Consider the following 68,370-nt stretch of genomic DNA (forward strand, 5'->3'; position numbering starts at 1 on the left):
TCTCCCATTGACATCTTTATCTCCTTTAGAAAGCTCCTGCTCTGCATCTTGCCAAACAACTTTTTTCTTTTTTCACAGAAAAGCTGTAATTTTGCTTTTATGTATGTGACTAATCCAACTGAGTCCATGATTTCTTTTCTGCAATGTGTAATACGAAGGCTTCTTTTTCAAAACAAAACAAAATTTCGTTCAAGATTTTGCGCCATCCGCACTTTTAAGATGAGGCTTTAAGCTCACTTGAGATGTTTTTATAATCAGCTTGCCTAATAATTCTTACAGCCTTAAGCATTAAAAACCTTTGAAAACTGAAACTTTGTATAGGAATTGTAATAGCCAGGAACAAGTGTCAATTTTTATTCATTGCAAAGGAGTTAAGAGGTGCTGACAGCATTTCCGAGAGCTCCATCATGAGGTTATAGTGTTTTGTTCAGTATTACGTGGCCAGTTAGTGTGACAAGGGAGACCTACTTTGGTACCCAAGGAATGGCTGGTTGTGATAATGGGCAAAAGTCAAGGTGCCGACAGGGCTGCTTCAGCATTTACAGGTTAAATGAAGGTGGGGAAGGCAATAGCACCACTGCCAACTTAAGGAACTCCACCAATCTCACTCCAAAGCAGTACAAAATATAAAAAGTTTAAAATCTTAACATACTCCCATTGTCCAGGGAAATCCTGTGTCATCTGGTAAGAGGGAGGAATCTCAGTCCCATTCCCTCAGGGCCTTGTCACGTTAGCTTCTTGATAGCTTCAATCCACTCTGAACGCTCAGCCTTGCTGCTGGCCTGGATATAATAGTGGATGTCATCCTTAGTAATCACTTTGAAGAGATTTCCCTGGACATTCCCTTTAACCCCTAGGCAGGAAGAAAAAAAAGAAAAAATCAGTGAGTGAATATCCATGTCTGCTTTCAGCTGGGAACAGCTGAAAGTCACTGAGACAAAAACACATAATGAAGTATTTCTTAGTACAAGTGTACATATATGGTTAGGAAATCCCACCAGAGGCATGCTTTCCTGTTTGCCTCCCATCCATCCCCCCTCCCTCATCTGTGCCTTAAGGCCTGCTAGTTTTATGTCTGAACGTTCTTGGAAGACCTCTTGGCCTGCCCTCTATGCTAAACATAGGTCTGCAGTCTCTCTCACATCAAAAGTCCAGTAGGTTTATGTTAAAAGCATAGACAGATGTGGGATTTGACTGGAATTGTTTAATTTCTTTGAATCTCAATCTTCCCATCCATAAGTTGAGACCAATACTACCTTCCTTAGCTGTCTGGTGTGAAATTAGCATGAAAACAGATATTAAACTGTGTTGTCAATCTTTAAACACTATTGTAAGCTATTGTTCTTAGGTGGAAGCTTACGGGCCAGTAAGCACAGAAAAGGAAGGGAAAGAATATTAAAGATGAGAATTATTTAATTGTGTTGTTAAAACACTAAGAATACCCCACGTGCCCTTTCTCTGATTTTGAAATTGGCTTCAGAATTCACACCATTCATTGTCTCACTGAGAAAGCCCCACTCAGGCCCCACAGCTTCGTCCATCATCAGCAGAGCATTACTGAGAGAGCAGGAGGTAGGACCCTGAGATGAAGATGGGGCCCAAGTTGCCCCTTACCAGTGGGAACGCCATTATCCTCCAGAGCTGACACCAGGGAGCCACGAAGAGAAAACCCACCCACTGGCCGGTTCTCTTCCTGCAAAGGAAAGGAGAGCTAATTAGGGACTGTGTGAAGGCACAGAACTCTTATTAAAGAGACAGAAATAACTGGGCCACATTACCTGTCTCCTGAGAAACCTGAATGCAAGTCCAGAGGCAACAGTTAGAACCTCACATGGAACAACTGGTGCAAACTTGGGAAAAGGAGGACGTCAAGGATGGATATTGTCACTCTGTTTATTTAACTTAAATGCAGAAATGCCAGATTGGATGAATCACAAGCTGGAATCAAGATTGCCAGGAGAAATATCAACAACTTCAGATATGCAGATGATACTACTCTAATGGCAAAAAGCCATTTAGAGGAACTAAAGAACCTCTTAATGAGGCTGAAAGAGGAGAGTGGCTTAAAACTGAACATTCAAAAAACTAAGATCATGGCATCTGGTCCCATCACTTCATGGCAAATAGATGGGGGAAAAGTAGAACCTGGGACAGATTTTCTTTTCTTGGGCTCCAAAATCACTGCAGACAGTGACTGCAGCCATGAAATTAAAAGATGCTTGCTCCTTGGAAGGAAAGCTATGACAAATCTAGACAGCATATTAAAAAACAGAGACATCACTTTGCAAGTCTGTATAGTCAAAGCTGTGGGCTTCCCTAGTGGCTCAGATGGTAAAGCATCTGTCTGCAATGCAGGAGACCCGGGTTCGATCCCTGGGTGGGGATGATCCCCGGAGAAGGAAATAGCAGCCCACTCCAGTATTCTTGCCTGGAAAATCCCAAGGACTGTGGAGCCTGGTAGGCTACCATCCATGGGGTCACAAAGAGTCGGACACAACTGAGCGACTTCACTTTCACTTTCATAGTCAATGCTATGGTTTTTCCAGTAGTCATGAACGGATGTGAGAGTTGGACCATAAAGAAGGCTGAGCACTGAAGAACTGAATCTTTTGAATTGTGGTGCTGGAGAAGACTCTTAAGAGTACCTTGGACTGCAAGGAGATCAAACCAGTCAATCCTAAAGGAAATCAATCCTGAATAATTCACTGGAAGGACTAGGCTGAAGCTGGAGCTCCAGTAATTTGGCCACCTGCTGTGAAGAACTGACTTATTGGAAAAGACCCTGATGCTGGGAAAGATTGAGGGCAGGAGACGAATCAGGAGACAGAGGATGAGATAGTTTGATAGCATCACCAACTCAACGGATATGAGTTTGAGCAAACTTTGGGAGATGATGAAGGAAAGGGAAGGCTTGTGTGCTGCAGTCCACGGGGTCACAAAGAGTTGGACAGGACTGAGCGACTGAGCAATAACAACAGAAGAATCATGCTCTCATCATACCACCCTCAGCCTACTAAAGAATTAGTCCGTGAGAGTCGTTTGTAACAAAAGATGAGGCTGCACTTGGACATCCCATGGCAAGTTATCTGCATGAGTGAGGAAGTTTGAGCTTCGTTTCACAGCCAGTCACATCAGCACCACGCCCCTCCCTGCCCCTTAGCCCTCCCTGTGGTCTAGCAGGGTCCCTGGGGGCTCCTTCAAGCTCCCTCATGTTCTTGGCTTAGGGTTGGGTTCCTGACTGAATGCACACTCTTCATTATTTCAAAAAACAAATGAAAATCTAACAAGACAAGGCTGAACAGGCTGACTAAAAGGCCATGTTTCTGTTCTTTTGATTGGAATTAGATCAACTGAGCATGCAGTAATACTTATTATCTGAAACTCAGAATTATGGCTTAAATATTAAATGGTAAAAGAAACTTTTCAAAACATTGGTGGGGACAAGAGGATGAGGGGGCAGAATTCACGGCCTCTTTGGGTGGAAAGGGGTGAAAGAGGCTGGAAAGCACCAGTCAGGAGTCTCTTCATCAGCTCAGCTCCCCCTTCGTAGGCACACAGCCAGCTTTGGAGGAACTGAAAGATGTGTTTCCTCCCAAAACAATGAAGATCCACTGAGCAGAATCAACTGAGCAGGCAACGATGTGATGAAAGAAAAGAGAGGTCAGACTGGGAGGAGCAGTTTGCAACTTGTGGAAGGAAAGGCATCGTGGGTGGAAATTATGGTAGGGAGGCTGGGAGGAAGGCTGGAGGTGGAACTGCCCCAGCTCTGCTGGGGAGAGACATGTCTGGAAGCTTGACAAGGTACTCACTTTGGAAGGGTCGTAGTAATGCAGAAAAGCCGGGTCCTTCCTCAGAACAAAGCGCCGCACCTTCCAGTTTTTCCTCTTGTGCCCCTGAGGCAAAGAAAGGATGTGTGGCTCGCAGGTGACAGCTTGTAGTCACATCCTCCCGCCTTCACGCCTCTAACGCCTTAGGCCTGCTTGTCTGGGACTCCTATGGGCACGGACATGTGCCGGCCCCTTGCCTTGGCTCCCTTGTGGCCACCACTGGACCCTGACTTAGCAGATGCTGCTGACAACTAGTGCCCTCTGGAGTCTCAGCCCTTCCCACCCTTTGTGGGGGTTCCTGCCTCCCCCGAGGTTCAGGACTGTCCACCTCCTCCCAGCTCCAAGGTGGGCCGTACCACACCTGCTTGGCCAAATAGCCTTGCTTCACCACAGTGCCACTTAACTCCATGGTGCTAAGACTGATTTCTTCCTTGGGACTTATCTTCTTCTTGCAGCTCTCAGCCTGGTAGGAAGGAGAGACAAGGACTCTTGTTACCAACACATCCCAGCTCCAGGCTGGGGAAGTTCCCACAGGGGAAAGGAAACTCCCACTCCACCTGGGGGTGAAGCTGTACCCCCTCCCCGAGCCCTAGACCTCTCCCCGCTGACCGTGGACCCTTGGCCCACACTTTGTGGCCTCTTCCTCTCTGCTCCCATGCCAAGAGGAACCCAGGCCCTCACTTACGAATGTGTACAGGGCCGTGGAGTCATCCAGGAACTGCTCAGACAGATCCCCCGAGCGAATGGCTCCCATGCTTCGGGTGCCTACTGGCCGAAGGAAGTTCTCCTCCATGAGCACCGAGGCCAGCGTCACAGCCTCCAGACGGCTGGCTGCAAAGCCGTTGGAGAGGAGCCAGTCCACCAGGGAGGAGCCTGCAGCGGGGCAAGGGCAGCACCCGTCAAGACGACAGGCTCCAGACCAGCTTGCTCAGGGGTGCCTGGCTGTGACCTCATTGACCTTGACCCCTGGGGCAGCCTTGGAACAGCCTTGGGGCTTGGCCCTGGAGCAGACCAAACACCAACCCCACTGCCCAGAGCTGTGGCCACACCCACCTCTCAGGCTGGCCCGTTGGCTGCCAGGCAGCTCAGGGCTCACCACTGAGTCCCAGGTCACCAAGCCCCAGGTCTCCAGTCCCTGGTCCAGCCCCGGGGGTGGGGTAGGGCTCACCTATGAAGGTCTTTTTGTAGGTGCTTCCCTGCTCCATGTTGGGGCTTGGCCGGATTCCGCAGCTACTGTCGCGCATCTTGTCCACGATGCGACTACACGCAAAGAAGACAAAAGAAAGGAGACCCTCGTCACATTGACAGGAATGAGGGTGGGTCCATGAGCCACTGCTGAGGGTATAAAGCACGTGGCAAGTGGCATAATACACATCACAGAGAAAGAGGGGTATTCTGTTATGCATAAGAATCTGAGAGGTGGGATTGGGGAACATTTCTTCTTGTTCATCTAAATGTTCTAATACTTCTATGCTAGACAGGTATTCTGTCTAGCATAGAAGTATTAAATAAGTCACAGCTTAATTTAAAAACAAAAGAATTATCTATGATCTGCTGTATAAAGTCCAAACTCCTCCAGCTACTTCTCAAAAGTCACCCATCTCTTGAACCCACTCTCATCTGCGGTTGGTCCTCCCTGCACTCACCATGGGTTAGCCACGCCCTGGGCACATATGATGCTTTCGAACTGTGGGGCTGGAGAAGACTCTTGAGAGTCCCTCGGACAGCAAGGAGACCAAACCAGGCAATCCTAAAGGAAATCAACCCTGAATATTCATTGGAAGGACTGATGCTGAAGCTCTAGTACTTTGGCCACCTGATACAAAGAGCCGACTCACTGGAAAAGACCTTGATGCTGGGAAAGACTGAGGGGAGGGAGAAGAGGGCAACAGAGGATGAGATGGTTGGATGGCATCACTGATACAATGTACATGAACTAGGGCAAACTCCAGGAGATGGCGAGGAACAGGGTGGCCTGGCGTGCTGCAGTCCATGGGGTCGCAAAGAGTCAGACGCGACTTAGCGACTGAACAACAAAGATGAATAATCAAGATTCCAGAGCCTGGTATGGAGTTTTTTGGCAAGCCTGGGAAGTTCTGCTTCCTGCAAGGTTAGTGGGCATTTCCTGCAGATGCGTGGATATAACAATTTCCATGATGGGAATTCCTTTCATCCTTCCCTGCTTTATAGTATCACTGCCACCACTGACCTGCTTTCCTTCTGTTCTGTGGGACAATCCCTGCCGCCAATGGCAGACCTTTTCTCATTGTCTATGTAGGTACTTGGGCTGGAAAGCCCCTGAGATGAGACTTTGTTTATGCCCATCTGCATGAGCACCTAGAACGATGTAGGGCATGCAGCAGGCACTCAGTAACTATTTCTTAAAAGAGTGAATGGATGGGTGGATGAAGAATCCCACAGAATAAGAATGCAGCTCTTAACAGAACACATGTTCCTGCCACCAGGCTGCAAACAAGACTAATGACTTGGTGAGTGGAGATCCCTGGGGAGCTGTTTTTATAGCCCTGAGCATCCCCGTTGACACAGAAGGGAGGGGGTCAAGACACTGAGGGGGGCAGGAGCAGCAGGGACCCCAAGCAGTTGCCAGAGCAGGCTGGCAGGGCCACTCCCACATAGGGAAAACAATGTAAGCAGGCCCTGGAGCACAGTTGCAGCACCAGCCAGGCCTGTGTAGCAGCCACAGAGGTCCCCTCCCTGAGCCGTGCAGACAGCAGAGGCTGCAGCAAAGCCAGGGAGGGTGAGGGCAGGGCCGGGCACTCACTGCAAGCTGATGTGAGGGGGCAGCTTGAAGGAGTTCTTCAGCAGGTGAAGCTGTTGGACCTTCCCCGGCTGCCCCGCATGGATGGCTCCTGTTATCTCGAAGGCCCAGGCGTCCCTCTCCTCTCGAGAACAGGCCTCCAGGAAGTACTCCGTGGATGTTTGAGTTTTCAGCTTAATGAGGAGCTGTGGGAAGAGACAGCCAGTCAGACCAGGCTGAGAGGGAGAGAGAAAGCCGGCTGGGCAGCAAAAATGACAGAACCGAAGCAGATCTGGGAGACCACGTGATCCAGTGACTGCCGAATGCCTCACCCCTCGACCACGTCCCAGCTGCTGGGCCTTTAAAGATTCCCTTGTACACCGCCAGTGACAGAGAGTTCACCACCTTGGCCCCTTTGGATAGACTAATTAGAGCAGAGTCTGCTTCCTGAGGTCTTGGTCTCTCTGCTCCCAATTCTGCCTTCTTGATTAAGCTCACTTCTTATGAGAGTCCCTGTGCTAAAGAGGGAAACACACAGGCTTCCAGGTGAGACTGAGCTAGAGCCATAGCTACGGTGGCATGGGCACATTAAAGGACCCACTGAGCCTCTCAATGCCTCCCTCTGTCCTCTGAGGCTATTAACGCTTACCCTGAAGGAACTCAGTTCTGCTCCTTTTGATCATCTTCTTTTTTATTTATTTTTTAAAACGTATTTATTTTTAATTGAAGGATAATGGCTTTACAGTAGCTCAGTTGGTAAAGAATCTGCCTGCAATGCAGGAGACCCAGGTTCAATCCCTGGGTCACAAAGATCCCATGGAGGAGGAGATGGCAACCCATTCCAGTATTCTTGCCTGGAGAATCCCATGGACAGAGGAGCCTGGCAGGCTACATACAGTCTATGGGATCGCAAGAGTCGGACATGACTTAGCGACTAAACTATTGTGTTGGTTTCTGCCAACATCAACATCAATCAGCCATAGTATACCTGTGTCTCCTCCCTCTTGAACCTCCCTCCTGTCTCCCTCCCCATCCCACCCCTCTAGGTTGTTACAGAGCCCCAGTCTGAGCTCCCTGAGTTATACAGCAAATTCCCCTTGGCTATTTTACATATGGTAATGTAAGTTTCCATATCACTCTCTCCATACACCCCACCCTCTCCTTCCTCAACCCCCCGTCCCGCCCCCGTGTCTGTAAGTCTGTTCTCTATGTCTACGTCTGATCTTCTTCTTGATTGAGTCTAATCATCCCAAGTCTTTCACACATTCTTCATATAATATGGTTTAAACTTTCTCAACCAGTTCATGCCCGAATCTCCATCCATTCCAAAGTTGTGCCTGAGCCAGGTGGCTCGTAAGGACATCTTCCTCCTTTTCAGCAAGACAATGTTCTCTGTGGCCAATAATATCTGTACCAACATTTGGAACTGTTTTTCAATGAACCACTTGCTTTCATAACAAGATCATTAACTGAAAGAACCAATCTTACAATTTCCTTCCTTGACTTCTCCAAGCCTAGCCAATTTCTTGGCACTTACTGAGCCCTCGGTAAATGATTAATTCCGATTCTTCTCTGATGGTAGATGGTAAATGATTAACTCAGGTTCTTTTTAGGGTTGCGCTGCTCCTGACTTTTGGAACACATACCCCCTGGGGGATGAAAGCCATCCTATTGAACCTGAAGTAGCAGTAACTACTCACATCTGTGTGGTACCTCCTAGGCTACAAGTGTTTTGACCCACCATTACCTTCATGATCTTCATCATAGCTGTGAGCAACAGTCAGGTGTCATTACATTATCCCAGTTTATAGATGAGGAACTCAGGCTCAGAGAGGTTCAATTATCTGCCCAAGGTCACGTGCCTGGTATGTGGCGCAGCCAGGATTTGAGTCTAGGTTTTTCAGTAACTCAGCTCTTACCATGACTCATACCGCCTTTGGCTAAGAGGCCAGGGAGCAGGGTGGTCCAGGGAGTGGGAGGGAGGTGCTGGGAAGAAGGGACTTCACTTACCGGTCGGTTTTCATACTCCAGGCAGGGGCAGGTGATGGTGCAGCCATCCAGAAGGATGCGGCCCTTGGGAGGGGTCACTTTCCGACCCCCCTCGAACTTGTAGTATAGCAGAGTGTTCTGCCGAAGAATGAACCACCGTGCTTTCCAGTTGTGGACAATGTGACCCTGAGGACAGACAGGAGAGCCCTGAGGTGAGGTGGCCGAGGGGACGACCTGGTCATAGGGAGAGGAGTCTCGTTGCACAGGTGGCCAGACTGTGCCATTGGATCAACTCTCCAATAAGGAGACAGCGCTCTCTCTCTTCCTTAGCTTAATTTTATTTTTTAATTTTGAAATAATTTTAATTCAGAGAAAAGCTGAAGACAAGCATAAAACTTTTTTACAAAAAAAAACTTTTACAAAACCATTTAAGAGTTAGTTTTTAACATGATGCTCCATATGTTAATATTGATGCTTCTCAATATTTTATTGTCTCCTACCAAAAAATAAAAAGTATTTCCAACATAACCACAATACAATCATCAACATTAGGAAATTTACATAAATATGTTATTTTCCTCTGTTCCATAAACTCCACTCAAGTTTCACCAATTATCCCAATAATGTCCTTAAGAGCCAAAAGATCCTGTTCCAAATTATATGTTTATTTTCATTTTCATGAAGAAATTGTGAGCTTTGGATATCTTTGTCATCTCTTTTGAGTATGTAACAATTGGCATTGACTTGCTAGTTCCCATTTGTTCTTTTTTTCTATGGTTATAAGCCTTAAAAGAAACTGCAAAATACACAGAAGAAAAGATCCTAGGGACTTCCCTGATGGTCCAGTGGCTAAGACTCCGAGCTCTCAGTGTAGGAGGCATGGGTTCCATCCCTGGACTGGGAACTAGATCCCACACGCAGCAGCTAAGAGTTCACCTGCTGCAACTAAAGATCCTACATGCCTCAATGAGGACCCAGCACAGCCAAACATATAAACAAGAGACAGATCCTGTTAATACCTTGCATTTCCTTTGTCTTTTTCCCTTTTCGTTTTTTTAATCAAGAGCATATTATGTATAGTTTTATTTTCCAGTCTTCTTTTGTTGACTTTGCCAAGCATCTTCTCACACCATTCAGTTCAGTTCAGTTCAGTCGCTCAGTCGTGTCCAACTCTTTGCGACCCCATGAATCGCAGCATGCCAGGCCTCCCTGTCCGTCACCAACTCCCGGAGTTCACTCAGACTCAACATGTCTTTTAATGACCAACAAGTGGATGTATCATTTCCTTGCCCATCTCCTGTTGTTTGCAACTGAGGTTTCCTTTTTTTTCTTTTAACTATTATAAACAACTCCATAATGAATATCCTTGCACATAAGTTTTGATCTGCATCTCTAATTTTTTCCCCTTAGGATATATCCCCCCTCCAAAATGTTCCTAGCTGAGGGATGTGGGGAATTTGTAAAGTGAAGCCACAAATTAAGAACTCTAACCATCTTACCTAACCTGGTGTGACAGACCTAAAATGCAGGGGAGCCTGGGGGGCTCTCAGATGGGTCATGGAGCCAGTGGACAAAACAGGCAGGTGAAGACAGAGAGTCTGTTTCTAGAACAGACCAGTGGATGGGGGGATGTCTGCTGAAGAATAAGAATGGAATAGCTTTGTACACACTCATGAAAGTGACTTTCTTGGCATATTTCCCAGAGCAGAGCCCAATTAGGGCTGGATTCTAACCAAGAGAGATGCACTTTATTTGAATCAGAGACTGTCCGCAATTTACTGGTTTCCTGACCCAGCACTGATTCATTTCCAAGGCCCCTTCAGTTGTCACATCTGTGATGCTGCAATTCTGTTTCATGCTCAGCAGGTATGCACTGAGTGTTAGCGAACTGGAAATTGTTGAAGGGGTTGACTGTGTGAGCACTGGTCTAAGCCAAACAGAATTTACTGTGGCAACTAAGGATGGCATATATATAGGCTTTCCTGGTGGCTCAAACGGTAAAGAATCTGCCTGCAATGCAGGAGACCTGGGTTCAGTCCCTGGGTAGGGAAAATCCCCTGGAGAAGAGAATACTCACTCCAGTATTCTTGCCTGGAGAATTCCATGGACAGAGGAGCCTGGCAGGCTAGACTCCATGGGGTCACAAAGAGTCAGATACAACTGAGTGACTAACTCTTTCACTTTTCCATATACATACATATTTAATTGGAATATTAAATATATATTTATACAAATGTTTACACATCTATATATATTAAATATTTATATCTATATCTATTTGTCACCCTGCTTATTTAACTTATATGCAGAGTACATCATGAAAAATGCCGGGCTGGATGAAGCACAAGCTGGAATCAAGATTGCCAGGAGAAATATCAATAACCTCAGATATGCAGATGACACCACCCTTATGGCAGAAAATGAAGAACTAAAGAGCCTCTTGATGAAAGTGAAAAAGTTGGCTTAAAACTCAACATTCAAAAAACTAAGATCATGGCATCTGGTCCCATCACTTCATGGCAAATAGATGGAGAAATAATGGAAACAGTGAGAGACTTTATTTTGGGGGGCTCCAAAACCACTGTAGATGGTGACTGCAGCCAAGAAATTAAAAGACACTTGCTCCTTGGAAGAAAAGCTATGACAAACCTAGACAACATATTAAAAGGCAGAGGCATCACTTTGCCAACAAAGTCCATCTAGTCAAAATGGTTTTTCCAGTAGTCATGTATGGATGTGAGAGTTGGACTATAAAGAAAGCTGAGTGCCGAAGAATTGATGCTTTTAAACTGTGGTGTTGGAGAAGACTCTTGAGAGTCCCTTGGACTGGAGGAGATCAAACCAGTCAATCCTGAAGGAAATCAGTCCTGAATATTCATTGGAAGGACTGATGCTGAAGCTGAAGCTCCAAAACTTTGGCCACCTGATGCAAAGAGCTGACTCATTGGAAAAGACCCTGATGCTGGGAAAGACTGAAGGAAGGAGGAGAAGGGGACGAGAGAGGATGAGATGGTTGGATGGTATCATCTACTCGATGGACATGAGTTTGAGTAAGCTTTGGGAGTTGGTGGTGGACAGGGAAGCCTGGTGTGCTGCAAAGAGTCAGACACTACTGAGTGACTGAATTGGAATATAATTGCTTTACAAAGTTGTGCTAGTTTCTGTTGTACAATGAAGTGAATCAACCACATGCATACATATATCCCCTTCCTCTTGAGCCTCCCTCCTACCCTAAATATGACTTTTAACAGTTATTCTGACAAGAGTTTACTAATATGTCTAAGTGTCATTACATTACATGGTGTGTGAGCTGGACCCATGAGAGGACAGATATGTCAAGCTGAATTTTACAGTTTTGCTCTCTTCATTCTATCCTGTACCAAGAATCCACGTCACATGATGGCTGATGGCTGTTCTTGACACAAGCTGACATGTTTAAAGAAATGAAAAAGATTTGGCTCTAACTCCTCAGCAATGAGGGTCCTGTACTGCTCTCCACATGGCCCAGACTCAGGTCTCCTTGCTCGATGAGCCCCTGCTGAGGGGGTTCAAGTGCAGCATTAGCAGTAAAGGCAGCGAACTGCCAGCACACAGGTGTAGCTGGTGCAGAGAGAGGAGATTGCCATCTAAGCTGACGGCATGGGGGCCAGTGTAAGGTGAAGGAGAGGAGGCGAAATAATCTTAAAACATAGGCATTCTGGGCTACATTATGCCCTTCTCCCAAATTCAGAGTTGACACCCCAACCACTCCCCCACCTCTACCTTGTGCTGTGCTTAGTCACTGAGTCATGCCTGACTCTTTGCAACCCCATGGACCGTAGCCTGCCAGACTCCTCTGTCCATGGGGATTCTCCAGGCAAGAACACTGGAGTGCATTGCCAGGCCCTCCTCCAGGGGATCTTCCCAACCCAGGGATTGAACGCAGGTCTCCCACATTGCAGGCGGATTCTTTACCACCTAAGCCACCAAGGAAGCCCAACAATACTGGAGTAGGTAGCCTATCCCTTCTCCAGGGGATCTTCTTGACCCAAGAATCACCACTACCTTAGAATGTGACTGTATTTGAAGAGAAGGTCTTTAAGGTGATTAGGTTAAATGGGGCCATTGTGTGCATGCTAAGTCACTTCAGTTCTTTCCAACTCTTTGCCATCCTATGGACTGTAGCCCACCAGGCTCCCCTGGGATTCTCCAGGCAAGAATACTGGAGTGGATTGCCATGCCCTCCTCCAGGGGGATCTTCCCCATCCAGGGATTGAACCTGCGTCTCCTACGTCTCCTGCATTGGCAGATGGGTTCTTTACCACTAGCACCACCTGGGAAGCCCAGATGAGGCCATTAATTGGGTCTTAATCCAATCTGACTGGAGGCCTCATGAGACTAGGAAAATTTGGACATGTCAGGGAGGCCTGCACACAGAGCAAAGACCATGTGAGCACACAGCCAGAGGTGCCACGCATGGGCGAGCTGAGGAGATGGCCTAAGAGGAAACCAAACCTTCGACACTTTAAACCTTAGACTCCAGCCTCCAGAACTGTGAGAAAATAAATCTCTGTTGCTTAGGCAATCCCATCCGTGTCTTTTGTTACAGGAGCCCTCATAAACTAAAACAACAGAGAAAGAAGAAAGGGGCCTGGAGACGTTAGGGAGAAAGGTGAAACCAACAGATGTTGAGCAGAACAAACTAATACACAGATAAGGCTACATTTCCTGGACGAAACGCTACATTTCCCAGAATTTCTGGCATGAGGGGAACAGGGAGGTGGCTAGTGGCTGCCAGGCCTGTGCATGGGGCACTGATGCGTGTTTGGCAGCCACCAAGGTGGCAGGCTAGTGGTGGAAGGACGGGGTCTTCTGACACCCAGTCCCCAGAGTTATCAGGAACATGTGACAAACAGCATCGGCAGGATATTTCCACTAGAGACGCCTCCTGGTGCTGTGGGGTATTTCTGTCTGGCTGCATTGTCCCTGGCTGTATGGCACTTGGTCCTCCCAAATATATCCAACTTACCCTTCTGTTTAAACTTGCTAGAGAGCACTGCGTTATGAGCAACTAAGAATCCAGTCTGACAGCAAAGGAGAGCAGTCTGAGAAAGGCTGAGATGGGCTCACTTTGGAGGTAGAGCACTTGAAGCAGCTGGTGACCTCACTGTGGCCGGAGGGGAGTCCCTAAAGACTTTTAAGCAGAATGATGACAAGCTTAGGTGCTCATGTTAAAAAAAAAAATCACCTGACTGCTCTGCGGCAGAACAGCTAAATTAAGTTTGGCCAGATGGGAGTGGGCAGCTCAGCTAGAGGTTCCTGTTGCTGCTAAGTCACTTCAGTCATGTCTGACTCCGTGTGACCCCATAGACGGCAGCCCACCAGGCCCCGCCATCCCTGGGATTCTCCAGGCAAGAACACTGGAGTGGGTTGCCATTTCCTTCTCCAATGCATGAAAGTGAAAAGTGAAAGTGAAGTCTCTCAGTCGTATCCGACTCTTAGCAACCCCATGGACTGCAGCCTACCAGCCTCCTCATCCATGGGATTTTCCAGGCAAGAGTACTGGAGTGGGTTGCCACTGCCTTCTCCAGAGGTTCCTGTAATAACCCACACAACAGGAAAGATCCCAGCTCTACAGATAAGCTAAGTGTCATACTGAGAGGGTATAAGAGACTGACCCAAAGTCAGCAGGTAAAGGGTGTTAAAAACCAAAAATACACTGGTTATAGTGGGAAAAGAACCCAGGCCTCCCTTCACCTGGGCATCTTCTACCTTCTCCAGGCTCCTTGTCTGTAAGCAGCTGGCGGGGATCAGAGGTCATTTGGACCATGAATGGCTTAGCACACTGTTAGGGGGAAGGAAAGTCCATAAGATGGGATGTAACCCTAGGACTGGGCTTAGAAAGCACAGAATTTTACAGCTGGAGGACCCTTTGAAAAAGTCTATATAATACTATGGGCTTCCCTGGTGGCTCAGATGGTAAAGATTCTAAACTCCCTAAGTTTCTTAATGAGGAAACTGAGGCCCAGAAAGGTCTTGCCCAAGACCCTACAATCCTGAAGAAGCAGAGATGGTACTTACTATGGGTTGAATTATGTCCCTGCAAAAGACATGTTGAAGTCCTAACCTGGGGGATCTGTGAGTGAGGTCTTATTTGGAAATTGGGTCTTTGCAGATGTAATCAGGTTAAGATGAAGTCATTCCGTTCAGTTCACTTCAGTTGCTCAGTCATGTCCCACTCTGTGACCCTATGGACTGCAGCACCCCAGGCTTCCCTGTCCATCACCAACTCCCAGAGCTTGCTCAAACTCATGTCCATCGAGTCGGTGATGCCATCCAACCATCACATCCTCTGTCATCCCCTTCTCCTCCTGCCTTTGATCTTTCCCAGCATCAGGGCCTTTTCCAATGAGTCAGTTCTTCGTATCAGGTGGCCAAAGTATTGGAGCTTCAGCATCAGTCCTTCCAATGAATATTCAGGACTGATTTCCTTTAGGATTGACTGGTTTGATCTCCTTGAAGTCCAAGGGACTCTCAAGAGTCTTCTCCAACACCACAGTTCAAAAGTATCAATTCTTCAGTGCTCACCTTTCTTTATGGTCCGACTCTTACATCCATAAATGACTACTGGAAAAACCATAGCTTTGACTAGGCAGACCTTTGTCGGCAAAGTAATATCTCTGTTTTTCAATATGCTGTCTAGGTTTGTCATAGCTTTTCTTCCAAGGAGCAAGTGTCTTTTAATTTCATGGCTGCAGTCACCATCTGTGGTGATTTTGGAGCCCAAGAAAATAAAATCTGTCACTGTTTCCATTATTTCCCCATTTGCCATGAAGTGATGGGATCGGATGCCATGATCTTCATTTTTTGAATGTTGAGTTTTAAGCCAGTTTTTTCACTCTTCTTTTTCACTTTCATCAAGAGGCTTTTCAGTTCTTCAGTTTCTGCCATAAGGGTGGTGTCATCTGCATATCTGAGGTTATTGATATTTCTCCTGGCAATCTCAATTCCAGCTTGTGCTTTATCCAGCCTGGCATTTCGCATGATGTACTCTATATATAAGTTAAATAAGCAGGGTGTCAATATACAGTCTTGATGTACTCCTTTCCCAGTTTGGAACTAGTCCGTTGTTCCATGTCCGGTTCTGTTGCTTCTTGACCTGCAATCAGATTTCTTAGGAGGCAGGTAAAGTGGTCTGGTATTCCCATCTCTTGAAGACTTTTCCACAGTTTGTTGTGATCCACACAGTCAAAGGCTTTGGCATAGTCAATAAAGTAGATGTTTTTCTGGAACTCTCTTGCTTTTTCTATGATCCAATGGATTTTGGCAATTTGAATACCAGCTGAGCCACCAGGGAAGCCCCATACTAGATTAGGATGGCCCTAAAAACACTTATATAATTGGTGTCCTTATATGAAGAGGAAATTTTGGACACTGAAAGACACATGGGGAGAAGATGGTCATGTGATGATGGAGGCAGAGATTAGAGTGAAGCACCCACAAGCCAAGGAACACAAAAGAGAGCCTGTGTGAGATAATGCATGCATGCGTGTGCGCTCAGTTGTGTCCAACTCTCTGCAACCCCGTGGACAGTAGCCCGCCAGGCTCCTCTGTCCAAGGGATTCTCCAGGCAAGAATACTGGAGTGGATTGCCATTTCCTATGTGAGATGACAGAAAATACATATATTTTTCTTTGCCCCCAGTTCTTGGTAGAGAGCTCTTGAACCCCTTGAAGTTTCTTGGGTGACAGGAGCATCTTTTGTGCTAATGAGGAAACTCTGGGTGGGCTTCTTGGTGAGGGCTGGCCACTGGAAAGACTGAGCCATGATTAGCAGCTTGGAATTTTCAGCCCCACCCTCCCCCATTCTCTTGAGAAAGAAAAGAGCTGAAAGTGGCATTGACAATTTGTCATGCTTACATGTGCCTCTATAAAATCCCAGAAATATGGGATTTGAAGAGTTTCTAGAAATTCACCCCAAGCAGAAGGTCACTGGAACCTCTGATCTGTGGTTGGCTACACAGTCAGAGCACAGGTGACAACTTGGGCTTCGGACTGGCATCTGAAGTGTGTGTGTGGCGGGTGGGGGAAGGCTGGGGAAGCAGCCTTGTGAGACTGCGCTCTTAACCCATGGGACCGGAGACTGCCTCTGGGTAGATGCGTCAGAACTGAGTTAAACTGTAGGACACACACCGGTGGTCACAGAGAATTGCTTGGTGTGGGGGAAACCTCCACACATTTGGTGACTAGAAGAGTCAGAAGTGAAGTAGTCTGTATGAAAATAAATGAGAGTCACAGGTGGAGAAAAACACAGCAGGTAAGAACTAAATTTTTCCTTACCTAGGAAGGAAAAATTGGTTTTTCCTTTACAGACTGCAAATACCAGAATTCAAAGAGGCAAGGAAGGGCTCTCCCCTGCAGGCTTTGGAGGGAGCAGGGCCCTGCTGACACTTCAAACAGACTTCTAGGCTTCGGAACTCCTTCTAGTCTTTTTTCATCCACGTAATTTTTCTTTTTCCTTTCTCATACCATTTATATTTTTACTCTTTGGACTATAATATGAAAAACATTTTTAACATCTGCATGACCACGTGCTATGCTAAAGTAGCTTTGGTCATGTCTGACTCTTTTTGACCCCATGCACTGTAGCACACCAGGCGCCTCTGTCCATGGGATTCTCCAGGCAAGAATACTGGAGTGGGTTGCCACGGCCTCCTCCAGAGGATCTTCCTGACCCAGGGATCGAACCCATGTCTCTTACATCTCCTGCATTGGCAGGTGGGTTCTTTACCACTAGCACCACCTGGGAAGCCCTATGCTGCTGCCAAGTCACTTCAGTCGTGTCCAACTCTGTGCGACCCCATAGATGGTAGCCCACCAGTCTCTGCCGTCCCTGGGATTCTCCAGGCAAGAACACTGAGGTGGGTTGCCATTGCCTTCTCCAATGCATGAAAGTGAAAAGTGAAAGTGAAGTCGCTCAGTAGTGTCCAACTCTTCGCGACCCCATGGACTGCAACCTACCAGACTCCTCCATCCATGGGATTTTCCAGGCAAGAGTACTGGAGTGGGTTGCCATTGCCTTCTCAGGGAAGCCCTATGCATAACCATAATTCACTTGTAATCATTTGTTTATTTGAGGGGACATGTAGGTAGCCTCCAGTTTTTATTCTCTATCTAAATAACACTTTGTTCCTAAAGCCTTTTTTTAAAAATCTTATTATTTATTTATTTTTGGCTGTGGCAGGTCTTTGTTGTTCCATGACATGTGGGAACTTAGTTCCCCAATCAGGGATCAAACCCACATTCCCTGCATTGGAGGGCAGATTTTTCACCACTGGACCACCAGAGAAGTCCCATTCCTAAAGCTTTTATGGCCTTTCCTGGAGATTGAGTCCTACAGATGAAAGATCTAGGTTATAGCATGTTGACATGGCCATGTCATTTTCTGAGAGTTGTAGGAGGTAGGAGCCAGGCAGCCATGCTGATGTGTTCTAGCCGCTTTTTTAAGGACAAGTGGCCCTACCCATGCAGACCTGCCCTCCTTCCTGGGCACCCTCCTTTAACTCCAGGCCAAGTGAGCACCCTGCATTTTTGCCTGGAGCTTCGCCGTCTTTCTTGTCTGGGCTGGATTAAGAATCAAATCCATCTTGCCCCTGCCTGTCTCCTGCTTCGCCCTCACCGGTGATGACTGTTCTGTACTCTGGGTTGCCAGCTTGGGCCCCACCCCACTTCTGGACCGTAAACCCTCTTGAACCTGTGGAATCCCACAGTCAGTCCTGCAACTTCCCCGGTGGACACAGGGGCTGCTGCCACCATCCAGGAGGAGACGGGAAATAATGGGGGATGCGGGAAAGTCTGAGTGATCAGGAGGGAGGGACTGTCGGCAGGGGCAAGGGGCCCCATTCCTCACTTTGCAGGAAAGGGTGTGGCTTCCGCTTGCCTCGGGGTCAGGCTTCCAGCTCCAAACGTTTGTCTTTGGATTTGGCTGGACAGTGCTAGGGATTTCAGTCTAGCCTGTCTGTGGGCTTTTGGGGTCAGACAAGATGACTGTCCTCCCTTCTCTGTACCCTGGACTCCCTAAGGGGCCACGCTATACTGGCCTGTCTGGAAGAAAACTCACCTCCTCCCCTCCCTTCAACCCTCCCCTGACGCTGCATGGTGGTGGTGGTGGTGGGAAATCAAGTAAGGCAAGCCCCAGGAATGGGGATGCCCACAGGGGCCCATCTGAGAGTTTGTCTTCAACAGGTGCCTAGCAGGCTCAGTTATTCTACCAACCAACACCTTCAAGGAACTTTTCCTGCAGCTTCTCAGGTGAGGGAGAGAGGGACAGGGGCCTTGGTGGGCAAGCCCCTGACAATCAATAATGCCCACCAAACCCCCCACCCATCTCCCTCACCTTAGATGCCACAGGAAAAGTTCTCCAAAGGTGCTCTCTCTGGGGTGTGGCTGCCTCCACAAACCCTGAAGGACTAATCTATCATTTTAATCCCAGTGACACGAAACGGGCGTGGAATTCTGTACCTGCTTGTATCCAGTCTGACCCTTGATCCAGCACAGCCTCCTACACCTCCTCTGGCTCATAGTTTTGAGCAAACAACACACCTACCCTCCTATATCAAATAATGTGTAAAATAACAACTATATTCCCTACTGACCTGAAAGAGACTTGGGACCTCAGGGTTGATCTGCTGGCCAGGGAAGGTCATGGGAGGGAGAGTCCCTTCACCCCTCTTCACCCATCCCCCTGCCAAAGCTGGAAACTCAGTAGAAGAGCCGGAAGGCTCATCCCCAGGTTTTATGCTCTGCTGTTAGGTTAGCATAAATGTTCAGTGTGAACATCAATGTTAAAAGAACTTTTCAAAATCTAATTTCCCTCCTGCAGCTGCTTTTTCCTTCATTTTCAACCTTGGTCCCATATGCCTGGTTTTCATCTGGACTCTTGCTTGCTGTGGTAAAAGCCGCATGTGGTGACGTGGAAGGAGTGAGGATGGAAACTGCTCAGAGACTGCTTGAATTTATGCTAGTGGGTATCTTCACCCCTCTCCTTTCCGGAATGGCTAAAACTTTTTATGCTTACCAAAGTGAAGGAAAAAACAAATTCTATTTATTTGCTATAAACTATGATAGACTCAGGGTTTCCCTGGTGGTTCCGTGGTAAAGAATCCACCTGCCAATGCAGGAGATTCAGGTTTGATCCCTGGGTCAGGAAGATCCCTTGGAAATGGCAACCCATTCTAATATTCTTGCCTGGTAAATCCCATGGACAGAGGTTCCCAGTGGGCTGCAGTCCAGGGGGTTGCAAAAGAGTCGAACACGACTTAGGACTAAACAGCAACAGCAATAACATGATAGATTCAACCACAACTGAAACAGAATGATCTAAAGTACTTCAGCGTCAACTGTTCCATTTATATAATATTAATACTCATAAGGTAACCAGTTGTCCCCCAATATTTTCAACATGATCAGTAAAAACTATAGAATTTTGAAAGGCTGAACACCACATAGAAATGACATGTGACTGGATGGAAGGCTTGGAAAATAAAACTCCAGATTTGTGAAAAGAAACAACACAGCTGACCCCTAAACAACAGGGGATTCAGGGCAAAGACCCCTGAGCTGTTGAAAATTCACATGTAACTTTACAGCTGGCCCTCCAGGTTCTCTAAACAAGGGCTCAACCAACCACACGGGGCTCTGGGCAAGCGACCTCATCTTTCTTCCCCTCGGTTTCCTCATCTATGATAGAGGGATAATAATACCCACCCTGCAGTGGGCAGCCTGAGTGGCTTTGATCCTGCTCCATCACCCACTGGTCCAGATCCTGAGCAAGCTACTTAGCCTCTTTGAACTTCTTTTTCACCTTTCAGAAAGGGCGGTAAGATGGGACCACCGACCTGTCGGACTGTTGGGAGGATTAAAAGAGACAGCGTCCAAGACTGGTGCACAGCAGAGGCTTAACAAACAAAGGCTTTCTCCTTGCTCACGGGTTATTGTGAAGAATACAGGAGATGATGCATTAATGGGACGAGCTTGGGGGACTACAGAACACCCTTCTGTTGTTTTAAGACATCATAGTTAAATCCTAGACACTTCGTATTTTATTAAGTTGTTTAAAAGAAGCTGTCCTCTAAAGGGTAGCCGCCCGCCCGCACCGGACACGCGCTAGCTGAGCGGGATTCTCCTCCTTGCCCGTACCCCCAGCCCCTCTTTTCTAGCTAAAGCTCACCCCCAGCCACCGCCCACCCGGCTCTGTCCACGACACGCGCGGCTCCGCCCAGAGGGTCCCCAGCCCGCCCGATCGCGGCTCAGGTAAGCCGGCGGCCGCCGCGCACCCGCCCAGGGCCGTGTCTGGAGAGGCTCCGGCGCGCTCACCCTCTTGACGAGGAAGCCCTCCTTGAGCACGCCGTCCTCCATGGCGCCGTCCCGCGCCGCCCGCTCCTCCGTTCCCGCGCCGCCCGCTCCTCCGTTCCCGCGGCGCCCAGGAAGCGCCTCCGACCCGGCGCGGCGCCGCCCCCTGGCCCGCGCCCAGAGCCCGAGGCCGCGGGGCCTCCCGGGCAGGAAGTCAGTCCAGGTCGGGATTTCTAATTTGCTGCCCCCACCGAAGGTGACCTGAGGTCCGTGGTTAGTCCTCCAGTTGCTGAACCTGCCAGCCGTTCGCGTCCCGCCCCGGCTGCCTCCATCCAGGTGCCCCCTGCGCGCTGGGTGCTTCTTACCCTTCCATCTCTGCCCATCTGCCGCCACTCCCAGCCTTAACCAGGTGCCTGCCTGGCACCCAGTACATTGCTCTTGACTAATACTTAGGGAAACAAGCCGATCGGAAAGGATTTCAAGAATCTGGGGTCATCCCTGAGCTCTATAGAAATAGGGGATGGGAGAGATTGGGAACGTGATCCTGGCCTCTGGTAGGCGCAGAGAAATGTTCCCATTAGCGAGGTCACGGGTTTAAGGAAGCAGGCACCATCTTCAGGGGCCCTCTGGCTCCATAATACCCCTCTCTGCCAAAAAGGCTGGAACTGAACTTTCCATGATTAGGGGCAAAATTTAAGGGAGAGCCAGGGAACCCAGTAATCTAGATAAATAAAATTTTAATGCAACATTCTAAAATATGTGAAGTGTTTTTGAAATTTTTAAAATAAAAATTAAGGCCAAAAAAATCCATGTTTAACAAAACGTCAAAAACAGGAAAGCATCCATAATACTGAACCCGTCCTTACGACGCTGTGCCTTTATCCATTGTTTGCCCCAGCATGAAGGGCCCTATTAGGAATGTTCATCAGGACAGGAAAAGGCCCCAAATGCCTAAAAGGGAAGAAAAGCTCTAGATTGGGAGAAGGTGGCCCTGGGTGCCTTTCAAAACCAACTGGGAGCACAGTGGGCGCCCCTGCCCTAGAAATGGCCCCCTTCAGCCTTCTGTACAGACTGACTTTGGGATCTCAGAGGAGTACAAAATGAAAGGGGCTTTCATTCCATTTCAGAATGAACATCAACTCCGCACTTTCTGAAGCCAGACCTGTATTAGGTTCAGTTCAGTCTCTCAGTCATGTCCGACTCTTCGCAACCCCACGGACTGCGGCACACTAGGCTTCCCTGTCCATCACCGACTCCCAGAGTTTACTCAAACTCATGTCCACTGAGTCGGTGATGCCATCCAACAATCTCATCCTCTGTTGTCCCCTTCTCCTCCTGCCTTCAATCTTTCCCAGCATCAGGGTCTTTTCCAATGAGTCAATTCTTGGCATCAGGTGGCCAAAGTATTGGAGTTTCAGCTTCAGCATCAGTCCTTCCAAAGAAGATTCAGAACTGATTTCCTTTAGGATGGACTGGTTGGATCTTCTTGCTGTCCAAGGGACTCTCAAGAGTCTTCAACACCACTGGGTTCTAATTAATGTACAACACACCATAAGGTGAGTTTATTATCCCATTCTTTCCAGCCAAGGAAACTGAAACTTGAAGCAGTTAAATAACTTACCCAAGGTCACACAAGCTTGGATTTTAACCCCAGGACAGTGTGAATGCACTTGTTTCTCACGTCAAGAGCTGGGAAGAGGAGGAAAGAATAATCTGAGCTGTGAAAACTTGCTGGACTCAAATCCAGGACATGAGAGATTGGAATGGGAAATTCTTATTCTTTTTGGCTCTGAAAGTGAAAGTGAATGTCACTCAGTCATGTCTGACTCTTTACGATCCCCTGGAGTATACCGTCTATGGAATTCTCCAGGACAGAATACTGGAGTGGGTAGCCTTTCCCTTCTCCATGGGATCTTCCCAACCCAGGAATCAAACCAGGGTCTTCTGCATTGCAGGAGGATTCTTTAAATGAATTATGAGGGAAGCCCTTTTGGCTCTAACTTTGGTCTATTACTCTCCTTCTTCCTCTCAGATGCTGGGGGGCAGCGAGTTGGCACAGAGGTTGTTTTGGCTTTACCCAGACACAACTTTCTGAGTCTTAGAAGAGTGGCATTTTCTTTGGCAAGAGGATTTCCTGAATGAGTCCACAAAAATGGGAAAGGGGGAAGGATTGGTTCTTTCTCCTGACAGTGTCTGTGCTAGGAGGGAGTTAAGGCCTCTGGATACTTAGAACCTGCTTCTTGTCCTAGAAAAGCCCCTGGTCCAGCCCACCCCGAGTCTGACTCACTGGACCCGGAGCCTGAGTCACACCCCTTCCTCCCCTGGCTGTGGTGGCTAAGCCACCAGTCTACCAAGGAACCACAGTGACATAAACCAGACTCAACCACAGGCAAGAGGAGGGAGACAGAAGAAGCAGACACACAGTGGCAAACAGCTGAGACTAGGGGAAGGAAGCAGGAAAGGGAAGGAAACTCAGGACAAAGGAATTTGTCTTATTGTTCCAAGGACTTTTCATTTCCCTCTCAGGTCCAGAGGCTGATGTGGAAGGGACCCTGACTCTCTTAAAAGGGCCAGCTAATGTTTGGAATGTGTAAGCTGTAGACAGCTCTAAGGTCAGTATTTGGGTGGAGGTAATTCACAGTTTGGTGCAAAATTCCACCATTAGAGACTCACTCCTTTGGCTATAGCTAAGAATTCCACTGAAGGTCTTTCCTGGTGGCTAGGTGGTAAAGAATCCACCTGCCAATGCAGGAGACCTAGTTTTGATCCCTGGTCCCAGAAGATCCCACATGCCATGGAGCAAGTAAGCCCATGCACCACAACTACTGAGCCTGTGCTCTAGAGCCCAGAAACCACAACTGCTGAGCCCACGTGCTGCAACTACTGAAGCCCCCACACTTAGAGCCCATGCTCTGCAACTGGAAAAGCCACCAAATTGAGAAGTTGCACACTGCAACAAAGAATAGGCCCCACTCACTGCAGCCAGAGAGAAGCCTGCACAGCAGTGAAGACCCAGCACAGCTGATAAATATCTTTTTTTAAAAGAATTCCATTTAAGATATTTACAGTAGAAAAAGATAAATCATGGTGCTTATTCATGATGAATACCTTGACCCACTGAGTTTATTAAAATCACAGAATCAGAATCTAAGCCTTAAATCATCTAATCCAGTACTTTATTTTATAAATTACTTGTCCACGGTCCCACAGCCAGTTAGTGGCAAAGCCAGGACCAGAAAACAAGCTAACAAGACTTCCTCCCGACGCAAATGCAGGGGCACTTTCTCCAGCAGCGTCCTACATCAAAGCAGACTGCAGTGAGGGATTAACTGTCTGCAAAACCAGAAAAGACTTTAAACAATGTTTCCTAAGTTTATTTCTGATCATAAAAGTAATCTGTGCTCATTATAGAAAATGTAGAAAATACCAAAAAGAATAAAACCACTTAAATCCCATCACCTAGACAGGTGATGAGTATTTTTACATGCACGTATATATTTTATATAATTTATATAATTATGGGCTTCCCTCATAGCTCAGTCGGTAAAGAATCCACCTTCAATGAAGGAGACCCCAATTCGATACCTGGGTTGGAAAGATCCACTGGAAAAGGGATAGGCTACCCACTCCAGTATTCTTGGGCTTCTACATACATTAATTTTATTTAAAAATTTAAACCCTTCCTTTTTTCATTTTTGTTTTTTTTTCCTTTTTTCATGTTTGATAGCTAATTAGCATCTTCTCAAATCATTAAAAACAATTCAAAAACATAACTTTAATGGCTGCATGATATTTCATCATGCCTGAGTTAGAATGGATTTAATCATTTCCATGTAGTTTGAATTACCTGTTTCACTGTGTAAATGATGCTATGTTAAATATCTCTGTACAAAAGATTTTGCTACATCCCTGATTCTTCCAGATAAATGTCTAGAGCTTAATTTTAAGTTAAAGGTATACATTCCTTTAATTCTTGATACATATCTCCAAGCTGCTTTCTAGCAACATACCACATTTCTAGATGCCCTCACCAGCAGCACATACTAATGCTGGCCTCTGGCGTCTATACCAGCACCAAGTGCAATGTTTTTAGAAAGCTGCTGACTCTTTCAGACTCAATACAGACCATCCCCACTTGCCTATGCTCTGTTTTATCTCTGTTGGGGATAGACCAACAACTGGAGGAGGGGTCCCCCCGCAAGAGACTCAGAACTGGGAAGTTGGTGGGGAGGGCAGTGAGAGGCCCAGAACAGGACACCACTCACAGGAAAAGGAGGGCTTGCATTTAAGAGCTTAGGCAGAGACTAGAAAGTGGGAGGAGAGAGGAGCTAGAAATGCAGACAGCAGGAAAAGCTGGAAGTGAAATTTTGCCCAAATCTGGGCTTTGCTTAAGGTCATCAAATTGTCCTGTGAGAAACATATTCATTCGTTCACCCATCAATTCATCCATTCACTGGAACAGGAGGCTCATATTGAGTATATCCTGTGTACAAGGCACAAACCAGTTGCCATGGGCAATACACAGACCCTCAGCCCAGGTCTCACATATTCAGTGTAAACAGGTACCATTTTGATTAACCACAAGTATCTCCCTGGTCTGCTGCAATTAACAGGCCTGGCCCACCAGCACATAGTGAATACAGTGATCCAGAGCATTGCCACTCGTATCATCTGTGGTGACAGCCAGCGATTTCCATTGCCTCTGAGTCATAGACAAGATGTGGTCCTACTTTGCATGAAGAAAACAGCCTCCATCACATGCAACTTACCAGAGACTTCTACATCACCCAAACCGGTCTGTATCCTGTTCTGTGAAATAAGGCCCTCACTCCTGCACTTGAGTGTCATGGCCATGTCCAGCTCCCATAAGCTTCCAGACTTACTCTCAATTTCTTATCTATCAAACAAATCACTCTTGAAAAGCGTTGCTCTAGAGCTCAGGTCCTGGAATCTAAAGCATGGCTTTAAATCCTACTTCTGTCACTGTATGACCTTTGGTAAGTTACTTATCTTCTCTGGTCCTCATTTTCCTCATGGGTAAAATGGGGTAACAATAGTACTTACCTCACAGGGTTATTGGGCCAAATGAGTGAGATCATGAAGGTAAACAGTGTGGAGCCATGCACCTAGTAAGAACACAAAATCTCCCCGTTCCATTTGATCTCAACCCTGTGAGGTTAGTAGAAGGAATCTTGATAGTAAATACCTCCAGAGTCATGGGTAAAATACAAAACATGGGCAGAGAATAGAGTAGGAAGTTTATATTTACTGTATTCCTGTGCATGTGTGCTAAGTAGCTTGTCATGTCTGACTCTTTGCAACCCCATGGACTGTAGCCCGCCAGGCTCCCCTGTCCATGGGATTCTCCAGGCATGAATACTGGAATGGGTTGCCATTTCCTCCTCTAGGCGATCTTCCTGACCCAGGGATCAAAGCGGCATCTCTTACATCTCCTGTGTTACTGTATTCCTGCTGCTACTGCTAAGTCACTTCAGTCGTGTCCGACTCTGTGTGACCCCATAGACGGCAGCCCACCAGGCTCCCCCGTCCCTGGGATTCTCCAGGCAAGAACACTGGAGTGGATTGCCATTTCCTTCTCCAATGCATGAAAGTGAAGAGTGAAAGTGAAGTCGCTCAGTCGTGTCCGACCCTCAGCGACCCCATGGACTGCAGCCTTCCAGGCTCCTCCATCCATGGGATTTTCCAGGCAGGAGTACTGGAGTGGGGTGCCATTGCCTTCTCCGACTGTATTCCTACCATGTGCCAAAGACCTAACATTTACTACTCATTTAATCCTCAAATTTCTCAGTGAACTAGGTATTATACCCATTCTGTAGATGAAAATGAAGATTCAGAGAGGTAGGTAAATAACTTGGACAACATCACACAACTTGTATGTGACTGAGTCCAGGTTAAAATATAGGCCTGTCTGATTCCAACTCTGTTTCTTTTCACCAGTTCACACTGTCTGCTTTGCCCAAAGGATGTTCTTAGAAGGAATCCGCTTGGCCTAAATCAGCTCTACTGCCGTGGTAGACTGCATTATTGTTCCCAAATTATTCACTGCCCTATCCCTGTGATAGAATTAGACATTCCTGTGCCAAGTCACATGCAAGTGAGTTGGGACGGGTCACGTGACTTGCTTTGACCAATGAAACGTCAGCCGCATATCGCAGCAGGCCTTTAAGCACCATCACTTAATACCACTATTGCTCTTTCCCTGTACCACAGCCCAGCATGGCCCACGGAGAGGCTGCTCCTACAGCTTGAGTCCATTAGTGAGGACAGCTGGGGAAGAAGGCTAGAGTCAGAGAGAGTCAGCAGCAAGCCTTTGTTGTTATACACTGAGGTTTGGGGAGCAGGGCTGTTTGCTCCAAAGGTATGACTTAGTGAAAGCTGACTGATACACCCGCCTCTCTGTCCCAGCTGCTGCCGGCTCTCACCATAATGGGTGCTACAGGGCAATGCCAAAAGAAATACATGACTCGGAACATCTTGCTGACATGAAGGGGTGCTGTGCCCTCTCATGAACACTCTGAAGCTCACCTCCCTGTTCCACTGGAAAAGCTGAAACACCTTGAGAGAATTGTCTGTCTCTCCAGAGTGCTCCGTCAGCCTTTGGTGTGGGAGAGCCCAGACTTTCTGCTTTCCCACAGGACCACCAATCCTGCCTATCCCCCAGCACCCAGCCCTGAAGGAGAAATGCCCAGGCAGCTGTCTCCTGCCTGGGAGATGGGGGTGGAGCCGGATACAGAGCATGACTCAGCTGGGCACAGGCAGACTGGGACCTGTTTAATGTAGATAAGGGCCCTCCCCTCCTTCTCGTCCCCCTTCCTTCCTCTTCCCTCCTCACTCCCTTCCCTAAATGTTATTCCTGGAGGTTAGACTTGCTTTTTGTTTATTTCATGTGAGTAAAAGAGAAAGGGGGGCTTCCCAGGTGGCTTACAAGTGGTAAAGAACCTGCCTGCCAATGCAGGAGACTAAGGGTTGTGGGTTTGATCCCTGAGTCGGGAAGATCTGGAGGAGGGCATGGCAACCCACTCCTGCCTGGAGAATCCCAAGGACAGAGGACCCTGGCGGGCTACAGTTCATGGGGTCGCAAAGAGACAACTGAAGCGACCTAGCAAGCACACAAGCAATAGAAAGGGGCAGAACCTTGGCCTGGGAATGTCTGAGAAACCCCAGCAGGAAGCGAATGGCCTTGGTGCCTTGTGTTGGCCAAGATGTATCACACCTGGTCACATCCGCTCTCCGGGCCTCAGGCTCCCACCTGGCAGTTCATCAGAACCACCTGCAAGGCTGTGAGCAGCCCCACCCAGGGCCCTGGCTCAGGGCCCTATAGGTTGTGTTCTGCATGACAAGGTCCTATTGTGGGGGCTGAAGGGCAGTCCCTGCCCCCCAGTCCTTGATCCCTGAGCCCCCAGGGTTCTTCACCTAAAGGCTTTGTCCACTTGACCAGCAGGGCTGCATCTGCATTTTCTACTTCATACAAAAGTGGCAGGGGCTGTGCCCATCCCCAGGAGATTCTGCTTCGTGGATTGGGGAATCCTCATTTTAGAAATCTCTACAAGTGAGGAAAGAGTCTCTGAAGGTAAGTGGCTCTGGGAACCTAACTCTGGAAAATCACTAGGCTTTGCAGCCCTCCTATGGGCAGGGGCCTCTCAGCTCCAGCATGAGTGCCAGCTGAAGGTTAGTACCCTTTGCTCATTCGGAGCCCCAACTAGGCACTGCCCCCAGGGGTCTCTGCCTCTCCCAGGTGATGTGAATGGTTTGAGATGGATTCAGGTGAGCCATCTTTAGCCTGACCTCCCACCTGCACTCTTGCCTCCACAAAAGCCAAGATCCCGACACACTCAACTTTTCCCATGTCCGGGGTTCTTGGTTGCAGAGTGAAGCCAGTCCCAACAATTGTAGAGCTGTGACCTTAGAGGTATGTGAGGGGTTAAGGGTTGCTGTGAGCTTCCTAGGGTTAAACATGGCAAGAGGTGACCAAAAGACTGGATGGTGACTCTGAACAATCGTGCTCTTTTTTTGAAGTACCCTGTACAGGAGTTACTCTAACCAGAAATCCCCAGGACTGGAGCCTGGCACTGCTCAGCATCCCACGTGTGCAGCTTGGATGGCACCACCAGCTAATCAGACCTCTCACTTTCAACTTTCACTTTCCCCCACTTTCACTTTTCTTTTTTTTTTTTTTACTTTTAAAGGAGGGACGCATCTCAGAGCCCTGCAGTTGTGGAGTCAGCACCCGAGAGCACGTGCCTCCTTAAATTTTTTGCCCTCAGCTTCTTAGACTCAAGGAGTCTTTAGTCCGCTGAGTCTTAGTCCCAACCCAGGGTTGTAGTGTCCTCTGAATTAGCTAGTGCTTCTGACAGCCTGTGGGATGCCCAACCACGCTGTAGTAGAATTTAGGACTCTTAGAAGCTCACTTCCCAGAAAAAGGATGAACTGCCTCTCACTTGAAGATCAGAAATTGAGGTCTTTTCTGTGCAATCAGGGACTTTCCAGGTGGTTCAGTGGTAAAGAATCCATCTGCCAGTGCAGGAGACTAAGGAGACCCAGGTTCGATACCTGGGTCAGGAAGATCCCCTGGAGGAGAAAATGGCAACTCGCTCTACTATTCTTGCATGGACAGAGGAGCCTGGTGGGCTACAGTCCATGGGGTTGCAAAGAGTCGGAACTGATTAGAGTGACTGAGCACGTAGGCCTGTGAAATCAATGATACATTTCCGATAAATGCAGATGTGGAAGGAAATGGACGACAGTGACTGAGATTGTAGGCTCTGGATGTGATCTGCCTCTGGAGGGCTGTGCCCGGCCCGGGGCTCTGAACGTCTAACTAGCTCTCAGATGATGAGATTGTGGTTGGTCAGGGACCAGAAGTGTCAGTTGCTCAGCTACTCTAGAGGGGAGACCAGCAATGTAAGTTGCAGGGCCCAATAAAAAATGAAAAGGTAGGCTCCTGGTTCAAAGATTAAGAACTTCAAGACATTGACAGCAGAGTATTATCACAATTGCCAGGTCTTTTGCCACTTACCTGAGCCTCACAGGGTTGTTGGGAGGATTAAGGGTCAGCCATGGAAAGCACTTTGAAAACACCTGTGCCTGGTAAATCCTTGATGGTGTTCGTGATCATTATTGCCCAGTCCCCAAAAGCCTTGGCTATCAGACCATGTGTTGGTATGCAGACCAACCTTCAGTTTACAGAAGAGGAAATGGAGCCCCACAGCAGGAGTTTGAAGAATAAACATTGGGTGGATGGATGACAGGCCTTCAGACATCAAGCTACAGCCTTCCCTTCTGGTTGGCATTCTCGGTGGGGGGAGAAGGTGGTAACAGCACAAAGGTAACCCTGCATCTCAGAGATGCTGGGGAAAACCTGGACTGGATGGGGGAGGGTTGGCCCTATGTGAATACAAGGCTAACCATTGTATCGCTCACCTGTTGGACTTCTAGCCCAACAGGTAGGTTCTGAGCCCACGGGTAGGAGCATGGAATTATGCAGAAACAGCAGAGATGCCGTCAAACATGGGCCCTGAAACAGATCCAGGCTGCTGTGCTATGTGCATTTGTGATCTGCTTTTCATAGTTTCTCTGTCTCCTCTCTTATTGCCAGTTGCCACTTCTCATGCTGTCAGGGTGCCCATCTCCTTTGACTACTCTATAAATTGCTTACAATCTAATTAGACTCAGACAACTAACCTGGGTTATTAGATGGTGCTTTCAAAAAAAGATAAGTGGTGTCTGAAAGCATTAGTGCTGTTATCATGTGATATCAATTTCTCTGGGCTTTTCCTTTCTTCCCTGATTTCTGACGCTGTGCTTTGTTTTGCAGGCGAGCGAGGTTGCCAGATATTGAATTCTAGATGAATGAGTTATCACTGTAGCAATAAGGAAATTGATAGCAGGTTTTTAAAAATTACTGCCATCGTTACTGTTTTGGTTGTCATTATTAGGATTTTAAAAACTGACAGTAAGTTTCTAAGGTCATTCTGAGAACCAGAGCAGCTCTTCCTTTCTATTCTAAGTCAGGGTAATTCGTGCTAAGATGGCAGTTGTACTTCTAGGGCCACCAGCAGGCAACTTATGTTGAGGACAGCCGGGTGCTGAGATGCCCAGACCTCAGCTTTGTGTACACCCCAAACCAGGGCACAGATCGTGGCCACCTCCCCCCTCCCTCCCTCCTGTCTCCCTCTGACACCGCTCAGGTGTCTTGTCATTGGCTTAGGACAGGAGAAGTGGGTGAGGCTGGGGTCAACTGAGTCAGGCAGCCCTGAAGACAGAGCAAGGCAGTTGTTTTGTCCCAGAATGGACCTCCCCACCACGCTCTCCAGCATGACCCCGCTGGTCTCAGGGACCCCTCTTCCAAAGCCCCCCAGCTACCCCCAGACATAGCTGTGGCTCAGCCCTGTGCCTCCCCGCAGCTTACTAGTAACACTAATAGTAATAGCTGCCAGATTTGGAGATCTGTGCTAAGTGGCCCATTAATCCTAACAGCCCTATGGGGTAGGTGCTGTTTTTCTTTGCATTTACAGGTAAAGAAACAGAAGTAACTTGCCAAGGTTGTCCAGGTCTTGGTCCAGGAGTGGGATGATAAGTAAAATAAACAGACCTCCTGTTTACATGTGGCCCTTTTCTCTAAGCCAGCATTAGCCAATAAAACCATCTTTGCTGATGGAAATGTTTTATATCTGCTCTGTCCGATACCACTAATGGTTATGGAGCACTTAAACTGTGGCTTAGTGTGAGGAACTGAAGTTTACATTTTATTTTAATTACAATTTATATAGCCACAGGTGACCAGTGGCTAGCAAATTGGACCACGTAGATCTTGACCTACACGAATCATCTTGTTTTCCAAATTAAAACTCAGGACCCAGGGTCCAATATATGGGAGTGGACATGTCAGGTAAAATTTTTGAAGTTTAGAATGGATGCTCGGCTTCCCTGGTGGCTCAGTGGTAAAGAATCCACCTGCCAATGCTGGAGACGTGGGTTTGATCCTTGGTTCAGGAAGATATCGCATGCCGCAGAGCAACTAAGCCCGTGTGCCACAAGTACTGAGCCTCTGCTCTAGAGCCCGTGTTCCACAACAAGAGAAGCCACCGCAATGAGAAGCCTGTGCACTTCAATGAAGAGTAGCCCGCTCTGGCCGCAACTAGAGAAAAGCCCACACAGCAACAAAGTCCCAGCCAAAAATAAATGAATAAAATGTTTCTAAAAGTTATTCAGAGACTAGATGCTAATTCCTGGACACTAGGTCTATGCTTGACCCCTTTGTTGCTTTTCGGTCACTAAGTTGTGCCCAACTCTTTGCAGCTCCACGGACTGCAGCACACCAGCCTTCCCTGTCCTTCACTATCTCCCCGAGTTTGCTGAAATTCATGTCCATTGAATCGGTGATGTTATCTAACCATTTTGTCTTCTGCCACCCCCTTCTCCTTTTGCCCTCAATCTTTCCCAGCATCAAGGTCTTTTTCAATGAGTCGGTTCTTCTTATCAGGTGGCCAAAGTATTGGAGCTTCAGCTTCAGAATCAGTCCTTCCAATGACTATTCAGTACTGATTTCCTTTAGGATTAGACTGATTTGATCTTTCAGTCCAAGGGCCTCTCAAGAGTCTTCTCCAGCACCACAGTTCAAAAGCACAGCCTTGTCGTAGCAAACAGGCTTGCATAATTCAATAAAGCTATAAGCCATACTGGGCAGGGCCACCCAAGATGGATGGGTCACAGTGAAGAGTTCTGACAAAACGTGGTCCACTGGAGGAGGAAATGGGAACCCGCTCCAGTAGTTTTACCTCGAGAACCCTATGCACAGTATAAAAAGGCTTGAGCCCCAGCTTAGGCTTAAAATTCTCCTCTTTGGGACTTCCCTGGTGGTCTAACGTTAAGTCTCTGTGCTTCCATTGTCGGAGAAGGCGATGGCACCCTACTCCAGTACTCTTGCCTGGAAAATCCCATGGACAGAGGAGCCTGGTAGGCTGCAGTCCGACACGACTGAGCGACTTCACTTTCACTTTTCACTTTCATGCATTGGAGAAGGAAATGGCAACCCACTCCAGTGTTCTTGCCTGGAGAATCCCAGGGATGGGGGAGCCTGGTGGGCTGCTGTCTGTGGGGTCGCACAGAGTTGGACACGACTGAAGTGATTTAGCAGCAGCAGCAGCAGCTTCCATTGCAGGGGGACCAGGTTCCAGCCCTGGCCAGGGAAATAGGATCCTGCATGTCATACAGCCAAAAAAAAAGTAAAAATCTCCTCTTTCTCCTTCTTTCATGTATTTTTACTTCAAATCCTCACAGAAACTCTGTAAAGAAAATAATCTTACTCACTTTCTGCTCATGAGGCAACTGAGACTCAGAAAGCTTAGTGGTGGCCAGGTCATGCCCCCAGAGCTGTCTAGTTCCAAAGCCTGGTTCCACCCACTGGGCCACACTGCTACTCCTTAGGCCTTTTGAAGTCAGTTCATCAGGACTCAAACCAGTCAATCCTAAGGAAATCGATCCTGAATACTCATTGGAGGGACTGATGCTGAAGCTCCAATACTTTGGACACCTGATGCAAAGAACTGACTCCTTAGAAAAGATCCTGATCCTGGGAAAGATTGAAGCCAGGAGGAAAAGGGGATGACAGAGGAGGAGATGGTTGGATGGCATCACGGACTCAATAGACATGAGTTTGAGCCAGCTCTGGGAGATGGTGATGGACAGGGAAGCCTGGCAGGCTGCAGTCTATGGGGTCCCAAGGAGTTGGATACGACTGAGCAACTGAACAATAACAACATCAAGGGTGGCCCAGTCCTCCCACAAAGCCTGGGGTCACAGCTGCTGTGAGAAAGCCAGGTAAGGAAATCTCAGCGACTGAGAAGCTACTGGTATATCTAGGAGAGAAAGGGAACAGCCGGCCCACCCACAGAGCCCAATCTGCATTGCTTCCCCCGCCCCCGTACACCCCTACATCCCCAATGGCATCTCCCGCGCAGCACCCACGGGTGTCTTGTGGAAGCAGCCAGGAGAGGGCATGTGGGAGGTGCCATGTCCGGGGCCTGCCTCCTGCTGTCCTTTCCATGGACATGGAATCCTTTCCATGCTGTCCGAATTCTAGCAGTGACAGGTTGGTTTTCTCTCTCAAAATCTCATTCACTTGCTCTCTCTCTTTTCAAGAAGAAAATTCTTTGATAGATTGGTTTATGGGGAGGCAAAGGGGGCTTTGATAGGGAGGAGGGTCATTTGAAGGGTAGGGTTAGAGAGAAAGGCAGGTCTGGGCAGAGTTCCAGAATGGGCAAATGTTAGTCAAAAAGCCTGAAGACACAGCATTCCAGGGCAGGGGTCCAGGGTGGGGGGTGGGAGCGTTCAGGGGTTGAGGGGGGGCGGCGCTGGCATGGGCGAGTGGAATGAGCAAAGAAGCAGGAGGGAAGATGGAGAACGCTGGCAGGCAGATCTGGAGAGGCGCTAAAGGCGAACCCACTTAAGCTCCAGTTTGCTTCTCTCAGGCCTCTCCAGCCAGCCTGGCTCCCTCCTGCCCCAGGGCCTGTGCAGGTCCTGCTCCCAGTACCCCCGGGCCTCACGAGCTTCTGCCTGGTTCACCCCTCCTCTTCCTGCTTCAGCTCCCAGCTTATAGATCACTTTCTCAGGTCTATTAATAGCTCCAGACTTTGCATTGTAGGTTCTCACAGCATCTCCATGTGCTTAGCTCAGCTTCTAATTATTTACTTGTTAGGATTACTCTTTGGTTAATGTCTTCCTCCCTCACTGGAGTCTCAGCCTCACGAGAGCTGGGCCTGTGTGTGGTTTTACTCTTGCTTTTAGCCTCTCACTGTGATGCCTATGATGCCACTGCATAAATATTGGCTGAAAACATTAAACAATACAGATGAAGTTAGTCACCATCTACACAGAATTTTCTGCCCCTTTTCACAAAGAACTTGGGTTTGCCCAGACTGGTCACTAGAACTGTGATTTATCCATTCCCAAATGCCACCTTAACTTTCTTCTCTCATTTGCAGAAAAAAAAAAAATATATATATATATATATGGGTTATAATGCTTTGGGTTGCAAGTAACCAAAAAGTCAACCAATGTTAGCTTAAACCCTAGGGAGATGTTTTTATTACTTAACAACAAATCTTAGGACAGATGGCTTCAGAGTTGATTCAGTGGCTTAAAGCTGCCATGGAAAGCCAGGCTATTCCCACTTTTTCTGCCCTGACATCATCAGTGTATTTGCAGCAACAAACATCACAGTCTCTCAAAACAGTGTCCCAAACTGGATGGAAAGGGGCAAAAAGGGGTTGGGAAGGTATCTGTTTCCAAGATTGAATTTACAAAACTAAGCAGCTGTCTATATAAACCTCTAGGATAGTACTTACAGCATGGCAATGTAGTTCTTTCCTGACCCATGACCACCCCTTCCGTTTCCTCCCCAACCCGCTTCTTCGAAATAGAGACTGTACTATAGGAATTTCCTCTACCAGCCCCGAGCACAGTCCGGGCACTCTTGGTGCTCATCGAATGGAGAGCCCTTAAGGGGGCCAAGAGGGGTGGGGAGGGGCCACAGAGTGGGGAAGGGCTGTGCCCATTGCCAGACTGGGGAACCCAGAGGGAAAGTAGGGTAGCACAGGAAAGAGGAAGTGGTCAGTCTAAGAAAAGGCTGGAGTGAGTTGTGGCAAATATTGGCACAGTCGGAGGGCTCTGCAAAAAAGGGAAGAGTGTGGATACTAAGGTTTGTGCCAACGCAGCTTTGCTCAGGTCCCAGCAGTTTCCTCCATCTCAGTGCGTGTTGTTCCCTCCCAGGGAGCAAGTGTGAGGCCGTCAGTCTACTCAGAAGCATCCAAGTGCAAGGGAGCCCTTGGAGGCTGTTTCTGATGGCTCCGGCAATAGTTGGAGCAATTCCAGGATTTTAAATCCCCCTCTTTTCAGCTGTTATGCTCCAATGGAATTGAATGCTCAGCACCAGGCAGGGGAGACAAGCTGATATATTGGGGGTAGTTAAGAGAGAAGGCAGTAGAACCAATCTCCCAGCCCCATCTTCCTTCCCATGTCCGTTCTCAGCATCCGGCACCCTCCTCAGTCTTGGGTCCCAAGCTGCTGAAGGGCATTGGGGGCAAAGCTGACAGGGTCAGGCTGGCTCTCAGGGCACCATCAGATCAGGAAGGCCGTGCCCACTGTTGTGACCCCATCGTGTGCTTGGGAGTTGGTCCCCTGTGGTCCTAGCCCAGTTCCCCTCCGTTGCATCCTCCCCTCCCATTGCCTTAATTCTTCCCAAGTCCCACTTTGGGAGGAGGGACATCATCCCAACTGGCTCAACCGCTTTGCCTTGCCTGGGGAGACAAAGTTTCATATTCAGATGAAACCATTTTAATGGTTGGCTTCTGCTGCCCCAAACAAGATGTCTCTAAGTGGTTTCTCAAAATAACACATCCCAAACCAAAATACACTCCACATCAAACATCTAGAATGTTCAGTATGACTCAGATTACCTTTTCCTGTGGAAAGATCATCAGAGCAGTGGCCTCTAGGACATTCTTCACACAAGGGAGAAAGTTGTTGGGTCTGAGAGCATCTCAGCCGAGCTCCTGAGGAGGGAAGAGGATTGAACTTTGCCCTTGGGGTTTTCAATGGTCTCAGCAGAGTTAGGAACCAAAGATGGGGACCATGGCTGTGAGACCTTTAAAAGTACAGGAGGGGGCTTCTCTGGTGGTCCAGTGGTAAAGAATCACATTGTAATGCAAGGGACACGGGTTTAGACCCTGGTCTGGGAAGATCCCACGAGCCGAGGGGCAACTGAGCCCGAGTGCCACAACTACTGAAGCCCATGCACCCTAGAGCCGGTACTTTGCAACATGAGAAGCCACCGCAATAAGAAGCCTATGCATTGCAACTAGAGTGGCCCCTGCATGCCACAACTGGAGAAAGCCCTTTTGCATCAACAAAGACCCAGCACAACCAAAAATAAATTAAAAAAAAAAAAAATCTCTGATGTGTAAAAAAAAAAAGTATGGGCTCCCATGTAACTAGCTTTGTCAGAGGTTTCATTATCTGCTGCCCCCTTCACTATGAGGGTAATCGGTCAGCCCCTCAAATGGCCAAGTGGCATTACCTTCAGCAGCAGCAGAGAAAGGGCAGGCTGGGTGCTGGTTTGGGTGGGGGAGTCCAGAGTAAAGAGGACTTGAAAGTCTGCAGACTCCCGAGGTTCATTCAATCTTGGAAGCAAAGACAACTCCGAGCAATTCTAGAATTCTAGGCCTGAGGTGTGTCTAGGGGGCCAGGACCACCATGAGAAGAGGGGAGGGGGCAGGCAAGCTGAGCGGAGAGGCTGTCATTTTCCAGCTGCGCTCTCCAGTCCTCTGGCTGGAGCAAGGACCCCAGGCCTTGGAGCAGTCGAAACTCTGCATGCTTCTCTGGGCGCCAGGAGCCTTTTTCACTTGTAATGAGAAACTAAACGAGTCAAGGGAATGGGAAAGATGGAGTATGGGAGGTGATGCATGATACAGGATGCTCGGGGCTGGTGCACTGGGATGACCCAGAGGGATGGTATGGGGAGAGAGGTGGGAGGGGGGTTCAGGATGGGGAACACGTGTACACCCGTGGCAGATTCATGTCGATGTATTGCAAAACCAATACAATATTGTAATTAGCCTCCAATTTAAATAAATTTATATTTTTTTAAGATGGCTGAAGACAATGGGAGGTAGGGGGCGTACTCAAGCAGAAAGCCTGCACTCTGATGTTTGTGATAGTGCCTTGTAACGAATGCACTATCCAAACGCTGTTAAAAAATCGCGTTTTCTATTATGAGAAGAGCTTCTGCCTCTTGGCCGCTAGGGGGCAGCCGAGTCCCGCGCGGTTGAGATGGTTTCCGCGCGGAAGGCACACCTTGGTGTGCCAAGATGAGGACAAGAGGGGCAGCCCTGCGGAGACGCCCCCAACCACGGACCTAGGGGCTCGGAGGCGAAGCTCAAGTAGGCCACTTTTGCTGGAGGCTTGCTTCCTTGCTCTCTGCAATCCCCACGCACGCCCCGAACTCACTCAGAGCTTCCTGTCTGCCCCCGCCAGCCCCACTCAGAGGCTGTCCCCCACAGAACGCCTGCTACGACTGGCCCGCGCCATCCAATTTCAGTTCTTATTTCTCGGGTTCTACTATAACACTGGCTCATCTGAGAAACTCATTTATGCTGAATGGCAGATGACTAAATGTACTGTTTAGCCCATCAAGGGATATCCAAGCTGAGAGTGCTGTGCTTAGTTGCTCAATCGTGTCTGACTCTTTGCGACCCCATGAACTGTAGCCCTCCAGGCTCCTCTGTCCATGGGGATTCTCCAGGCAAGGCTGCTGGAGTAGGTTGCCATGCCTTCCTCCAGGGATCTTCCCAATCCAAGGATGGAACCCAGGCCTCCCCATTGCAGGTGGATTCTTTACTATCTGAGCCACCAAGGAAGTCCAAGAATACTGGAGTGGGTAGCCTATCCCTTCTCCAGGGGAGCTTCCCCACCCAGGAATCCAACCGGGGTCTCCTGCATTGCAGGCTGATCCTTTACCAGCTGAGCCACCAAGGAAGCCCAAGCAGAGGGTATTTGATCCCTAATATATTGTCACCCTGCTTATTTAACTTATATGCAGAGTACATCATGAGAAACGCTGGGCTGGAAGAAGCACAGGCTGGAATCAAGATTGCCAGGAGAAATATCAATAATCTCAGATATGCAGATGACACCACCCTTATGGCAGAAAGTGAAGAGGAACTCAAAAGCCTCTTGATGAAGGTGAAAGTGGAGAGTGAAAAAGTTGGCTTAAAGCTCAACATTCAGAAAATGAAGATCATGGCATCTGGTCCCATCACTTCATGGGAAATAGATGGGAAAACAGTGGAAACAGTGTCAGACTTTATTTTTGGGGGCTCCAAAATCACTGCAGATGGTGACTGCAGCCATGAAATTAAGACGCTTACTCCTTGGAAGATAAGTTATGACCAACCTAGATAGCGTATTCAAAAGCAGAGACATTACTTTGCCAACAAAGGTCCATCTAGTCAAGGCTATGGTTTTTCCTGTGGTCATGTATGGATGTGAGAGTTGGACTGTGAAGAAGGCTGAGTGCCGAAGAATTGATGCTTTTGAACTGTGGTGTTGGAGAAGACTCTTGAGAGTTCCTTGGACTGCAAGGAGATCCAACCAGTCCATTCTGAAGGAGATCAGCCCTGGGATTTCTTTGGAAGGAATGATGCTAAAGCTGAAACTTCAGTGCTTTGGCCACCTCATGCGAAGAGTTGACTCATTGGAAAAGACTCTGATGCTGGGAGGGATTGGGGGCAGGAGGAGAAGGGGATGACGAGGATGAAATGGATGGATGGTATCACTGACTTGATGGACGTGAGTCTGGGTGAACTCCGGGAGTTGGTGATGGATAGGGAGGCCTGGCGTGCTGTGATTCATGGGGTCACAAAGAGTCGGACACGACTGAGCGACTGAACTGAACTGAACTGAAAATAACCACTACCCTGGTGAATCAGTGGTAAAGAATCTGCCTGCCAATCAAAAGACACAGGTTCTATCCCTGGGTCAGGAAGATCCCCTGGAGAAGAGAATGGCAACCCACTCCAGTGTTCTTGCCCGGGAAATCCCATGGATAGAGGGATGGAGGAGCCTGGCCAGTCACTAAAGAGGTAGACATGACTTAGTGACTAAAGAACAACTAAATAACCAGACAGTCATTACTATATTCTACTGCGGTAAAGACAAGAGAAACTGCCCAGGGGAATGGAATAGACTTTACAGAAAGAGACTGAAGTTATTTAAGGACTTGATGTAAGGTGACTGGGTGTCAACACAAGGCTATTAGAAAGAATCACTATTTTACAAATATCATCTAAATCCTGGGATATCAGCATAGATCAGAATTAGCTTATATCCATATTTTTCACACCATGTACTACAATCCATTTCACATGGGCCATAAAAAGCCAGAGTAGGAAATGGAAAAGCAAATGTGTTTCAACTGTGATGAGGAGAAAACATTTTGACTATTGATGAAAGAGATATCAGGGACAGGATGGATGGATCCAAATGTGTTGTTAAAAGCCTTTTGTGCCACAGAATGTAATAAAGCCAACACAAAAATGAAAGCCACAGAAGAGGGGGAAATATACGTGGCAAATAAAGCTTTCTATCCAAAATAGCTAAGGAATTGATGTAACTATAAAAGGCCAGGATCCTGCTCCTTTTTTGAGAAGCAGTCAAAGGAAATGAGTGGATAGTTTACACACAAAGCCTTACATCGAAAAATGACCAGCTCCATTATAAATCTTGAACTTGCAATATGGACAAATTTTATATTGCTACAAAAATCAATTTAAAGGCTAAAAGTTAATGTTTAATTATTCAAATTCCCTTGAGACTAATTTGGGAAAAACTACAAAACAATGCCTAGCCTTTGATTCCGTAATCTTTCTTTTAAGAAAATGTCTAAAGAAAATTATGCAAAAGAAAAAACATTATTTCTACCAGATCTTCATTGCAGTATTATTTAAATAGAAAGCAATAGATAGCAATCACTTGCATAGTGATTTCTTAGTACTCCTTGAAGTGGGGTCTTAGGCTCCCCTACAGCAGAATCATCTAGGAGGCTTGTCCAAATGCAGATTTGGGGGCCACGTTTCAGACCTGCTTCATCAGACTCTCTGAAGGGCACCTGGGAATATTCATTTTATCAAGCAGGCCAGATGACTCATAACTACACTGAAATTTAAGAACCACCGAACTGTAAGCAAACTGCAGACCACGGGAACATTGAGAGGACAAGACAGCGTTTCAGGTGACAGACCCTGTGCCTGCATAAAGCTGGATAGAAGGCTTAGTGATGACTGCGGAGGACTCAAAGCCCATGGGCAGCCCACGGGCAGCCCACGCCCCATGTGCGACGCCCACAGAGCAGTGGCCACAACAGGGTAAAATCGCTGGTGTCCTTGGTGCTCGTTGTGTTGTATTTTGTTTTAGACATTGTTTACAAGATTCATCATGGTCATACAAGTTTTTCACTGATTTGTCAAACTCCCATGAAGGGCACTCGAAAAGTTAAGTGCTGTGTCTCATAGGGAACTCAGCCTGGTGCTCTGTAATGACCTAGAGGGGTAGGATGAGGGGAGGCTGGGAGGGAGGCCCAAGAGGGAGCAGCTATATGTATGCATATAGCTGATTCATGTCGATGTACAGCAGAAGCAAACGCAGTATTGTAAGGCAACTGTACCCCAATTGAAAAAAAACAAACGTTGACCAAGAATCTCCATGATTCCTGCCTCGAGCCATTCCTGCCTGGATGTCACCCCCTCTCCCTTTCTTCCCTTGGACCCCAGCCTCTGGGCAGTAACAGGCCCTTTCTGCCTTGGATTTGATCCAGAGCCTCACATCCCACTGACTGTCACCTCACTGCTTCCTTGGCCCTGTCCAGTGTTTGTGGCTGCGGGGATGTAGTCCTCTCATTAGGACACATTTTTGCAACAAACTGGGGGTGGGGGTAGGGAGAGCTTAGCAGGCAGCTTGTTGGAGACTGTTGGATATTCCCTTTTCAGGGTGAGGAAGGGAGACAGGTCTGATGGGGTGAGTTGCTAATGCAGTTCTGAGCATCTGTGGCTCCCAGGGGGCTTACTTCCCAGCGGGCTGATCCCTGAGGTACAGAAATGCCACTAGAGATCTGCTTCCCACAGAAGCCGCCTTCCTGGAACCAACATATCCATTCTTGCCCGGAGCCTTGGGGCTTCTTGCCAAGATCTATGGATATCACAAGAAACTGCTGTCCGGTCAAGGTTGGCCAACCTCCCTTAAGAAGGTTGGGCAAATGCCCAGGACACCAGGCGCCTGCGTGGGACGGGGGAACCCGTTATGGAACAGCCGGGGAATAGAGGGAGCCAGACTTTGCTCAGTAACATACCTAAAATTCGAATCTTGATGTTCTGCAGCCCCGAGGGAGTACAAATTCCTCCTTTCATACTAGCGCATGTATTCCCTGGCCCTGAAATACCAGTCCTCACCCACGTCTGGCTATCTCACAGCTGTGTCCTCTAGGTGGTACCCAGTCTTGGGCATCCGTGTATGGTTCAGCAGAGGAACTCCTTTTCCATGAGGGAGACCAGGCTGGGGAAAGACACCTGACTCAGGACACCAGAGTCGGTACTGGGAGTTGTCACTTTGTTCCCAGCCTCCATCCAACACCCTATAACCTCTCTGTCACCTTCAGCCCTTTTGGAGGTCTCTCCCACAGGTTCAGAAACCAGCCCAGAGGGTAGATTCTGTACTTTGCCAGCCTCTTGTGCAGTGAGCCAGCCCCTCAAGGGAGAGAACAGAGGAGCAGAAGCCAGAGGGGCGAGAGAGACACTGTTGTGACTTTCAGAATGGACTTTTCATCTTCCATCCAGAAGCAGTTGAGTACCAAATGCTGTGCTAGGAAGCTACAACCGAGAACAGACAGACCCCCTGCCTTCATGGAAATTATGGTCTGGTGGAGGCGGCAGAAGATAAACAAGTCAGCAAAGTCACAAAATGACATTTATATTGTAATGAGTGCTCAGAAGGAAATAAACAGGTGCTGTGGTAGAAAATAAAGTGGAATGCTGTTTCAGAAAGGAGGATCAGGGACGCCCCTGCTGAGTTGAGCCTGGGTGACCGGAAGCTGTTGACTGGGAACGGAACCTGCCAAGGGATCAGAAAGCCCTGAGGAAGAAAAGGGCGTGGTGGGTTCCAGGAACTGCAGGTTCATCAGTGCTGGGGTTCGCTGAGTGAGGGCAAGACCTGTGGCTTAAGATGGTTGGATGGGCAGGGGCCAGACCAGTCAGGCCAAGCTGAGGAATTTGTATTTTTGTCTATGTAAAATGGGAGATCATTGAAGGCTTTTAACCAAGTGACATGATCTGGTTTAAATGTTCAAGCCGCACTGTGGCTGTAGGTCTGGGAATAGGCTTCAGGGGCTACAGTGGAAAAAATGAGAGCACTTAGGAACCTCTGCAGTGTCCAGGTGAGATAGGATGTTGCATAGACTCGCTGGTGGAGTGGAGGGGAAGGGGGGGAGCTTGAGACGTATTTGGGAGGTTGGACCCTGCAGTGAGGGGTGGGGAGGAATTGAGACTGAATCTCAGACTTGCAGCTTGAGCCACTTGACGGTGGGTGGTGCCAGTCACCAAGGTGGGGAGGACCTTAAGAGGGAGGCGGACAGGGAGTGGGGGTTTGGGACAGGACAAGGTCCTCAGGCTTGTCCTGACTCCAAAGTCAAGGAAGTCATTACCCCATGTTCCTTCCCAGCCTCTCCTGTGAGAGGCTGTGAACCTCACAGGCTATGAACGAGGTCTGTGAACGTCGTTTTCCAGGCTGAGAGAAGCAGATTGGGCCTAATGAGTCAAGAGTCGGGGCTGAGAGATGACAACAAGGAGCAGTTTGGGTCCTTCTGCACCCAGCCTGGCTCTCTCTTTCCTAGTCCAGCTATGAAACCCCCTCCCAAACACCTCGCCAAGGCCACTTTGAGGCACCTTGGTAACCACTCCCAAGACAGGAGGCTCTGGCTCCAAGATATTTTGTCCCATCCCTAATGCTTTTTCCAGTGCCCCTCCCTGGTTGGCATCTAAAGGGTGGGGTGCTCTTACGCTGGGGCAGGAACCTAGGAAGCAGAGACAGGGGCTGGATGTTGGTTTCAGCCGCTACCTGGCTGGGCCCATTACTTCCCTTCTCTGAGAAATTTACATTTCTGACTACAAAATGGACACAATCCCCCCTTTATTTTGTGTGTTAGTTGCTCAGTCATGTCCGACTCTATGACCCCATGGAGTGTAGCCTGCCAGGCTCCTCTGTCCATGGAATTCTCCAGACAAGAATACGGGAGTGGGTTGTCTTTCCCTTCTCCGAGGGGAGGGGGTTAGGAATGGGCTTTAGAGTCAGGAGGACCTCAGTTCCAATCCCAGCTAGCTGTATGATGTTGGCAGGTCACTCTCTAAGCTGCAGCCATGTCACCTTCAAAAGGGAAACATTAAACCCCTTTCCTATGGGACTCTTGTGAGGATAAAGCGAGATTATGGAGGCCAAGGGCCTTACTTACCCATAGCATCACTGTAAATGCTCGCTGGTGTTATTGTGTTGCTATTGAACATTGACTGATGAAGAACATCTATAAAGGGACAAGGACAGGTGCCAGTTTCCCTAAGACAGGTGGGAAATTATAGGATCTGGACAATGAGTTTTCATCTACATACCTCAAGTTTTAGACACACACACACTTTCAATCTGACCTCTGCAGAGTTAGGAAAGTCCAAGGTCAACTGAATATTACTTTGTGACTTCATTTTTGGTTTGTGCCTTAGTGACCTTATCTGCAAAATGCAAATAAAAATAATTTCTATCTCAAGGGGTTGCTGTGAAACTTAAGTGAGTTAGCTTGTTAAACACTAAGTATGTAAAGTGTTTAAAATAGTGTCAGGAACAGGCTCTTGTTCATATTTTAGTAGCAGTAGCAGCAGCGATGGTAGTGGTCGCAGAAAGTAGCAATAGTAGCAGTAATGGTACTAGAGAAGCGATGGCACCCACTCCAGTGCTCTTGCCTGGAGAGTCCCATGGGTGGAGGAGCCTGGTGGGCTGCAGTCCATGGGGTCACCAAGAGTCGGACACGACTGAGCGACTTCACTTTCACTTTTCACTTTCATGCATTGGAGAAGGGAATGGCAACCCACTCCAGTACTCTTGCCTGGAGAATCCCAGGGACGGGGGAGCCTGGTGGGCTGCCGTCTATGGGGTCGCACAGAGTTGGACACGACTGAAGCGACTTAGCAGCGGCGGCGGCGGCGGCTATAGTAACAGAAGCAGCAGTGGTAGTAGCAGCAGTAATAACAGAAGTAGTAAAAGTTGTTCAGTCACTTTGTGTCTGACTCTTTGTGACCCCATTGACTGGAGCACACCAGACTCTTCTGCCCCCCATTATCTCCCAGAGTTTGCTCAAACGCATGTTTATTGACTCAGTGATGCTATCTAACCATCTCATCCTCAGTCGCCCCCTTCTCCTCCTGCCTTCAATCTTTTCCAGCATCAAGGTCTTTTCCAATGATTCAGATGTGAGGACATCAGATGGCCGAAGTTTGGAGCTTCAGCTTCAGCCTCAGTCCTTCCAAGGAGTACTCAGGATTGATTTCCTTTAGGATGGACTGGTTTGATCTCCTTGCAGTCCAAGGGACTCTCAAGAGCCTTCTCCAGCACCACAGTTCAAAAGCATAAATTCTTCAGTGCTCAGCCTTCTTTAGCAGCAGTGGTATCAATAATGGTAGCAGCAGCATTAATAGTAGGAGCAGTAGGTTTTCATCAGCATGGCTTAGGGTGAAATGCCTCTTTACTGTGGTAGATGCTTGCATTTTCTCATCAAAAGAAGAAATGAATGACTATTCACAGAACTGATAATTCTGGACAAAGGAGCAAAGCTGAAAGATTCATCCATCCTACCACATAAGAGCTTGAAGATGGATCTGGGAGCATGTGAAATTCAATAGTCACCAAACTCTAGGCGTCAGAGGTGGATGTCTACAATGCTGTTTTCTCCAGGATAGGGCAATATAGGAAAAAAAAAAACAACAACTAGTGGGTTTTTCTTAAATCTAAATTTACTCCATTTTTCAACTTTGAGATTTTTATCCTTCAGACATTTGGTGTTGAAATGGTCTTTCTTTTATAAAATGTTGGTGATAGTTTTTGGTGATGTGACTGTTTGATGAGCCATACTGGTGGATGATGATCCATACTGGTCCATGAAACCCCAAATCTGAAAACCACTGGTCTTTTTTACAAATGGGGAAACTGAGAGAATGGGAAGGAGTGACTTGCCCAAGGTCACAATTTTGTGGTTTGTGACAGAGCCAGGGCTGGAACCTGAGTGTCCTGACTCCCAGGCCAGTGCTTTTCTCACTGGACTCTTCCGTGGCTCATTTAGGACTCTTTCACTTTCTTTTGCCTTAAACAAAAGAGAAATTCAAAAAGACTTCCAACTAGAAAAAAGGAGAAATAGACTCTTGACAGGAAAAAAAGCTTTGAATGTTCATGAAATCACTGGAAATAGACCCCCATCACAACCAGAGGAGAGGAGTACATCATGAGAACCAGCCAAGAGGAGATACCCCTCGTCCAAGGTAAGGAGCAGTGGTTGCGCTTTGCTGGAGTAGCCGTGAAGAGATACCCCACGTCCAAGGTAAGAGAAACCCAAGTAAGATGGTAGGCGCTGAGAGAGGGCATCAGAGGGCAGACAGACTGAAACCACAATCACAGACAACTAGCCAATCTGATCACATGGACCACAGCCTTGTCTAACTCAATGAAACTAAGCCATGCCGTGTGGGGCCACCCAAGACGGACGGGTCATGGTGGAGAGGTCTGACAGAATGTGGTCCACTGGAGAAGCGAATGGCAAACCACTTCAGTATTCTTGCCTTGAGAACCCCATGAACAGTATGAAAAGGCAAAAAGATAGGACACTGAAAGATGAACTCCCCAGGTCGGTAGGTGCCCAATATGTTACTGGAGATCAGTGGAGAAATAACTCCAGAAAGAATGAAGGGATAGAGCCAAAGCAAAAACAATACCAAGTTGTGGATGTGACTGGTGATAGGAGCAAGGTCTGATGCTGTAAAGAGCAATATTGCATAGGAACCTGGAATGTCAGGTCCATGAATCAAGGCAAATTGGAAGTGGTCAAACAGGAGATGGCAAGAGTGAATGTCAACATTCTAGGAATCAGCGAACTGAAATGGGCTGGAGTGGGTGAATTTAACTCAGATGACCATTATATCTACTACTGCGGGCAGGAATCCCTTAGAAGAGAGTAGCCATCATGTCAACAAAAGAGTCCGAAATGCAGTACTTGGATGCAATCTCAAAAATGACAGAATGATCTCTGTTGGTTTCCAAGGCAAACCATTCAATATCACAGTAATCCAAGTCTATTCCCCAACCAGTAACACTGAAGAAGCTGAAGCTGAACGGTTCTATGAAGACCTACAAGACCTTCTAGAACTAACATGCAAAAAAGATGTCCTTTTCATTATAGGGGACTGGAATGCAAAAATAGGAAGTCAAGAAACACCTGGAGTAACAGGCAAATTTGGTCTTGAAGTACAGAAGCAGGGCAAAGGCTAATAGAGTTTCGCCAAGAGAATGCACTGGTCATAGCAAACATCCTCTTCCAACAACACAAGAGAAGACTCTACACACGGACAGTACATCATGTGTACTATGCAGAGTACATCATGAGAAACGCTGGGCTGAAAGAAGCATAAGCTGGAATCAAGATTGCCGGGAGAAATATCAATAACCTCAGATGTGCAGATGATACCACCCTTATGGCAGAAAGTGAAGAACTAAAGAGCCTCTTGATGAAAGTGAAACAGGAGAGTAAAAAAATTGGCATAAAGCTCAACATTCAGAAAACTAAGATCATAGCATCTGGTCCCATCACTTCATGGGAAATAGATGGGGAAACAGTGGAAACAGTGGCTGACTTTATTTTCTGGGGCTCCAAAATCACTGCAGATGATGACTGCAGCCATGAAATTAAAAGATGCTTGCTCCTTGGAAGGAAAGTTGTGACCAACCTAGACAGCATATTAAAAAACAGAGACATTACTTTGCCAACAAAGGTCCATCTAGTCAAGGCTATGGTTTTTCCTGTGGTCATGTATGGATGTGAGAGTTGGACTATAAAGAAAGCTGAGCACTGAAGAACTGATGCTTTTGAACTGTGGTGTTGGAGAAGACTCTTGAGAGTCCCTTGGACTGCAAGGAGATCCAACCAGTCCATCTTAAAGGAGATCAGTCCTGGGTGTTCATTGGAAGGACTGATGTTGAAGCTGAAACTCCAGTACTTCGGCCACCTGATGCGAAGAGCTGACTCATCTGAAAAGACCCTGACACTGGGAAGAATTGAGGGTAGGAGGAGAAGGGGACGACAGAGGATGAAATGGTTGGATGGCATCACTGACTCAATGGACATGAGTTTGGATAAACTCTGGCAGTTGGTAATGGACAGGGAGGCCTGGCGTGCTGCGGTTCATGGGGTCGCAAAGCGTCAGACACAACTGAGCGACTGAATTGAACTGAACACAACCAGAGTTTCCCCTCTGGGAATGATGGGGTTCAAAACCCATCATTAGACTTGCCCAGATTCTTAGCCTCCACCCTACCCCTCCAACATACACACCCTGTCCCCCCCCACACACACGTACAACACATTCATCTGCACTCTCATATACACACACTCAGAGACTCCTCATTCTGATCAGTCCCCGAGGACCCAGACTTTGCCTCACTCACCCTGACTCATGCCTTTTCTCCGGAGGCACCAGCCTGGAATGTCTAATCTACCCACATTAAACCCATCTCACTTCTTCCTCAGGGACAGAGTTACCTCCCTAGCAAAGGTCATCATAACACACTGTCCCCAAGAGCCTTTGAGACAGGACTTATTGGCTGAGTAGTTATGCCTTTCTGCATTTTCTTTACTGTGTTGTTGACAATCTGCACACATCCAGAGAACTAAAAATAAATAGCAGGAGGGCTGACTTGTTTGAAGCTGGGTCAGTGTTTATTTTCTCAAAGATTGAACTTCCCTGATGTGGATGTAAAGCTACATGAAATGGGCCTTGGATACATGGACTGTGGTCTGTGTTTTAAATATACAGACAGGGAGGATTTGCCCTGAAAATCTTAACTGTGGAATCCCTGTCTCACTCACCTTGCCCCACTCCCAGGTCAGGTCTAGGGCATGGGAGACACACTCCACGAATCTTCTACTTTGCCCCGGTGCTGCCTGATTCTACTTCTCCCCCTGCCTTGACACACCAAGCCAATGGACACCCTTCTCGAGGCCTTACTGTCCCCATCTGGCAAGTGGGTCAGTGAAATAGAATGGGGGGGGAAACGATGGCAGAATGTTGATCTTAACTGTTTTAGTGTCTTAAGGATTGAAGTGGTTTGTGACAAAAGAGAGATGAAGTCCTTTCTGGTGGTGATGACCTCGCCACAAGAACATGCCTCTCGCCAAGGATCTCCTTCATCCCTCTCCAGAATAGAAAACATAGGAAGGAACGCCTGGTTCTTATTTCGTGGATGTGAAATGCCCAGGATGCTATTCAATCACCACCACTTTTAGCCATGCATAAACAGTAGTTTTGTGTGTTGGCTGCTCTACTGTCCTCTGCCAGGCTATGAGGAAAAACAAGCTTCCAGAAGGATGGTCCTTCAGATGGAAGCACCACTGAAAGCACCCTATGCCAAGGTGAATGGAAAACCATCCCAATAAACACATTTTGCATACGAAAAAAGAGAAAAAGACAGATGAAAAGCCAGTCCTCCAAGACCTTGACTCCCTTTCTTTCTTATTCTGCCCAGCTAGAGATTAAAATGCCTGGGCTCCAGCCCCCAGGCTCAAGACCCCTGGCAGTGAGCCCAGGTAACCACCGTATGCTCAGAGCTATCTCTTCTGTAGGTTCCATTTACAAAGTGGTAACGCCAAGGAAAAGGCCATGTGTAACTTACTCCCTAAATCCTCAGTGCCAGCTTCTCCAGTAGGCTCAATAGACAAGGTTCCTAAAGTCCTGGCTTGGTTAATTTTATGTGTCAGCTTGACTGAGCCATGAGATGCCCAGATATCTGGTTAAACATTATCCTGGGTATGTTTGTGTTTCTGGCTGAGATTTGAATCAGTGGACCCATCGAGCAGATTGACCTGTCCAATGTGGGTGGGCCTCGTCCAATTTGTTGGAGGCCTAAATAGGACAAAAGAAGGCAGAACAGGGAGGCTTTCAAGCTCTCTTAGCCTGGGACATTGACTTTCTGTCTTCAATCTCAGACTCAGATAAGAACTTACGCCATTGGCTCTCCTGGTTCTTCGGGTTGTCAGCTGAAGCCTGTAGGACTCCTTGGCCTCTGTTACCACATGAGCTAATTCCTTACAATAAATCTCTTTGTATATTTATATATCTATATATCTCCTACTGGTTCTCTTTCTGTGGAGAACCCAGACTAATACAGTTACCAGTACGTTTAGGGGTCCATGAAAATGCTGCAGTTTTTTTAATCAGAAAGAGAAGACAAATATAATAAAAATGCATATACAAAAAAACTAGTCAAGGCTGAATTATACTTGTCTTTATGCCAGTGTAGTCACGAAGTATAATTTTAAATATATTTTTATAGAAGAATAAGCCTATAAGGGGACAAGTGCCTAAAGCCCAGGAAAGCCATAACGTGACCCCACTCACCCTCCATAGTGCTCCATCCTTGAGGATTGGGGTCTTTTTATCTGGGAACCAGTGTCCACCCATTGGTTCAGTGGGTTGACCAGGATGGTGTCTCTATGGCCTTTAACTGACCTTGAAGATGAGGTTATTTTGGAGTTGCCCTCTTGAGTTGTATCTATTAATAGAACTGTGTGTGTGTGTGTGTGTGTGTGTGTGTGTGTGTGTCTAGTAGGGGTGGGTCTAGCTGTGCAAAAGGCAGAGTAAACCAGAGCTAGGAATTTGATAGCAATAGCTTCTCCTTCAGAAGAGGTTGGCTGTAAGGAGCACCGTCCCTGCCTCCACCCCGACCAGTTTTCCTCTGTGTCCTGTCCTGGTTCTTGTCTAATTAGGTTGACCTCTCTCTCCTAGAGACCAGGACTCAATATTTAGTCTCCAAGATATGTCAGATACTGCTCGGGGCAGAGATCAACAACACCATGCCTGTAGTCTTTGCAAGCAGTTTTCCCTGGGGGCTCAGACAGTGTAGAATCTGCCTGCAATGTAAGTGACTTGGGTTCGATCCCTGGGTTGGGAAGATCCCCTGGAGAAGGGAATGGCTACCCACTCCAGTATTCTTCCCTGGAGAGTCCCATGGATGGAGGAGACTGGTGGGCTACAATCCATGGGGTTGCAAAGAGTCAGACACGACTGAGACACACACACACACACAAAAAAGGCCTGTAAACAAGCTGATGGAATAGAGTACCAGGTGCTATGGGAAGACCTGTTGTCATTCTGCCTGGGTGAGCCACGGAGACATCCCACAGGTGGGAACACTTGAGCAAGGCTTGGAAGTATGGTTGCGATTTTGACCACGGATGTAGCCTCAGCGGAGAGGGGGAGAGGGTGTGCATCCTTCCATCTGCCCGGAGGGAAGAATTTGTGTGTGATGATGAGAAATGTGATAGAACTGAGAGCAGTTACGTGAATTGAGCTCTGTCAGTTGTGAGCCCCAGATTACAACTCTGTCCTGTGACAGTGTAAAATGAATCCTTCCGGCTAAAAAACAGAAGCAAACGTAAACTAAGAGCACTCTGTCAGGACTTCCCTGAGAGTCCTGTGGTTGAGACCTCGCCTTCCTAATGCAGGGAGTCAGATTTGATCCCTGGTTTGGGAGCTAAGTTCCCACACATCTCAGGGCTGAAAAACCAGAATATAAACAACAGAAGCAATATTGTAACAAATTCAATAAAGACTTTTAAATGGTCCAGATTAAAAAAAAAAAAAAAAAAGAGTTCCCTGTCATAGAAGACCTTCCACCACCACAAAGCATTCTGGGCCCTACAGCCTCTGTGATCACCTGCACTTTGACAGGAAACAAAGGGAAAGAAGGTCATGCCAACAGACAGCATGGCTCAGGCAAAGGGGAGGAGGGCCCATGCCTTGGGGATGGCAGGTAGTTCTGCCAACTCAGAAGTGGGGTATAAGAATGACATGGCCCCAACCAAGCCCCTTACCCAGATAAGGAAACAGGTACCAAGAAAATGGGGCTTCCCTGGTGTCTCAGGCATAAAATCTACCTGCAATGCTGGAGACCCGAGTTTGATCCCTAGGTAGGGAAGATCCTCTGGAGGAGGGCATGGAAATCCCCTCTAGTATTCTTGCCTGGAGAATCCCATGGACAGAGGAGCCTGGCGGGCTACAGTCCATAGGGTTGAAAAGAGCTGGAGATGATGGAGAAAAGGATCATCCTTGCCTTCCCTGGGAGGAGGGTGGCCTCTTAACAATGAACATGATAAAGTAAGTGTCCAGAGTGTGTTTCTGAGGCTCTTGCTATAAACATCCTAACTGATTTAGGCACTACACATATAATATATATATAGTATAGTGTACTATATGTAACAGAAAAAGATTAGTCTGTGTTCTGGGTTCCTGGCACAGAGATCCTAAAACCCTTGGAATTTCCTGATAGGAGTGTCTTTTCCTATTCACAATGGGCCCTTTTGAACACACTAGAGTTTATGCTAATGAGGTGACTCAGGATGAGACCTCTAGAGATAGCTTTATGGGGGCTGCTCACCCAAAAAACCAATTATTCTTTTTTTTTTATTTTATTTTTAAACTTTACAAAATTGTATTAGTTTTGCCAAATATCAAAATGAATCCACCACAGGTATACATGTGTTCCCCATCCTGAACCCTCCTCCCTCCTCCCTCCCCATACCATGCCTCTGGGTTGTCCCAGTGCACTAGCCCCAAGCATCCAGTATCGTGCATCGAACCTGGACTGGCAACTCGTTTCATACATGATATTATACATGTTTCCATGCCATTCTCCCAAATCTTCCCACCCTCTCCCTCTCCCACAGAGTCCATAAGACTGTTCTATACATCAGTGTCTCTTTTGCTGTCTCGTACACAGGGTTATTGTTACCATCTTTCTAAATTCCATATATATGCATTAGTATACTGTATTGGTGTTTTTCTTTCTGGCTTACTTCACTCTGTATAATAAGGACCAATTATTCTTGAGGGTGGGAATTTTCAGCCCTACCTCCCAACCTCTAAGGAAGGGAGGGGCTGGAGGCTGAGTTATAAAAACTTGGGAGCAATGAGATTTGGAATGTTAGGGTTGGTGAACATTTCAAGGCGCTAGGTGGGCAGTGCACCCTGAGAGGACCCAGAAGTGCCCCCCATACTTTTCCCTGTGTGTCTCCTCCACTCTGCTCTTCCTGAGTTGTATCCTTTATAATAAAGTCATTAAAAGCAGAGCACTTTCCTGAGTTCTGAGTCATTTCAAGTGAATTGTAGAACTTGAAGAGGGGAGTCATGGAAGCCCCCGAATTCATAATCGGTCAGGTAGAGGCAAGGGTCACTGGGGGACTCCACTTGCAGCTGGCAAGTGCAGGGGCGGTGCTGTGGGACTGAGCTCTCTAACTGGCGGGATGTGACGCTAAGTCTAGGTAGGTAGTGTCAGCCAGGTGGTTCCCCGTCTGGCTCTTCTGTAGGTAGCCTCTGTGCCTTTGGGCAAGTTGCTCCCATCTCAGGCTTCAGTTTATTCATTCGTAAAATGAGAGGTTCTGGACTTGATGAATACTCAGGTCCACTCTGCCTAAGGGAGGGTGCCCCAAGACACAGTAAAAGAGCAGGCAAAGGGCTTTATCACATTGAATAACGATGAGTGTTGAGTAAAGGAATTTTTCAGAGAAGCAAACAGACTCCAGGTGACTCCTGCCCCACCCCTGAGCCAGATGCCCTCCAGGAAATTAGAAAAACAGAGAGACTGTGAGTTGGCCCCTGGGTCAGCAGAGACTGTGTGATTAGAAGGCTGTCCAGCCATAAATAAGATGAAAGGACAACCCTCAGAATAGGAGAAAATATTTGCAAATGAAGCAACTGACAAAGGATTAAACTGCAAAATATACAAGCAGCTCATGCAGCTCAACATAAAAATAAAAACCAAACAACCCAATCAAAAATGAGCAAAAGACCTAAACAGACATTTCTCCAAAGAAGACCTACAGGTAGTCAACAAACACATGAGAAGATGCTCAGGATCACCAATTTTTGGAGAAATGCAAATGAAAACCACAATGAAGGGTTACCTCACATCAATCAGAAAAAAAAGGGGAAAGTGAAGTCGCTCAGTCATGTCTGACTCTTTGCGACCCCATGGACTGTGGCCTACCAAGCTCCTTTGTCCATGGGATTTTCCAGGCAAGAGTACCGGAGTGGGCTGCCATTTCCTTCTTTAGGGGATCTTCCTGACCCAGGGATTGAACCCAGGTCTCCTGCGTTGTAGGCAGATGCTTTTACCATCTGAGCCATCAGGGAAGTCATATTTCACCAGTCAGAAAGCCCACCATCAAAAAAATCTACAACAGTATGGAGAAAAGGGAACCCTCTTGCACTGTTGTGGGAATGTAAATTGATACAGCCACTATAGAGAACGGTATGCAGGTTCCTTAAAAAACTAAAAACAGAACTACCATATGACCCAGCAATTCCACTATTGGGCATATACCCTGAGAAAACCATAATTCAAAAAGATACATATACCCCAATGTTCTGGAGGAGGAAACGGCAACCCACTCCAGTATTCTTGCTGGAGAATCCCGTGGGCAGAGGAGCCTGGTGGGCTGTAGTCCGTGTTGTCACAAAGGGTCAGACACGACTGAAGTGAGTGAGCACAGCACCACAGCATTCATTGCACCACTATTTACAATAGCTAGGACGTGGAAGCAGCCTAGATGTCCGTCAACAGATGAATGCATAAAGAAGATGCAGTACATATATACATGGAATATCACTCAGTCATAAAAAGGAATGAAACTGAGCCATTTGTAGTGATATGGATGAACCTAGAGTCTGTCATACAGAGTGGAGTAAGTCAGAAAGAGAAAGACAAATATTATATATTAACATGCTGCTGCTGCTGCCTCTAAGTCGCTTCAGTCGTGTCCGACTCTGTGCGACCCCATAGACGGCAGCCCACCAGGCTCCGCCATCCCTGGGATTCTCCAGGAAAGAACTGGAGTGGGTTGCCATTTACTTCTCCAATGCATAAAAGTGAAAAGCGAAAGTGAAGTCACTCAGTCGTGTCCGACTCTTCGCAACCCCATGGACTGCAGTCCACCAGGCTCCTCCATCCATGGGATTTTCCAGGCAAGAGTACTGGAGTGGGGTGCCATTGCCTTCTCCCATATATAAACGTATATACATGGAATCTAGAAAAACAGTACAGATGAATCTATTTTCAGGGCAGGAATAGAGACACAGATGTAGAAAACAGACTTGTAGACACAGTGGGGGAAGGAGAGGGTGGGTCAAACAGAGAGAGTGGCATTGGCATATATGCACTAACATGTGTAAAACACATGTGTGTACCACAGGGAAATCAGTTTCTTGCTCTGTGATGACCTGGAGGGTGGGAGGGAGGCCTTAGAGGGAGGGGATATATATATATATATATATATATATATATGCATATATATATAGCTGATTCACATTGTTGTACAGCAGAACCACAACATGGTACAGCAATTATACATCAATTAAAAGAGAAACCAGAAGATTATCTGGTCATGCAATCTTCCCTTGGCAGTCCTGGCTTCTCCCTAGGGAGACCTTTCCCAGGATGGGCAGCATGCCACCACTTACCACATTTTCAAGAGCCTGCTGGTCTGATGGACCATGAAGACCCTGAAAGTACATTCAATACGCACGTGACACAGAGCAGGGAGGGAGAGCTGCTGTGCTGGGTGGTAGAATCAGGTTTCAGAACTACGCCCCCTGACTTGAAAGATGCATTGAAGTTAATGAGATTATGTTTAATAAGGAGAAATGAGACCAAGCTCAGATCCAAAAAGACCAAGTACATCAGGGGCTCGCAAACTTTAGCCTGTGTGCTGAGTCCAGCCTGCAGCAGCTTTTGTAAAATTAGATTTTACTGGAACACAGCCACATTCATTTGCTCACATGGTTATATGCTACAATGACAGAGTGAGTAGTTGCACCAGGATCCTATGGTCCGCAAAGTCTAAAATAATTGCCATCTATCTGTATAACTCCTGAAAACTAGACAAGGAAGTTTGGAGGAGATTTAAATTTATAGCAGCTCAAATGGAAATAGAGAGGAGGAGAGAGAAAATGAAGGTGTGATTAGTCTGCATTAATAGTGGAAACTGGAAAAGATCCTGATGCTGGGAAAGATTGAGGGCAGGAAGAGAAGGGGGTGAGAGAGGATGAGATGATTGGATGGCATCACTGACTCAATGGACTTCAACTTCAGCAAGCTCTGGGTGATGGTGAAGGACAGGAAAGCCTGGTATGCTTCAGTCCATGGGGTCGCAAAGAGTCAGACATGACAGAGTGGCTAAACAACAACAACAAAAGGGTGTTACAATATAAGACAGATTCCCTGGAGGCTCAGTAGTAGAGAATCCACCTGCCAGTGCAGGAGACGAGATCTGCCAGCGCAGGAGATGGGGGTTCGATTTCTGAGTTGGGAAGATCTGCTGGAGAAGGAAATAGCAACCCACTCCAGTATCCTTACCTGGAAAATCCCAGGGACAGAGGAGCCTGGAGGGCTACAGTCCATGAGATTGAAGCAGAGTTGGACATGACTGAGCAACTAAACAGCAACAGCAACAATATTAAGACAAGGAATGTATTAGATAGATAGGTCTCCTTTCGCTGTTAAGTGACCAAAGTAATGCAAAATTAGCTCAGCACCAGAGGACTGTATTGGAGGGACACAGTCAGATGATCCCGAAGGTCTGAGCTTTTGACTTGGCCCTAAGCCTTTATATCAAGGAGGCTGGGTTGGGTCCAATTGCCCCTTTCCCTGGTTTCAGGGGTGTATGAGCCTAACAGCCATTGCACCAAGGGAGCCCCTGACAGATGGAGCAGGAGGGCAGGGAGGGGCAGCACCAGGGAAAGCATCCTGGCACCCGAGAGATGGACAGTCTGCCGGAGGCCCAGGCCCTGCGGGGGTGTCACACATGGACCGTGCACGTCCCCGGGACGCTGACTCGCTGAATCCTTAACCGCCTTCCATAGATTGGGCTGTCGCCTTCCTGCCTATCAGGGATGTATAAACAGATTTTAATTTTTTTCCCCAAAAGTTGCTGATGGATTTAACAGTTCCGAATCTCGTGCCAGGTCGAGGTAGTGTTCCTGTCTCGCTGGTGGTGGGTTTGAGGTTCAGAGCTGGGATGGGAAGTTGAGGAGTAAACAGGGCGCTGTTGAGTCAGGAATCCACACACAGGGCACTGCATCTGCCAGGCCTTGGCTGGGCTTCCCTGCTGCGGAGGGAGTGGGCGCCCTCCCAGGTTTAGAGCTCAGCACAGCGCATCAGGGGCGCATGGGAAAGAGCTAGGCGGCTGTAATCATACATCCTGGCTCTGCCACATACCAGCTGGCTGATCTTCTGCAAGTTAGCCTCTCTAAGCCTCAGTTTTCTTACCTGCAAAATGGGGAAGAATCATATGTTCATCTCAGGATGTTAAGAAAGATACCAATTCCTTAGTTATAGCAGCAGCAGAGCAAGGGCTGGCTTGAGGGCGGCATGGGGTGGTAATAAGAACCTGGCTTCCAGGCCAAAGTGCTTGGGTCAGGGCCTGGCTGCTCAGCTCTGTGGAATGTATTTAACCTCTCTGCTCTCCAGTTTCCTATTCTGCAATATAGACATAGTCATAGTTAAGTGCTTCAAGCAATTGTTAGAGAATTTAAAGATTAAATGTGTGCAAAGCATTTAGAACAGTGCTTGGCACATAACACATGGGGGTCTGCTAAATACCTAGCTGACATTCTTGTTTATCCTTGTAAATCCGGGCAACTTTACCTGTTGAAAATTCTTTTATCGCATCTCATAAGCATCTCCTTGACATTGTCATCCCTCCTTCCTTTTAAGGATGACACCGTGTACCCTTTTTTCCTTCATGTGGTACTTGTTCAGTCACTCAGTCATGTCTGACTCTTTGCGACCCCATGGACTGCTCGCGCCAGGCTTCCCTGTCCATCACCATCTCTCAGAGCTTGCTCAAACTCATGTCCATTGAGTCAGCGATACCATCCAACCGTCTCATCCTCTGTCGTCCCCTTCTCCTCCTGCCCTCAATCTTTCCCAGCATCAGGGTCTTTTCCAATGAGTCAGTTCTTCGCCTCAGGTAGCCAAAGTATTGGAGCTTCAGCTTCAGCATCAGTCCTTCTAATGAATATTTGGGACTGATTTCCTTTAGGATTGACTAGTTTGATCTCCTTGCAGTCCGAGGGACTCTCAAGTGTCCTCTCCAACACCACAGTTCAAACGCATCAATTCTTTAGCGCTCAGCCTTCTTCATGGTCCAACTCTCACACCCATACATAACTACTGGAAAAACTACAGCTTTGACCAGATGGACCATTGTTGGCAAAGTAATGTCTCTGCTTTTTAATACAGAGGTTTGCCATAACTTTTCCTCCAAGGAGCAAGTGTCTTTTAATTTCATAGCTGTAGTCACTGCGTTCAGTGATTTTGGAGCCCAAGAGAATAAAGTCTGACACCGTTTCCATTGTTCCCCATCTCTTTGCCATCAAGTGATGGGACCAGATGCCATGATCTTCGTTTTCTGAATGTTGAGCTTTAAGCCAACTTTTTCACTTTCCTCTTTCACTTTCATCAAGAGGCTCTTCAGTTCCTCTTCGTTTTCTGCCATAAGGGTGATATCATCTGCATATCTGAGGTTATTGATATTTCTCCCAGCAATCTTGATTCCAGCTTGTGCTTCATCCAGCCCAGCATTTCACATGATATACTCTATATATGTTAAATAAGCAGGGTGACAATATACAGCCTTGATGTACTCCTTTCCCAATTTTGAACCAGTCCGTTTTTCCACGTCTGATTCTAAACGTTGCTTTTTGACCTGCATACAGGTTTCGCAGGAGGTGTGTGCCACGTGGTATTAATTGCACAGAATCTTCTGACCTTTCTTTTTTCCAATCGTTTGGCTCCCTTCTCCTCCAGAACTCAGCAGAGACCTCCCACCACATTCTCCTGTTAACAGCATAGGGCTCAGCTAGGGCTTCCTGAGTGTGTAGAGACTCACACACCTGTCCAGCACACGCCATGACCTGAGGGCTCTCCATTCAATTCATTCATCAAACACTCAGGGGTCGTCTCTCATTCCCAGGCACTGTGTTAGGCGCTGGTGGCACAGGATGAACAGCCAAGGTCTCTGCCCTCCAGGAGCTCACAAATCGAGAGACAGGGAGGCCAAAAATAAGAAAACAGATCATTAAAGTAGACTTTTATAAGTTGAATGATAAGAGGAAGCTCTGGTCCCTTGGGAACACAAAAGAGGTGCCTAACCTAGGCTGAGGGGTTGGGACCAGTCTCCTGGAGGAGGTGACTCTCCTACAAAGGGCACCTGCCTTGGCCCAGGGCACCCTTTGAGCACATCTTGTTGCTGCTGGCCATCTGCTCTGCTTGGGCCTCACCAAAGGGGTGCCCAGGGTCATCATGCCCTCCCCGCTCCCTGGCTGCCCTCAGTTTCTCCTCCTTGCAGGTTCCCTCCCCCCACCCCTAGGTCTTTTGCATATCATCCCCTCTTCTAATAGTTTCTGTCAGTCCCCACCTTGGCTCCCAGTTAATGACTTTTTCCTTTCAGATCTTGGCTCATATGCGACTTCCCTTGACCTCCCTGACTAGGTCAAATCCCTTACCTCCGACTCTTCATAGGTGCTTGTAGAAGTTTGTACCCCTGTTTTTGTAGCCCTGAGACACACATTCTGTGACCAGTTAATTCAAATCTCTCCTACAGATCAAATGTAAAATTGAATGAATAACTGAATGAATGAACAAGTGAAAAAATGGATAATAAATAAATAAGGCAGGAAAATGTGTATGTTAATCTTGAGAGACTATGGAAAGCATGCTTCCTTTTAAAGGAATTTATAATAATCATTTATAATAGCCATCACTTACCACAAATAACAAACACTGCAATAGGAGTTTATTTATTATCCATGGGATTCTCCCAGCAAGAATACAGGAGTGGGTTGCCATTTCTTCCTCCAGGGGATCTTCCCAGCCCAGAGATCTGACGTCTCTGACATCTGCACCGGCAGGCGGTTTCTTTACCGCAAGCATCACCTGGGAAGCCCATTCATTCATTCACAAATATTAATTAAGTGTCTGCTTTGGGTCAGGCACTCTTCTCAGCACTGGGGTGAGAGAGCAGTGAAAGGGTTAAGCATGTGCCCTGCCCTCTGAACCCTACATTTGCGTGGAGAAGACAGAATAAAGAGATAAATGCATAAGCGTAGAAATCAGACTTTGAAAAGCTATCACAATCCCACAGCCACAGACCTTCACAATTTGTCCTGTCCTTGAGGATATTGCAATGAGAAAGATGACATTGACTTAAGAAATACAGGAAACCTTATTGGGAAAGTTCCACCAGGGGTTCAGACTCGAGCCTCTTTGAGCTCTCTAGTGCAGGTCTGGCCAGGAGTTGTTGGTACCGAGTGCCCCAAGAGCAGTGGGCGGGCTGGGTTAGGAGATGACGGAACACCTGAGGTTCTGGCTGGGGGTGCATCAGGTATGGCTGCTCTCTGGTGCCAGGTCTCCTTGTCAGCTGGCCAGAGAGCCGCTTGGCTGATTCCTATGGCCCAACGTTCCCCTGCCTCAGCAGATGGGAGCGGGAAACAAGGGCGGAGCTGGCCAGTCCCTTGTGACAGCGAGTGCTGCACCCTGAAACCCGAGGAAATGGGCTGAGATCAGTGCTGGCCTCTGCTCCCTGGCTGGGGGTGAACTTAAGGCTTTGAATCTTTGCTGCCGTGAATGAGGGACTCCTTATAGTGGATATGTGGTGCCAGAATCAGGATGGGGACCATTCTGGGGAGGATGGATACAGGGTTGAAGCTGGAATGGGGTGAGCCTCCTCCTCAGGCTCGGAGTTGATGGAAGGATGTGTAGTTCTCTGTCCTTTATGGACTTGTGATTATACCTGCCTGTTCCATCATTCACTCCACAAATGTTTATTGAGCTTCCACTGTCTGCCAGACCCACACTGTACAGGTGCTTGGGATGCAGTTGAGAGTGAGATGTGGTCCCCAGTCTCCCCCAGATCATGTGGACAACATTTTGTTCTTTTTAATGCACTGTGAGGATCTCAAGTTATCCTTGTTACAATCCTGTGAGTCCCATGAGAACGTTACTATTGTTCCCATTTGATGGATGGGCAAACAGAGGCAGAGAGAGGTTAAGTAATTTTCTAGTTAGAACCAGCCACAAGGTCTTGCTTAGTCCTTTTGCTGACCCCCCACCAAGGGAATTCAAGGAGGTGGTCAGTCAGTTCAGTCACTCAGTCATGTCGGACTCTTTGCAACCCCATGGACTGCAGCACACCAGGCTTATCTGTCCATCACCAGCTCCTGGAGCTTGCTCAAACTCATGTCCATCGAGTTGATGATGCCATCCCACCATCTCATCCTCAGTCATCCCCTTCGTCCTCCTGCCTTCAATCTTTCCCAGCATCAGGGTCTTTTCCAATGAGTCAGTTCTTCGCATTGGGTGGCCAAAGTATTGGAGCTTCACTGGAGAAGGGAATGCCAAGCCACTTCAGTATTCTTGCCTTGAGAACCCCATGAACAGTATGAACAGGGAGGTGGTACTTTCTACTGGTTTTTAATGATTCATCCTGATTGTTAGTATCTGAAAGTAAAACTTACTAAATCAGGGAAGGTTTCATAGAACACCTGACCTTGTTTTCCTCATTCACTATTTCATTTTTAGCACCTTCTTCCTGAATAGAACCAAAGCCCTTGACGGGCAAGGGGATACATCAGAGACCTATTTAAAGTTCTTGCTTTCACCACTCACGTCACACCCGGTGCCCATCTTTACCAGCCCTGCTTAGAAGGCCTCACTGGATGGATGCAAACCTGGTTTGGTTTGAAGCCGAAAGGCCTCCTGGGTTACACATCAGGCTCTTAAGGGTCAGAGACACAGCTTATGCTTCTGTGCCCCCTCAGAGCAACAAAGAGCTCCCTGTTCCCCACGTAGGCATTCAATAAACCCTAATTGATTAGCTGATTGGGAACAACAGATATATGGTGTAAATGCCTGGAAATACAGTCTCCCAAAGATTGCCAGCCAGCCAGGGGCTCAAGGGACAGGTGTTTTCAGATCAATGTGCTTGCTCATCCCCAAGGCAAAGTTTAAAGTGAGTGACTGAGCATTATTTTAGAGCAGTGCAAAATTGGAAAGAGGCAAATACCCAGTGACAGGGGAATAGCTAAGCTGACTGGGTTATAGTAAGACGCTGGAAGACTGTATAGTTTTTAAAAATGACACTACAACACAACACCAAATAGAAAATTGTGTACCAAGTACCAAAGTGGGGAAAGCAGAGTATGTGGAGAATGCGGAAATATACACACAACCATTTAGAAAGACAAGAAGCAAACAACACTCAGTGGCTGCTTTTTTCACTAAGTTCACTAAGTTTCACTTAAGTTCACTAAGCAAAGGGAATGACGGTAGCAGGGTGGTGTCTGTCATAGTGCGTGGTGTGATGGGAAGAGTCCTTGGACCAGGTGACCAGGTGACCCAGGGATCCTGGTGCTGCCAAATATAGTCCACATGCTCTTGAACCTTAGTTTGTTATCTGTCAAGTGAGAATTTTAATACTACCCTACTTGTCTCACAGGGTAAGAACTTATTTACCCCACTTAGTGTGATATTTATAGGTTTCCTGTGGAAACAGTAATATGTTTGACTATGGGGTGCTGACTCACACCTGGTTTGATGTTACAAAATATACAGCATTTAAATGTTATTATTTTTCTGAAATCCAGAAAGTCTCACAAAATCCCATGGGTTTAGAGTAAGGAATCAGGGACCTGTACTAAGTGTTTAGACACATAATTTTATTTAACTTAATTTTCAGAATAATCCTTTAGAGTAGGCTAGATCATTCCCACTTTACAAACGAGAAAACTTGTGTGTATAGAGGTTTATGTGCTTTTCCATTGATAATAAGTGGCCCAGTTCAGATTGGGAGCATTCAAAGCCCATGATTTTGGCCATCATGACCAGATCAGCAGGAGTCCAGAAATATGTGGTGGAGTGACATCTGCTTGTATTTGACTTATGAGACCAACAAAGAATATTTCTTCTCATATGTGACATCAACTGCATGCCAAGCACTGGACAAGTATTGTCTCATCTGATCCGCATGACTCTGGGAGGTGCAGACTAATATTAGCCCCATTTTCAGATGGGAGACTGAAGCATAGACAGGTTACATCACACATCCAAGTGAGTCAGGGACCTGAGATTCAAACTCAGGTCTAATGACGCCAAAGCCTGGGATGTTGCATCTTCTGCTGAACAATCAGAAAGTTGCCAGGGTAACATGGAGTGCAGATGGTCACCTTCTGGAAAGACTGAGAAAGGGCCTGGTTACAAATAGTATCATGAATGTAGAGCAATCTGGTCCTTCCATGTCCTGTTCTGAGCCTTCTCTCCCCTCTCCCTTACCTTCATCTTTCCTCCTCGTGGACAACAAGGTCAGCGGGCATCTCAAGGACATGAAATGTAAGCTGGGATTGGGTCCCAAGTGCCTTCAGCAGAGTCATAGGAAGGAAAAGTATGGATAACTAGACAGGATCACAGATAGGTCAATCAGAAGGAGACGAGGATTTGTTTCTTAGGGTGGCCAAGGCCTGCACAGAAGCAGAAACGATGAGATATTCCTACAAAAGGTACCATCTGGTCCTGCTGGTCAGCAGGCCTGAGACCCTAGGGGAACAGACCGAGTGAAAGTCAGCAAAATAACACCTAATGTCATTTTGTTCTCATTTCTCAAGTGATCCAAGAAAGAGACTTGTTCTTTGGTGTTGAAGTGGTCTAGACAAGGTTCTGTCTTCTGCCTTGACCCTTGACTTTGGTTCAGCAGGAGAGACTGTCCCAAGGAGCAGCCCATGGGGGAGCCAGGTGGGCAATGGGCAGTAGCTGTCCTTACCTGTCCACCCAGAGGTGGTGGGCAGACTTGGGCCTATTTCTAAAGGATTTAGAGATCTTCAGTTTCCCCATCTGAAAATGGGACTAATATCAATTCAGAGCCCTAAAGGTTTCCTAGAGACCCTACTGCAGAGAAGGACAGTCCCTGAATCAGATGAATCCCAATTGGAACAGGTCTGAACCCCGGAATACGCATAAAATTAGAAAGAGTGTTATTTGCACTTCTTAGTTTATGAAAGAAGGGCCTAGTTTGGGGCAGTCCCATGTTGGAGCTTCCTCAGCTTTCAGCAATCAACCTAAGTCTCCCAGCAGGTGCAGAGCTGGCAGGCATAGATTGTCATGGGTGAGGTCTCCTGGAGGTGGGGTGCAGACTGGATAAGGGGGTATTACTTCAAGGCATGAATAACATCTCATGAATCAGGAAGGAGGAGTGTGAGGGCTAATGATACGATTACAGGTGACAGCTGATGCTTAAAAGAAGTCAGGTGTGTAGCAGGGTTCTTGACTGTCAACATAGAAGGTTCTCGCTGATTTGCAGAGAGTGGGAGAAGGGTTGGTTAAAAGCAACAGAATCAACTAACACAAACTAAGAAGGGATTAATCGGAAATTTGTGAGGGTCATCTACGGTGTCAAAGGAAAGGCCAAAGAACGCTTGGAGAAAACAACAGAAACCCAAAGTCCTCTGGGGCTCCAGGGGACAGGAAGGGTTTATTGGATGGAGATGAGCATGTTTTGTTCACTGGTGTGTGTAGGCCTAGCACAGGACCTGGTGTGTCGCGGGGTGAACGAATGAATGAAGGTCTGCTGCGTGGACAGCTCCGGAAGAACTGAGCTACTGCTGCTGGCAGCTGTCACGCTGAGGGTTTCCAGGGAGACAGCTCCCATCCTGAGTCTGCCTGAACTAAATCGAGAGCTGGGGCCAGTGCGAGCGTGAAGTAAACAGAGACCAACCATGCTGGCTGTAACTGAGCTCATCTGTCATCTAGTTGGGCTAAGAGAAGGGGTAAGAACATTCCAGGAAGAGGAACACAGGGCTGAGGGCCCAGAGGCAGTGAGTGGGGACATGCCAGGGGAACCACAAGTCATTCTTCTTGGACTGTGCAAGACTGAGGGGAAGGTGAGAAATAAGGCCAAACCACAGAGGGTTGTGTAAGCCTCGCCGAGGTGGTGAACTTGATCCTAAAGGTAATGGGAAATCATTAAAGAGTCTGGAGTAGGGAGTGAAGTGGTCAGGTCTGCATCTAAACAGAAAACCCAATTGCAGCTACAGGCGGTCTTGGGATGGACAGCTCCAATCCCAACCTAAATGTTTGAGTTCTCTCCCAGGTTACCTACACTGTACTTCTAGCTCTTACTCTTAATGGAATTCCTACACATGGGTGTAGGATACAGGGCTTCAGAAGAAATCTCCCTCCTGAGCCCTTGAGTGGCTCCCCAAAAGATAGTGTTGTTGTTGATTTTTAGTCGCTAAGGCCTGTCTGACTCTTTGTGACCCCAAGGACTGTGACCTTCCAAGCTTGTCTGTCTATGGGATTCCCAGGCAAGAATATTGGGAGTGGGTTGCCATTTCCTTCTCCAGGGGGTCTTTAAGACCCAGGGATCGAACCCATGTCTCCTGCTTGGCAGGTGGATTTTTTACCACTGAGCCATCTGGGAAACCCCTTCCCCAAAAGAGAGAGCCACATTCAAATCTCTGGAACAAGTGAATGTGACCTTATTTGGGAAAGGGGTCTTTGCAGATGTAATTAAGTTAAGGATCTTGGGATGAGATCATCCTGGATTACCTAGACGTGCCCTAAGTCCAGTGATAAATGTCCTTAGAAGAGGAGAAGACACAGAAGGGGAAGAGGCCACGTGACCATCGAGGCAAAAACTGGAGTGATGCTACCACAAGCCTAGGAAGCCAAGACGTGCCAACAGCCACCAGAAACTGAAAGAGACAAAGAACGATACTCCCCTACAACCACCAGAAGAAAGTCCTGCTGACACCTTGATGTCAGACTTCTGACTTCCAGCGCTGTGAAAGAATAAATTTCATCATCTTCAGCTAGCTAGCTTGTGGTAATTTGTTGCAGTAGCCACAGGAACGAATACAACCTTATACTGTAACTAAGAAGAGTCAGCCTTCATCATCAGCGGACCCTTATAAACCAGAACATTTTCTTTCCGTTTGGAAAGTATGATTGTGACAGAGGCAAGAGGCCAGACTAGACTAACAGTGTGGCACCGAAAGGATACCTCTGCCCACACCAAGAAAGCATATCAACAGAATGAGGCAATGGACAATTTGGTGGAGCTGGGTCTTTGGCCAAGGACCAAAGACTCTGGGAGTGAAGCTGGAATGCTGGCAGGGCCCTGCAGGGACTGATGGTTTGGAAACAGAGGGGAGGGCAGTGAGCTGCTGTATGGCAGTGGGCACGGGTACGGCAGGGATGACTGTTACCCAAACAGGATTCCTAACTCCAGGTTCCCAAAGGGGCAGGGGGTGCCCTGGAACATCCAGCCTGGCCTTTAGGGTGGGCTTACTAGGTCTGACATCCTGGAAGACTTCATGCATCAAGAGTTCCTTAAAGCACCCACTGTGTGCTGGCTTTGTTCTGCAGTCTACCCATCTAGGTGTTTCACAAAACACAATCAACGTCCGTCTTTCTGGACAGTGAGAAATCAGCCCACCGCTGAGAGCATCAGTACTTGGCCTTCAGGTCTGTGCTATGTGTCTCTTCCCTGGGGAGTCCTCGCCTATCCCTGTAGATGAGTCAGCTCCTCTGTCAGACTGAGGCTTCTCTTTTGGAGGCCTGATCAGCATTGTACCGATACAACTATCTGCATGAAGGAACATTCAACGCCTGTCTCTTGACAAGCTGTGAGGACCCCAGTAACTAGCCTGGTCCCCAGCTCATTGTAGGTGTCCAATAAGAAGCTGGAGAACTAACCAGGCCAATTCTCAGGCCAACTGAGTTTTCAAAAGGAAAAAGATTTCACCTGGTGGTGAAGACCTTGATGCTGGGAAAGACTGAAGGCAGGAGGAGTAGGGAACGACAGAGGATGAGATGGTGGGATAGCATCACTGACTCAATGGACATGAGTTTGAGAAAGCTTTGGGAGTTGGTGATGGATAGGGAAGCCTGGAGTGCTGCAGTCCATGGGGTCACAAAGAGTCAGACACGACTGAGCGACTGAACTGAACTGGTGGTGTCAGACCCTCTGAGAGCAACTACAGCTAGGGACTCAGGCTTAATCTCAAGAGAAGGAAATAGGGTCAAAGGTGGAAGGCCCAGGGAATAAATAAAGCTGCACGTGGGAGGGAGAGACAGTGTCAGCCCTAAACCCAGGTTGCCAAAGGCCAAAATCTCACAACCCTCCCTCCATGAGGAGCCATGAGCCAGTTGGTTTAAGTCTTGGCTGAGATGGTATCTCATACTTTCTTCTTTATAACCCCATCTCTCCCCCGAAATCTCTTCCTCCTGAACATTAATTTCTCTTTGTGGATGGCCTTTGGAGGGGCTGGGCTCTAACAACATCCAGAATCTCATTAAAGCACAAAAGAGCACCTGAATCATCACAAGTTCTTGCTAAAGAGAAGGGTCTTCTGCTCACATTGAAACAAAAAAGTGATGTGGTAAATCGCAACTGGAGACTGGTTGCCCCCAGACCTCCTCTGTAAGATAGGGAAACAGCAAAGCTCACCTAGGATGGGAGAAAATTCGAGAATGAGAGTGAGCATTCAGTGCGGTGCCTGAGTGGTCACGGCTGCAGCACCACCAGCCCCAGCAACCACAGCTGTTGTTCTTCTAACCTGCGATGTGATGAGCCAGACGGTCCCTTTGAATTGGGTAAGGGTGGGGCAGAGGAGGTAAGGAAGAAAGTTATCCAGAAAGGAAGGTATCCACTGAGTAGAGTACAGAAGGAACTGGCCAATGAAGAAGGGTCTCAAGTCCTTTCAGGCTCTTTGTTCTGGGTCTTACCTCTTGCCTCTTCTCCATCAAGTAGACCTTGTTCCACGAAGCTTGCCTCTTTCTTTTGAGAAACACCTGCTCTAATGAACTAGTCTTACAGGTTTGTTTGTACTAACATGTAAGTGACTGTTGGGGCTTTGCTCATTCGTATAAAGGGAAAAGCTTTCAGTTACAGCAATGAATACCAGCAAGTGAGGTGGGTGCGAGTGGAGGCTGAGGGCCTTCTCTGTGATTCACAAAGCTCACTGCCTGTTCCATCCGGAAAACCAACAGGTATTTTATAGCCTAGCTGCTGCAGTGGGGGGCGGGGTGGGGCGGGGTGGGGTGGGGTGGGGTGGGCAGGCGGGCCATCCTGGTTTGGTTAAACTGGCTGAGCATATTCTGAACCCTCCCTCCTCTTCCCAGAAGTAAGAAAGTAGGCAGGAGCGTGGTGGGAGGAGAGGAGGACAAGGGGGGCTAGACAGAAGACAGGTACACAGAGCAGGAAGGGATGACTCCCTCCAAACGCACTTCTCGGGGAAAACAGCACTGCCGGGGGATGTGCAAAATTCTGTCTCTAAATAGCGTGACTCCCAAGGCAACAGGAAGTAAGGGAGTCTGGCCTTCCAGCTCTTTGGGGTACCCTCAGACTCTCTCCATGGGCCCTCCTGCCCCATGAGACATGGCAGGTTATGGCTGGCATTTTGAGAGGAGCTCATCTCATGGGCAGTAACTTACAGCCAACCTGGATACTGCCTGAGCGGCTCCATCTGCCTGGCAGTCTGGGTCCAAAGTC

General features: G+C 47.6%; 1 protein-coding gene across 2 annotated transcripts; it reads right to left on the reverse strand.

The window, feature by feature from the left end:
* Positions 1 to 338: 338 nt before the first annotated feature.
* PLEK2 (pleckstrin 2) lies at positions 339 to 28,208 on the reverse strand. Of its 2 annotated transcripts, none has more exons than XM_055538393.1 (9): positions 27,450 to 28,208; positions 8,596 to 8,760; positions 6,610 to 6,791; positions 4,996 to 5,087; positions 4,513 to 4,700; positions 4,189 to 4,290; positions 3,810 to 3,893; positions 1,615 to 1,693; positions 339 to 853 (listed from the first exon to the last, which is right to left on the reverse strand). In XM_055538393.1, the coding sequence occupies exons 1-9, from the start codon at positions 27,660 to 27,662 to the stop codon at positions 726 to 728; spliced, it is 1,233 nt and encodes a 410-aa protein (XP_055394368.1). In that variant the 5' UTR covers positions 27,663 to 28,208; the 3' UTR covers positions 339 to 725. The 2 variants fall into 2 exon arrangements, with proteins under 2 accessions (XP_055394368.1, XP_055394369.1); XM_055538394.1 differs by lacking the exon at positions 27,450 to 28,208 and adding an exon at positions 20,928 to 21,037.
* Positions 28,209 to 68,370: the final 40,162 nt, after the last annotated feature.

Source organism: Bubalus kerabau, chromosome 10, assembly GCF_029407905.1.
Source record: "Bubalus kerabau isolate K-KA32 ecotype Philippines breed swamp buffalo chromosome 10, PCC_UOA_SB_1v2, whole genome shotgun sequence".
Taxonomy (NCBI): domain Eukaryota; kingdom Metazoa; phylum Chordata; class Mammalia; order Artiodactyla; family Bovidae; genus Bubalus; species Bubalus kerabau.

Bases quoted from the DNA above. Each gene is read 5' to 3' on its own strand.
- PLEK2 (XM_055538393.1), bottom strand. From the start codon at position 27,662: ATGCTCTGTATCCGGCTCCACCCCCATCTCCCAGGCAGGAGACAGCTG. The intron at 6,792-8,595 runs GTAAGTGAAGTC...CTCTTCCCACAG, and splicing joins TGGAGTATGAAAACCGACCG to CTCCTCATTAAGCTGAAAAC. The intron at 5,088-6,609 runs GTGAGTGCCCGG...CTTTGCGTGTAG, and splicing joins CCCCCTCACATCAGCTTGCA to TCGCATCGTGGACAAGATGC.